We start from the raw sequence: 72,089 nt of genomic DNA, 5'->3' as shown, positions 1-72,089 counted from the left end.
GAGGAGTTAAGGAGCATGAAGACAAAAAATACTTTCCGGAAGCATATTTAGATTTTAGTTCTAGGTGGCGGTCGCTTAAAGTTATTCCAATGCGATGTCCAGCCACAAAGTTTTTATTGGCAAAATAGGTCGGTGTGCCAACTCAATTTATAATAAATTGGCAAAATATTATATGTAAATTTAAAGACTTTTTCTGGTTGTAATACGAAAATATTTAGCTTAGTACTGCAAAATGTTGTTAATCAACAATTCTTGCCATGCTGATAAGCACCGCAAGTGACAGTTGTCTAATAATAATCAAAGAAAGACGGTTTTATAGACTCTTACAAAAAGGATGAAAAACCAATTCTTTGTTTTTTTTTGGAGGCAATAATGTTCATGAGTTACGATAGAAACGTTTTTTCGGTGATTTCCACAAGCGCTTGCTTCATGGTGCCTGGTTTCTTTCTCCCTGTTATTGGAGCCTATTTTTCACTGATATGTTTGCAGGTCACTATTGTTGCCTGTATTGCGATGTGTCAAACATTTCCTTGTTTACTGAAACTGTTAATTGCAAGATATCTTTTGTGAAGCGAAGTGACGACACCGCTCTTGCTTGGCGATGAATAATCTGATGAAACCACTCGCCTCGCTACAAGTGGCCTCGTTTATTAAGCGTTGTTAAAGAAAGTCAAAAGTGTTGTTAAAGGAGCATGGCCTGGCACTGGCAGTAGCGTTGTTCGACTAATTTTGTTGCTGCGGTAATCTAAGATAAATATTAACAACATGTAACGCTGGATACTAGGTACGAAATGCGTTCTTTTTTAGCATATGAGTCAACCTACCTAAAATTTTATTAGTGCGGCCCGCCACATCTCTCCTTAGTGCTAAAGTGGCCGCCGCATGTAAAAAAGGTTGGTGACCCCTGCCTAATGCGATACTTCCCAACCATTCTCAGTTCGCGACCCGCTTTTAATGCAAGTTTTATTGTGCAACCCACAATGAGATATGACATCTTTATTATGATATTTTTACTACTGGGGTGCGATCTTTACTACTAACGCGATCTTACTGTGCGATACTATATTAATACGATCTTTACTGCTAATGCGACTGCGACACATCACCACGTCTAATTGTTACATGTTTGTTACATTGTTGCATAATTATTACGTAATCATAATGCGATAATCTCCCGAACTAATAGAAAACAGGGTGCACAATTCATGAAAATGAAAAGTCAACAAATGAAGTGAAGATAAGAGTAGCGATGGCGAAGGCGCAGTACTGTTCAAAACCAAACTGCGGCTTGTGAGATCCATAGTAGGCGTAATGTCGGTATTTTTAAAAAAAATTTATCATTCAGTAACATTTAGAAATACTTCGGGACCTACCTGAAGTACCTTCGCGACCAACCGGTTGGGAAGCACTGCTCTAATGTATCAATCATGATGGAAACTTTCACCACCAGAAAAAGCTTTGTGGATCTCTTCGGGGTCCACGGACTTCCGGTTGAGAACTGCTGGCTAAAGCTACAACTGCAGTGCCGGTCTTTGGGGTGTGCAAACCGTGCGATCGCACAGGGCCCGCAAATTAGGGGGCCCGCAATTTACTCAGAAAATGCAGTAATTTTGTCATTTTCAATGAAAAAATTCAACAAGTTAATTCAACAAAGGAATTAGCAACAAGAAAACATAAAGACTTAACGAATTCAACCTATTTCGTCCTCTGAACATTTCGTACCCTGAAAAGATCGAGAAAAAAACACAACATAGCCGAATTCGCTGATCGGAGTTGCCGCAAACATTTCAAAATTTCTCGATCTTTTCAGGGGACGAAATAGGTCGAAATTTGGTTTTGTTACACGATTTCAGGGTACGAATTTTTCAGGGAACAAAATAGGTTGCATCCAGACTCAACATAGAGACATAGCTTTATTTCCGAAAAATGCCAAAGAAAGCATGATCTTATCCTTTTGCTATGCCACCGGACAGCACCATTTTGCAGTAATAATCATACTTAAATTTTTGTTGAACATGCTCTCAGAATGCCCCAAATTCAAAGTGATTTTTCAAAATTTTCCAGGGGAGGCCCCCCAGACCCCCCGCCGCTGGTTGTCGCCTTCAGCGATCACGCCGCCACCACCGCCTCTCCCCTTTCAAAGTAGCCTACCTAGATACGCTACTAAATTGGATCATTGTCATTGGGGCCCGCAAAGCATATTCCGCACAGGGCCCGAAATGCCCTAAGACCGGCACTGGCTACAAGCGATTGGGTTTGTAGGTCTACAACGATTGCTTTTATATCCAATAAGGTACAAACATGTAGCCTAAGCTACCACGTAAATAAACATTGATATGCTCTTATTTAGTAAAACCTGGGTTCTATTTCTTTATCATATGAAATAAATTGTTTATGAGTGTTTGAATTATATCAAATTTACTTAATAACCACCAGAGAGAGCAGCTAGAGTAATCGTTTGAAACTCAAAATTAGCCTGATCATTCCTTGCCTCATCTAAGTTATAATTTTTCCCCAGTGATAGTAAGAGTGTTAACCCTTTGAAGATTGGGGGGGGGGGGGCTGTTAATTCAACTTTTTTTGTATCAACAGTTTGTTTGTTTGTTTGTTTGTTTGTTTATCTTTATCCTGCATTGCGGGAAAGCGGACTTGAGCGCTATGCATCGGTGTACGCCTTCCGACATACACCTGACCCACGCTGCAGCCGACGGCAACGTCTGTTTCCGGTTGTCTACTCTACTTATGACTTAAATTTGGTACTACCCATTACTCGAAATCGATCACTAGGTAGAGGCAATTATCGTAAAGTTTCTTGCCCAGAGAAACAACAGCAAGTGCGGGTGGCTGGAGTCGAACATGCAGGCTCTCGACTGCGAGCCCAACGCGCTAACCACTCGGCCACGGCTGCCGACTGGTTGTATCTCTGGTTGCCACAGTTGTATCTCTAAAACCACTGAGGCTGCGACTACGAGATTTCTTAACTTTTCCTAACTTTTATTCACCTCTATTGAGCTGAAATTTTGAGCGAATAAAGGTTATAAATTGAGAGATACCGGCAGTGGCGTAGCCAGAAAAAAATTTTGGGGAGGGGCCAAATATTTGATGAATTCAAGAGAACGACAAAATGTTTGATTTAAGACATCACCACCTGATGTGCAGTGGCGTATCCTGGTGGGTTAATCAAGGGAAGCAATAAAGCTGGTGGGGGTTAGAGCGTGCCGAAGGCACGCGTATTCTAGGGGGGTCCGGGGGCATGCTCCCCCGGAAAATTTTTGCAAAATTACACTTAAATAATGGATTATAACGCTTTCTGGAAACACTTTCAGGGTAATATTTGTATGAAACTTATTAGCAGATAAACAGCTATTAACTTATTAAAGGTAGCTCTTATCTACACACAAACGGGCAAAAACTGCGGCTAAAATTAGAGAACACAAAAAACTCAGCTACACAAAAACCCTACAGAGTAAGCGATTCTGAAATTGCTTCCTCAGATTAGTTAAAAGAAGCGTAAATCGCGTAAACTTTGCGCGATTTACGATTTGCAAAATTTATTGGTGTCTTTTTGTGTGTCTAAAACAAGTCCTGGGGGGTGTTAATAGCCAGATATCTTGGAAAACAATATAAATTTATGCAAATTATATTATATTTTCAACAAAGGGTTCAACTTCGGAATCCAAACTTTGAAAATTTGGGGGGGGCCATGGCCCCGTTCGCCCCCCCCCTGGCTACGCCTATGGATACCGGTAGCCTATAAGGCATTTCTCTCAGGGATAGGCTATCTAAAGAAGGGGATACGAAGGCTCAAAGCGATTGCTGATTCTCATGACACTAGAAGGGCGGTAGTTAGTACCGCGTTAAACGTGCGGTTCTTTTCAAAATTGCAGAAAGTTTTGTAGTGCAGCTGGTACACTCAGCTACACAAGACAGTTAGCAAGTGTTATGTAGAACATATTTAAAGAATGCTTGATTGAAAAGACATTTGAAAGGTTACCAGTTAGCCGTTTTTTTGACAAAATCTTTTGATTTGGCTAGTTGTAAAGCAAGTATACGAGTAGTTGAATTAACAAGTGATTATGAGCATTCATAGAATATCCATAGGCCTACCTGGTTGTAATAGTGCAATGCAGGTTGTCATAACAAAGTTTATTAAATTATTTGATAGACTTTTAACATTTTTGCCTGTTAACTGAAAATTATCTGACACAAACTATTGATTTTAAGCTGAAATGAAAGTCTGATCCCTTACACACTTTTTAAAAACATTTTCACTTTTTTATTTTTGTTACTTTTTTTTAATTGAAATTTTAAAAACGTCACTCAAATGTATCAAATTACCTTCCACGGAAGGTAAATTGATACACCCGGCAGGTAATTTGATACAGTAAAACTAATACAGAAATCCCCTGTGACAGCAAAGCAATAAATGAAAATTTAATATGTAGTTGGCGTGCTTGGGTGCAAAGATGACTGTTGAAGCCCATGTGTGCGTTGAATCTTCTGCAGCGGGATGGTCATGGGAAGGATCATTGGCTGGAGTTCTTATTCAAGGGGGGTGCTTTGCACTTTTCTCATTTTTTGACAGCAGATAGCGTGTAGGCCTACGAAAGCCTATATAATAGTTGTTTCCCAAAGTAGCAGGTCTTGTTAATAAAGAATAGGACTAACTTATTTAAATCAAGTAGATCTATGTCAACATTTATTACAGTCACAAAAAAGAATTTAATATACTGTATCAATTTACCTTCTCCACATGTATCAATTTACCTTTTTCAAAAAAAGTTATAAAGTATTGATTTTTGTATGCTTGGATGCACATTGCAGAAAAAAACGTGACATGCCCTTGAAGCCTTATCAATGAACTGTCAAATGAGTTTGGTTTCATCTTTCAGGAACTTTTCTTTAATTTTCCAGACGAAAATAATCATGAGTTAAAATTTTTACGAAAATACTCAAAAAACACACTTTCACAATTTTATGCCATAAAACCACGAGTTAGCTGCATGGTGCAATTTTTGTAGGCATTATTTTCACAGATCTTCCACCTAATGACAATATTTTTGACCAATACTTTTTGTACATTTCTGTAGGGGGGGTGTATCAAATTACCTTCCGTATCTAATTACCTTCCCTTCCCCTATGTGCCAATTGTCATTTTACCGTAAACAGAGATTATTTAAGATAAATAGAAGCCCTTCTATTGTCAGAATTAATAAAAGCCTTCATATCCCCTTCTCTAGATATCCTTAATTTCTCAACACATCCTCTGAAATATTTCATATTCTATTGTTCAAAATTTTCCCACCAGCTGGATGAAAGTAATTAATTTGGCCCATTTAATTAATCCTAACTGTTTCACAGCGTAAAGGGAATTAGTGGTATGTAAAATTATGTAAAAAAATTTAATCACAGTATTGCAATGCATGTTCTTCAATCATTACTCTACCAAAAAATAATGTGTAAACTCGATCACACAATCGCAAAACAATCCAAAAGTCATAAATCACCTCAACATTTCAACGTATATGAGCAGTTCTAAAATTCACATAGTTTTAATTTTCGGATATGCTCAGCGTGAATAATTTTACAAAGTGAATCCCAAATTTTGAAACCGTGCCTTAACAGAGATAATAACAGAGATATCACTCCTAAAGTATAAGAAGAATCGACAGCCCTCCCCCAAACTGAACAAGACTTCAGGAGTTCAACCTTCTAAGGGTTAAAATTAGGGAGTTAAAATTCATCAATAAATGGACAAGTGATAGTGAATTTAATGCAAGAACTATTTGTAAGCTACCTATTGCTCTGGGCCAAATAACAATAGCATTTCATCTTATTCAAGTTATTCCTCATCAAAATGCATTGTGCGAAAGCATACGCGAAAGCTTAGGCGAGCAGCTAGGTATGAACCAAAGCTCTGGGCAACAGAGCCAGGTTTTCTGGAATTTTTCACTACTCCGACATAGCCTATGTCAGTAGCGTAGCCAGGAATTTTGAATGGGGGCAGTTTTGACGACCCATCGGCGGGGGTCTGTGGGGCCTCCCCCAGAAAATTTTGAAAAATGACTTTGAATTTGGTGCATTCTGAGAGCATTTTCAACAAAAATGTGGGTACGAATATTCCTGTAAAATGGTGCTGTCCGGTGGCATAGCAAAAGGATAAGATCATGTTATCTTTGACATTTTCCGAAAATAAAGCTAAAGTCTCTATGTTTTCTTGTTGCTAATTCCTGGTTGAGATGTTTGAATGTTTGGTATTGGCAAAACTCGCTCTTTTAATGCAATTTTGTTTAAAATTAGGCAATTTTTTTAGCTGAAAGCATCCGTTCTCAAGCATAAAGAGACTGAAAGCATCATTTTCAATATCGTGACGTCACACGCGTGCCAAAGGGGGGTTGTAACCCCCACCCCCCCCCCCTTGGCTACGCCACTGGCCTATGTGACTTTAAATTCCACTCATGCTTTAGCCTAGGGGAGATTAGAGACCTGGGACAAAAATAGTTTTTTCTTTAGCCCTTAACTAAAATAATTTACAAACAATGCTACCAAACCTATTTTTTATAAAGTTTCACCTTTTGCCCACATCTTTACAACATGTCAACAAAAATATTTGATCTTTTAATGTTTATTTTAAAGTTTTAAATACCGCACTAAAGTGTCTCACCATTGACTTAAATTTACTCAATATAATAAGCGTAGATGCCAACGATGAACTACGTTGGCAGTAAAGTTGGGGCATCGTTGGCCCAAAGATTTTGAAATAAATTGGCCCAACTGCGACGAATGGTTCAAGATACGGTGGGTTAACTTCAACCACAACGTAGTGCCAACAGAGAAGCCCTATTTTACCAACTGTCACACTACGTTGGGCCGAGGTAGGCCACAATGTTTGCTGGGTAGTCTAGTGCCTTACCTAAGGGAGAGGTAGGCTATGGGACACTCAAAATGTAGGCTATAGGCCTATAGTGCAACAAGAAACTAGTTGCAAATAAAAAAAGCAGAGATTTTACATTGCTTTCATCCATGAATTTGTGTGTTACCATGTAACCCATTGTTTCTAGCCCATTTACATCAAAGAAACATTGAATTACATTAATAATTTTAATGGATTGACTCAACAAAACTCTCAAACTTTCTAAATAAACACTCCTAGAGAGAGAAGAAAATTTTTATTTTGCCTGTTGCGAAAATAGCATGGTACAATTTTGGTAAAGAGGTTACTTTCTTCAGCCACAGACATACGGTATACAACCAAGCAACCACACGGCATTTAACATAATGGATTAAAATTGAACATAAACTATAAGCTACAAACGTTTTCGGCCATGGTACAGTTATATAAAACATGGTACAGTTATACAAAACATGAATAGAATAGCCCCATAGCCATCTAGATACCACAACAAACAGAAAAGCAAAACCCAAATGCACAATTGAGTGAGCACAAGGAAAACAAAGTTTTTAGAGTCTGAAAGTAAAATAATTGATCAATCGATTTTGTAATTAAGGTGATGTAACAAGAAGCATCACCAATTCACATTTCGTTTTAACATTTAGGACTATCGAAAGTTGAGTTTAGCTGTTTTTGGGAATTGCTCTGCAGAATTGTCTTTCGTTGTGTAGCCTACTTGTGTTGATCAGAATTAAAAATTAACTGAACTGTAGGCTACATTAATTGAGGTGTTGCGACCGTGCCATATTTTAAACTGATTGTCCTGCTTTGGTACCATGCACGTTATAACGTCCGCGTTTTTCCACTTCTACCTTTTTCTGGACCTCTGCTATGTTTCTCATATATTGTTTTTTCGTTGTGTTGGTCAAAAATAAAAACAAACTGAACTGATTGCAGCACCACATTGTCACACTACACCCGCTCTAGAATAATAGTCGATTCCAATGTTTGACGTAAAGACATTATTTTTTCGTCAACGTTAGCCGAACAGGTCAGACTTGAACAACTAGAATTTTTTTCGTCTTTCGAAATTAGATTACCGAATTAGAGTCATTTAAGCTTTTACAAATTAGACTAGGATTAGAATTAGAGCTACCCAATTTTTCACAAATTAAAGTAGAATTTAAACTAGATTAGAATTAGTTGGACGCAGTTGTCACATACCGTATCTTTTTTTGTTTGGATAAAAATGTGGCAACTTGGGATCAAAGTGTCATTCCACCACCACAGCGCCAAAACCACTTACATCATATAATTCATATTATACATTGTAACGTGACTAACGTCAGTGAATTGACGAATCAATCGAATTTTTCTTGACTTTGCTACTCTCAAGGAATGGGATGACACTTTGATCTTTTTTATTATTATATTGTAGGCTACTCTGGTCCAGTACACATGGTACTACAGAGAAAAACATTAACATACTCGTAAATAACAATTGATAAGAAAACATAAATAAATAAAAATCAGAAATTTTTGAAGAGAAAACAAAAATCACAAGGAACAGAAAAGATAAGACACAATCATAAATAGTTTTCGACATGTCGCTTAAATATTGCAATAGACATACTATTGACTACAGCAGGAGTGTGCAACGTGCGGCCCGCGGGCCAAATGCGGCCCACAAAGAAAAATTGTGCGGCCCGCGACGATGTGCCAATTTTGAATTGTGTGTGGCCGTGAAACGTGTTCATAATTTAGTTTAGTCTGGTACGTGCGAACAATTCATTGTAGAGTGGAATATTGTACATTTCGCACCTTCTGTTAACCATTTTAGAAATCTCTCACCGGCCACGGCTAATCCGATTGTATTTAATTATTTGGAACGTCAGTAGACCTGAGGCACAGAATTGCACAGAGAATAGCTGAACTATAAAACCGTATTCTGATGGTAATATTGTAAAGCAGTGTCTTATCGATGTCGCAGAAGAAATGTGCCCTAAAATGAAGAGTGAAGCTCGAGAAAATAAGTCTGTCACGGTGGATGATAGCGAGGCGTATCGATGATCTTGCTTGTGATATTAGTGACACTCTCAGGGATAAGGTGAAGAACTTTGTTTCATGGAGTTTTGCGATTGATGAAAGTACGGACCAGAAGGACACAGCACAGATTGGCCATAGTTGTAAAACGAGTGGACAAAGACTTAAACGAAACGGAAGAGCTTCTGTCACTACAGTCAATGAAGGGCACAACAACTGGTGCTGACATCTTCACTGAAGTAATTTATGTTTTTGACAATTTCGAACTGGACTTTGCCAGCTTATGCGGAATCGCAACTGATGGTGCTTGATCCATCTCCGGAACTGGCATTGGATTTATAGGTCTCTTAAAGTCTGCCTTGAGGGAGAGAAATATCGATGATGGCATAGTAATTTTTCATTGTATTATTCACCAGCAAAATCCTTGAAGTTCAAGCACGCCTTGAGGCTGGTTATTACGGCAGTAATTTTATTCGAGCACGAGGGCTCTACCATCGTCAGTTTTAAGAGTTTCTCGATGGTCTCAACACGACACATAAAAGATCTACTGTACTTTTCCAAGCTGCGTTGGTTAAGCAATGGTTGCATGTTGCGACGACTTTACGAACTGCGTAAAGAAGTCGTGAATTTTTTGAAACTTAAAGGGCACCCATTAGCTGAAATGAAAGACAAAAGTTGAATATGCGATCTAGCTTTCTTGGTTGATATTACTAGGCACCTGAATGATCGCAATACAAGCCTGCAGAGAAAAAATCAGTATGCAAATGAAATGCATGGTCACATAAAAGGCTTTATGAACAAATTACGACTTAGGAAACCCCACATGCAGACAGGATATCTTTTCCACTTTCCAACTTTGAGAGACTATGGAATGCATCCTGAAGAGAAAACTGAATTTGCAGAACATCTTGAAAAACTATTGTATGAATTTTTGGCTCGTTTCAAGGACTTTAATCTCATGGACATTTTGTTTGATATAATATATTCTCTTTGCCATTCAACACGGACAATGACAAAGCACCAGCTGATATCCAACTTGAACTGATTGATCTTCAAGAGAAAACGAAACTGAAAGCAAAGTATTTAAAAATGAATCTTGGCAATTTTTACCGAAAACATCCCAACCAAGATGACTTTCCACATTTGAAAAAATTCATGGCTTCAAAAATGGCTCTTTTTGGCTCAACGTATTTGTGCGAACAATTTTTTTCTAAAATGGGCGTCATAAAATCTTCCTGTAGATCGGTTCTGACAGAGGAACACTTGGAAAATGGACTTCGAATTGCGAGCACTTCCATTAAAGTAAATTTGGAAAAAGTTGTCGGGAAAAGAAGCCAGCTGCAAATCTCTCACTGGACTCGTTTAAAGATGGTGTGACAATAAATTTGAATAGCAGTTTTCTTCAGAAATTTATGGGTTGTAACTTAGTATTTCTGCAAGGAGATAAGGTCCCTTAATAATGCCGTAAGAATAACATGAATAACAAAAAACTAATTTTTTTGCCTGCAACTACTAGAAAGCATATGTTAAATAAACGTGCGGCCCGCGGCTTCACCCAGATATTTATATCTGGCCCTCCTGTAATAAAGGTTGCACACCCCTGGACTACAGCATATGGTAAATTATTCCAAGTGTCGACTACTCTATTGGCAAAGAAAAATTTACGGCAGTTTAGCTGAGCAAACTGTTTATGCAATTTAAAATTATGAGCTCTGGTTGAATTAGAGTTAAAAAGGAAATATTTGGAAGATGGTGATACCGAAACATTGGTCACAGCGGTAAACCATAATCTCTTCGTGGGAAAATTGTAACATAAAGTTCCCGGATCCGTTCGTCTGTATGTAATGACCGAAAAAGAAACACTCCTTCGAAACGTCTATTCAAATTTGTATTTCTGTAAAATTAGCCACCTGGCTGTCGAAATTGGATGCAACGCCGTACACCACTAAAACTTGTCACTACAGAACAGATTACTTAGATAAAAGACGGAAAATTTGTCCAGCTAGCAAGCACCAAGCAAACAGTTAAACTTGCGACTGACTTCCAACAAACAATTTTACGAATGACCAGAATAGATAGCAATATCTCAAATGCACGTACGCAGTACTACGCAGTACTGTGACGCAATAGTGAAAGACATTGTCACGCAATTCAAACCGGTGTTCAAAGGTAGTGATGCAATATTTTATCAGGTCTTACGACCGATGGTGCAATATTTGGACATTTTCTAGCAATTTCCATGACGTAAGATGCCAGCTAGGTTAAGTAGACCATAACGGTTTTTATATGACGTTTGATTTGGTGAACAAAATTGTCGGAAACACTCATTTAAAAACTTCTGTCAAATCAAAAATTAATCTCCGTTTTCCAATGAGAAAAGGTCTAGTTCAAACAATCTTTGTTCAAAAGTTAGGTTTTTCAGTCGATAAATGCATTTTGTTGCTTGTTGTTGCACCCTCTCCAGCAAATCAATGTCCCGAACAGAATGGGAAATTGGGGATTCCAAGCCGCTACTGCAAATTCCAAGTGGGGTCTGATCAACTGTTCTTCTTCTTCTTCTTCTTCGTTTGAACCTTCTTCGCCACTCCAAGGGTCGAGGGGCTCTGCCTTTTACCACCCTTGGGCAGTGGCGGCGACGCGGTCTAGATGTTTGGCTTAAAAAGACATGCTTGTCCCTGCTGACCAGTGTCCGTTTTAAAACACCCAGGACCATCTTTGCCTTTTTAACTGCATACGAGACATGAGTGGATATTTTAAGATCAGTCGTTATCTTGACGCCCAAGTCTTTTTCACTCTTTTTAGGGGCAATTGGCATGTCACCTAGAACATATTGATGCTCTAAGTTGCAATGACCAAAGTGCAGAGTGGAGCACTTGTCAACATTAAACTTGATTGATTGATTGAATCTTTATCCTCGGACTGGGAAAGCTTCTTGAAGAGCTTAATCCTGGCAGCTTCGCATACTTGTAGAGGCTTTGAATCACTGACGCAGGCCCGGTCACCGAGATTGACAGAGTGAAGTTTACGATTGTTGAAGTCTTGTTGCCGGGAAACTATTCCATTCATTAGATGCCGCTGAATGGAGAGCAGTCCTTAACGTGCGTTGCTCAAGCGCACACCCCGAGAGTCGAACCAACTGTAGTTGCCAGGATTCAGACCAGTCCATTAACGATTTCAAGTCCGTTTGTAGCAGGGATGAAGCAAGATCGGGATCATCCCTGCTCAATTCTGTGTAGATTTTCATGTCATCCGCGTAACCTATTTCAACAAGGTGCTGTGACTAATGTAGTCATCAGCGTCATTGACATAGGCAATAAACAGCAGAGGCCCAATGTAACTTCCCCGAGGCACACCTGATATAACGGAATGGCCCGATTCGGTGAGTCCGATTCGGTGAGTTCGATCCCTTAACGGGGGATTTTTTCAATTTTTTTTTTAATTATCGGGTACCGTGGCGTAATTATCATTGCCGTTTTAGGGTTAGGGGTTAAGAGTTAGGGTTAGGGGTTAGATGTTAGGAACTCACCGAATCAGACTCACCGAATCGGACTCACCGAATAGTAGCAGACCCCTGATATAATGGGTTTCGGATCACTTTTCTCTCCGTCCACCACAACAACTTCACTCTTACCAGAAAGGAAGGAACGTATCCACGAATAAACATTGCCTTTTATACCCAAAGCCGGCAGTTTCCTCATTAGCCTTTCATGTGGAACCGAATTGAAGGCTTTGGAAAAGTCTAAATACACAACATCAACGCATTGACCTTTATCAACAATAGATGTGATATTCTCCAGAAATTCAAGAAGTTGGGTTGTGCATGAGGATTGTGGGATAAATCCAAATTGGGATGATTTAATAAGGTCACGCTCATCCCAGAAGTGCCAGATGACTTCTCTTAGGCATGACTCCATTAGCTTACAGACACAGCTTGTGAGGCTCGCTGGACGATAGTTTGCAGGAGTTCTTCGGTTTCCCTTTTTAAAGATTGGGGTTACATGGGCAACCTTCCACTGTGCTGGAGTGTCACCATAAGCGAGACAAAGCTGAAAAAGTCGACACAACTGACATTATAAAAGAGTAAAACCACCAGCTTTAAGTGCAATGTATGGAATACCATCAGGCCCAGTTGAGGCAAAATTTTTTGTCTTGGTCAGGTTCCTCGATACTAGCTCAGTCGTGAAAGTGACACTGACTAGTTCTTCTTTGGTTTTTGGTGGAGCAAAAGGTATGTGGTTGGTATCCTCATAGGTAAAGACAGTGGAGTAAAAGTTACTCAAGGCTTGTGCACACTCAGTTGCATTGTTTGTTAAATCACCATCGCTGTTCTTGACCAAAGGACCAATGGAAACGTTTGATTTTTGCTTGGAACACACATAGTGCCAGAACGGTTTGGCATCAGTACTTTCAACTAGTCTGCATTCAAAGTTTTTGATGGCATACCGAACTTCTGATTTAAGGTTCTTTGCCGTAATATTTTGCATTCTCTTAGTGTCATAGTTATTTGTGTTGTTGATGGGACTGTAACTTCCAAGATACAATCCAAGGTAGATACAAAATTTTCCCAGATTGAATTAACCTCTACGGTGGAAAAAACATTTTCCCAGTTAGCAGCATTCACAAGATCTTGAAACAGAACCCAGTCTGCCCTCCTAAAATTCTGACGCAATCTAGAGCTTTTATTGCTGCGGATGCTTAACAGCGCAACTTCTGCTAAGACCATGTTATGGTCCGAGTTAGCTAAGGGTTCCAAAATATCGACGTTGGTAATAAGCTCTGGATTTGAGGTGAACAGCAAATCCAAAGTTGTTTCTTCTCTTGTTGGGCTTAATAATACACACTGCACTAAATTATTGTCCAGAATTACCTCCACAAAATCATCATTGCTTGGCTTGTAACAGAGGTTAGCCCAGTCAATCTCTGTTACAAGCCAAGCAATGATGTTAGCCTAGTCAATTGAAGGAAAATTGAAATCACCAGCAATAAGTCGAAAAGTTGACTTTTCCTGGCAGGCTTTGCACAGAAGCTCATTGAGATGTTCGTTGTCCAATGCGGAATTATTTGGAGGGCGGTAGACAACGCCGATCAGCACTGTTACATCTGATGGAAAGTTGGCTTTACACCATATAATATAGTTTTTTCATACACATCACAAGTTAGGTTTTCAACAAGTGTACATTCGATCTGTTTGTCTACATACAACAGAACTCCCCCCCCCCAGCACGATTTCTCAGACTGTCATTTCTGAACATGTTGTACCCACTTAGTTGAAAAAAGGCATCTGATATATCTTTGTTCACCCATATTTCTGTTATGCCAATAAACATGGGTGTATATTGAGCAGCATATAGTTGCAGCATGTGAATTTTGTTAGGTAAACTTCTCGCATTGATTATAAGGAAGTAAGGGTTGGTCCTTACTTTTACTCGTCGTTTTTTGCCTCCTTGTTAGACTCGTTCCAAGTGTTGTCCCTCTTCCTGCTGCCATCAGTTTGCTTTACATACTTCCATATTTTACCATTGTCCCTTAGGCTGTAGCTGACTGCTGACGCCACTTTCCATGGCGGCCTTGTTCATACTGAAAACACTCTCACATTTCTTGTTGTAAATTTGCCGAGACTCTAGATCCATGTTCAGACGTACTTTAATGTGTTGGAAATTAGTGCCCCTCTTGTGCTGAGTAAGCTTCATTCTGAAGTTTCTTGCATCAAGCTCAGTGGGAAAGCTCACCTTTACAAGTCGAGTTGAGGTTGAGTCACTGGGTTTTTGGCTTAGCCTTTGGACATTTAGTGGTTCCACTTGCACACCAATCTTCTTTCCAATTTCTTTGATTAGCTGTTGATCAGTTTTGGAAGAGGACTCCTCCATGCGTGATATGATAAGTTCAGACTTTGTTTTTTCACACTGTAGCACTGACTTCACTGAGTTTCGGACAACTTTGTCTAGACCACCAGTAACCCCGTTAGCAACTCTCTCTGCCCATGTTTTTTGTTGTTGAGGTTCGGCCATGTTGGGTGTTGATCACTGCTCTAAAGAGGCCACCTTACTGGATAAGTCGGTAACTACCTCGGTTAGCTTCTGTAGCTGGGACTCGATTTAGTGTGGGTTGTTGCTTTGTTCTTGCATTTTGGACAGATGCACCATGAGCTTCTTAGGGGAGCAAGTCTTTTAGGCGCTGACAATTAGGCGCTGGTCTAATAGGCGCGCACACTGTGGCGTCTGGATATTTAGGTGCGGAGCACTGTGGCGCCCGGTCATTTAGGTGCTATTCCTAGTAAAGTCTGTAGATTGTACCAGCTTGGCAGCTTGCCAGAAAATTATATCATGGCTTCCGTGAGTGAAGCTGCTTAAACCGGCAATGCTTTTCACATAAAATGTTATATTGAACAGAAAAATATATTGTTGTTTTATTGATTTATTATTGTTTTATTTGTTGTTAGTCCAGGTTTGCGTTGGTGAAAGCTTTATCAATAAATTATTCAAGCTTCCGAACATTATTGGAAGTAATCCTACGGAAGTATCCCTACATCGTAAATCATGGCAGATCCATAGTCTTTTCCTGTCCTTTTTTGGCTACGGTAATAATATAATATTTTGTGTGAAAATCATTGCCGGTTCAAGCAGCTTCACCCATATATTTTTCTGTTTAATATAATATTTTGTGTGAAATAGCATTGGCGGTTTAAGCAGCTTCACTCACGGAAGCCATGACATATTTTTCTGTTCAATTTAAGTATTTAACATTTTGTGTGAAAAAGCATTGCCGGTTTAAGCAACTTCACTCACTGAAGCCATGACCAACAACGCACACGCATTAACAAAACAACATATTTTTCTGTTCAATATAATATTTTGTGTGAAAAGCATTGCCCTACGCCCCTACCTGCCAAGCTGATACAATTTGCAGACTTTACTAGGAATAGCACCTAAATGACCGGGCGCCACAGTGCTCCGCACCTAAATATCCAGACGCCACAGTGTGCGCGCCTATTAGACCAGCGCCTAACTGTCAGCGCCTAATAGACGTGGACCCCTTCTTAGCTCCACGACTGCAGCCGGGACAGATCCAAAGAAGGGATCCGCATTTTGCACCATCCTTGTCATCACCATTGGCCAGCATAGTTAGGGTGCCCTCTGGCATGTTTACACACCTTGCATGGTACCAATATTCACATAAGTCACATGCAACTGCTTTGTTAGCCACTGCTTTAGTACATGTAGGACATTTTTCTTTTGCTTTGTCCAGCATAGTTGCTCTTTTCAACAGGTCAAATTGGATCAATATCAGCACAAATTACTTTTTCATTTATCAACTATTTGATGCTCTTATTCAAATAGAATATCTTGATCGTTTTATTGAATTTTTTTGTATATGTAACATTGATAAGAGTGCAGTATCCTTCCATTTGCCAAAAAATACTCTTGGACAAACTAAAATTTTTAGTAAAACTGGAGATTGGATAAGAACCGAACAATATTATAATTAGAGCAAACAAGTTTTTACCGAATTAGATTAGAATTACCGACATTTTGCTCCAATTTATCGAGTATGTACCGTATCTAGAATTATCTAGTTGTCCAAGTCTGGAACAGGTAAACCGACGCAGGCTACCTACCAATTACCAGAATGCAACCTATACCGTCCCCTAAACACTTCGTCCCCTGAAAAGATAAAGAAAACAAATAGAACAAAGCCGAAGTCGCTGATTGAAGTTTCCACAAACATTTTAAAATTTTCCCCTTGAGTTAATCATTGAATTTGATAGTTAGATGTGAATAAATCATTCTAGTGTGGCAGCTCGTGATTATTTGTAATGGAGGGGCTACGATCTTAATTCGGTTTTTGTATTGACCGGTGATGATCTTAAGGGCGGAATTCAGATTTGCGTCTCAAAATAAGTCAGGCTTTTGCTTAAGTCAGAGTTATATAGGCCAGGCTTATACAAGAAGCTTTTTTGTGATGCAGAATCTCGGCTTGTTTTGCAACTTATATAAGACCGTATTAAGCCTCTGTTTTTTCGTGCAAAAAAGAAATTGCTATAGCAACTCGTCGGTTGAGGTAATGAAGCGTAAAATTGAAGGCTGTATAGCTGAGCTACATTCATGCTGAATCAACAAATAAGGCAATGTTGTGCTTTAAACTCTCAACTAGAAAAAAGTCCTTTCTTTGTGATGTTGAAATACGTTATAGTTGCACCAGTAAGTCGTTTTTTAACTATTGTAGATGCCAAGTAATCCATGACGCTACAGATTTGGCACAAAAAGTACATTCACAAGCAAGTAACACTCATTTAACAATGAAACAATGTAAAACAACGTTATGCCCATATGCACATGGTTTTCGTTTACAATAATTCATCAATTCGAAAGAATCAGGTAACTCAAGTTATTTTTAATGCCTAAATAGGAAAGTTTTGACTTCGCTTGCACAATTTTATATTTACAAAAGTGATGTTATAAGCAATATTAACCTTACACTTCCTGAAGTCCAAACAATATTATGTTGAGCCAAAATGAAAGATTATATTATAATTAGGCTAAAAGCGAATAGCAGAAATTGTTATATATATTGCAAAATGTGCAGTATAGCTTACATGACCTTAAAAAGGCACCATTGCCCCCTGCCCACCCATTCCACATAAAAATTGAAGCCAGGGGGCATCCATCCCATAGGCGCCGATTTTCAAAAAACTTTGGGGGGGGGCGAGAAAGGTGATGACGTCATAACTATAACGCTATTTTACTCAATTAAAATAGTCTTTGATTAAGCTTACTGTCTTGTTTATATTAACATCCAGGTCGCAAACCGAATTTATTAGAACCTCTGCTTGAAACGATTAGTTTTACACATGCAGTATGTCTACGCCTAGTCGTAAAAAATTGATATTGTTAGCTCATAATGGGAACATTTGGAAAACAAGCCTATTAATTTCCTTTTGGTACAAGTGAATAACAACGATCAAGACAGTGAAAGTTATCGAAATAAAGCGCAAAAAATCATGATCTCAAGCAGAGTGGAAACCCGTTATCAGTTTTATTACCGTAACTTTGTTTCGCTCGTTTTGTTAATTACTTATTTTCAAAGCATTAACAACGGCGAAGTGTTTTCTGTTTTTTATCGAGAGTCTTTATAGTCTTTTATCGAATACCGTATATTATATACTCGAGTATAGGTCGAGATGTTCGCATTTTGCAAGTGATTTTCACCTCAAAAAGACAGGTTAACCAATTGAGCCCCGATAGCTCAATTGACGAACGAATGACGAACGAAAAATTACCGTACCCAGAGAAAATCTCAAATTCCAGCAAATTAAAAAACCTCTAACTTTATTATTCACATTTGAAAAGTCATAAAATATAGGGCTGTAGGCAACTCAAATTAAAAATTGACTAAAAAATGCGCTTTGGGTCAAAATTTAGTTAAAAAAAAAATTAAAAAAAAAAGGAACGCTTCAGGGTAGTATCGAACTCATTCCCTCTGGAATAGCAACCGGAGAAATAGCATATGCGCCACGGATCGAGTTGAATAAAGTTGTTGAATTTAGAACTTATATATATAGGCGCTTCTCGTCTTTTGCTTTGAAAAAGAAAAAAAGTACCTATATAGTGACGTCATGACCGGTTAAATAGTGTTTCAAAGTCAAAGACCGGCGCCGGTCAAATAGCCACTGCCAAAAAATTATTTACATATATATTTTAAAACTCTTAGGATCATCATTAAAATGTTTGCAGAAACTCCGATCACCAACTTCGGCTTTGTTCTATTTTTTTCTCTCGATCTTAACTGCGATCAGCGACTTCAGCTTTGTGCTATTTTTCTCTCGATCTTTTCAGGGGAAAAATGTTTGCGGAAACTGCGGTCAGTGACTTCGGCTTTTTTTAATTTTTTCTCCCGATCTTTTCAGGGTATGAATTAGGTTGCACCCATGATAAGGTGATGCTTTCTAAGTTTCTAGTGGCAGTAATCCTATTGCATTTCTGGCTGATTTAGTGATTTTATCAACAGCATTCACTGGTCTACACGATTTTTGCTCTGTGAACTTTGAAAACTGATTAGAGTAATTTTGGGGTGCTGAATCCGAATATGACCTCAGATTTATGCTATCACGTCAGGTTTGTGAGATATGATAACAGCATATTGTTACTTTTGTCAAAAGTGGAAGATTTGACGTTGCGTTTATTGCACATACACATTGTGCAAGATCCAGAAATCCAGGTCATGTGGTGCATAAGTAGCTGAAATACACCTACCAATTATAATTTTGATACCAATTTGTTTTCTAAGCAACGTTATTAGCAAGGCAGTAATAACAAGCTAAAAGGGAGGCTATAAGTGTAACTGACCCCCTCCCCCCGTCAATGTTTTGCATGAAACCACAAAGATTTAAGCAAGCCTATGGCAATGCTTGTTCAGTAACCATATTTAGGCTGTTTTGGCCTGTCTAACACTAACCTTTCGTTACAGCACTGCATATGTTGGTGGTAAACGCAACGCCAAATCTTCCACTTTTGACGAAAGTAGCAATTTGTTGTTATTATATTTCACAAACCTGACGTGATAGGATAAATCTGAGGTCAGCTTTGGATTCAGCACCCCAAAATTACTCTAAATCAGTCTTCAAAGTTCATGTAGCAAAAAAAAATTCTTTTTTTGTCGACCAGTGTTATTCATCATAAGGCAAGATAACGAACTGAAACTGATAGCAGCATAGATATATTGATTTCCTTAACCAGTAACCGCAAAATATTTTTCTTCACCCACTCTTTAATTATGAATATATATATTTTTTGATGGTAATCACTTCTAGATACTTGCGTCTACTTTACAAAAAATTAATTTCAGCTGAAAACTCCAACAACTTTAAACATACCAATAAGAATCGTGATTGAGAGCAAGGATTTCCCGGTTTAGAGAAAAATCCCTAATGTGTAATTGCGCAGTTGGGGAAATTTGTGGATACTACAATTCTACAAATCTTTCAATAACACGTTTATTTTGGAATAAATTTACTAAAGGTTTGACATGGTTAGCTCCTGCATACCTACTGATTATTTTCAGATAGTGTCATCTAAAAAAAACCAACAAACCTTGACGTAATGGATCCAGAAAACGATGTTGGTCTATAGGACATTGATATGAATTACCACGGAATTTGCAATTTTCCTAATTCTTATTTATTTAGTGAAAAAATATCAATCCAAACATTTTAAAGAATTGGGAACACAATAGCAGTGATGACTTTATTCATCAATGCCATTACACAACGCAACAGTCGACATACCAAATTTATGAAACAAATTAAAATCAACAACACAGCAGAAGAAACACGAAAACAACATTGTCGAAGTCTTCAAATATCTTGATTCGCTCTGCGTGGCTAAAACTCTATCAGGCTTAAACAACCATAGATGTGAAGCCAGGTCTTCCACGCCAAATTTGAAAAGGCTAAACCACTCGCCTACCTCTCTTGCTAACAAATATACACCAGCTTACAATAATCAGACATTTGTAAATTTGCCTCCGACTCTGAACACCCCCACACTAGCCTGTATAATATATATACATCTTTAAATAAGTTTCTACATATATCTGAATTATATCTGCATCCTAGGCAAAGGCTGCTCTTCATTACACTTCCTTACCTTTTTCCATGACCTGATTAAACCCGATATGCCAAAGGGCAATCTTAAAATTGCACAATCTTAAAATGTGAAAATTAAATTAGTGAAAATTTTCTGCCATACAACATTTCCCCACATTCCCTGAACTTTGCCCAGCCCAATCTTGCCCTTGTTGTTACCGCTGCTTCACATCCACCACTTCTCTTCCTTGTTAATTATGTAATGGTTATTTTTTCGAAACCCACACTTTTTTCTCTTACAGTTTATGCTTTTCTTCCTTCTCGATTTTATGATCATGTTTTGGTGTTTACCGACTGGTCCAGTCCTTTGAATTGCACCAGAAGATTTTACCTACTTTTGTTTGTGATAGTTTTTGTCAATTGTGAATTACTATGATATTGTCTTGCGAAAAAGTTTCATGGGTCTTGAGTATGATAAAAGTTTAAAATAAAAACTTTTGAAGCTGATGTACAAGTACTCCTAATCATACCGGTAAATGCTATAACATCATGTTATTTTTACCAGGATGGAGACTAGTTCACCAGTTCCAAACTTTTTTTATACCCTCAGAATTTATCAAATGAATTATGTTTCCCATATAATCTGAGAGTAGTTTATTCAAAACAGAACTTTGAAATGGCTCACTACAATCGTTTAATGCCTGATTTAAGTGTACAAGATATAAATGATTTTTTTTCTGGTAGTGACAGCAAACCCGCCCAACAAAGACAATTACCTACTGGGGTATACCAAGGACGATGCTTTGAACCTGCATCTGCACCAAAAGATGATCGCTTTGTTAAAACCACTTTAAAAGAAACTTATGATTTGCTGGATGATCTAGAAGAAGAGGAGGAGTGTGTTCTGGAAGATCCTTATGGCTCAATGATTAGCGGGGACATGCAAAATGTTGAACTTGAGAGTATTTCACCAAGTTTAATGCAAGATATGAATGCTTTGTCTGTATTGGAGACAAAGCCATGTGTTTATGATCATTATAATTTTGATCATAACTATGATAAGACTTTGCCAATTTATCATTGCCGCGAGGAAATACTTCGAACTGTAGCTGCAAACATCGTAACAATAATTCAAGGTTCCACAGGCAGTGGAAAAACCACTCAAGTCCCACAATATATTCTTGATGAATATGCCAGGACCAAAAAACATTGCAACATCGTTGTAACGCAGCCTCGTAAAATAGCTGCCACAAGCATTGCCACCAGGCTGTGTCAAGAAAGAAAATGGAACATTGGCCATGTTGTTGGTTATCAAGTTGGTTTAGACAAAAAGACATCCCAAGACACAAGAATAACATATGTAACCACAGGTGTTTTGTTGCGACATCTCATTCAAACTAAAAACATGAATGAATACACCCACGTAATTCTTGATGAAGTCCATGAAAGAGATCAAGATACTGACTTTGCCATGCTATTGGTTCGCAAACTTCTTTGGTTAAATTCTAAAAAAGTGAAAGTGATATTGATGTCCGCCACTATTGATACCACTAAGTTTGCAGAGTATTTTGGGACACCCGTTTGTGGAATGCTTCAGGGAGCTCCTACTATTCAGGTAGATGGACAAATGTTTGCTGTGGAAGAGAATTATATTGAAAAAATTGAAGGTTTAGGAGAAAGACCTGATTTTGAATTTTTTCGCCCTGAAATTTCTGAACAAGCATATGCAATTGCAGCACGACTTATAATACACTTTGATTACATGGAGATGAAGGAGTTTAATGATCAGGATTTAGGCTCAAATTCAAATACATCAGTCGAGCCTTTTCGTGGTTCTGTTTTGGTATTCTTACCTGGTATTTTTGAGATTCGAGAAATGGAAGAGATTTTGAAATATGAAAAAGTCAACAAAAAGCTACAAATCATCCCACTTCATTCTAGTATTACTCTTGAAGAACAAGGTATGGTTTTTTCGAAACCAAAACCTGGTTATCGAAAGGTGATCCTTTCAACTAATATTGCTGAGAGCTCTATCACCGTTCCAGACATTAAGTATGTTGTTGATTTTTGTTTGACCAAAGCAATGGTATGTGATTTGGACACCAATTATCAGAGTTTACGACTTCAGTGGACATCACAAGCAAGCTCCAAACAACGCTCCGGGAGAGCAGGAAGAGTATCCAGTGGAAAAGCATATCGCTTAGTTACAAAGTCATTTTGGATGAATGAACTTGATGCTTATGCAGCTCCTGAACTGCAGCGATGCTCCTTGGAAAGTGCTATCTTAAAAGTGAAACTTCTTGATCTTGGAGACCCAAGGTCTATTTTGTCTCTTGCACTTTCACCACCAGACTTGCACAACATTGAACGAACTATTTTGTTACTGAAAGAAATTGGAGCTTTAAAGATTAGCAACAAGCAGAGGCGATTAGACGGAGATTTGACATTTGTTGGCAGAGTGTTGGCTGCGTTGCCCATCGATATGCGTTTGGGAAAGTTGGTGATGCTTGGTTTTGTTTTTGGATGTTTTACTAACTGTTTGATCATCGCCGCTGCCTTGTCCAAGCCTTCGTTTTTTGCTTCCCCGTACAACAAAGGTTTAGAATCATATAGTAAAAAACTTTTTTGGGCCGAAGGGACGTTTTCTGATCCGATTGCAATGCTTAATGCATACAAAGCTTGGTTCAAATGTCAAGAAACAAACAAGTTTCGAAGAAAGGCAGATGAAAAAGAATGGGGTAGAAAAAACTACATTCAGGTCCGAAGAATCCATGAAGTTAAATTTCAGATTGATGAGCTACGGCAACGTCTTCGCCATTTTAACATTCGGTCGGATGATGCTGATCACTGGAGTATGGATGATCCAAAACAATGTGAACTCATTCTTAAAATCACTATGGCGGGAGCATTCTACCCAAATTATTTTGAACAAACTTGTTCAGAAGAAGCTGCATGTGTCAAGCAAATGTCATTGTTAAATCCATCAAAAACTGTGATGTTTACAGGTTTACCAAGTGGAAAAGGACCTCTCTTCAAAGATGCATTAGTTCATGTTACAAAGCCATGCGGCCGAGCCAAAGCTGTTTACTATGATGGCGCTAAGGCATTTGTTGAATTTGATGATAAAAGTGAACTAGACACCGGAAATGTGTTACCGGCTGTGTATTTGGCCTGCAAAATGCGTAAAGTAAATCGCAAACCAGAACTGAGGCAATCTTTTGCAGAGAAAGAACAAGATTCAAATAACATTCTTCGCTTTCCACCGTTTTTGTATGATCCAGTTGTGGAAAACACTTGCAAAACGGAAATACCAAAACCAGGCGGAAAAATGTGGTTTCCTATGAAAATCACATGGGTATCATCAACAACACGTCTTTGTGGAAATAAATTACTCCCAGAGAACGTTGGATATTTGAGAAGACTTACCCTGGCCTTTCAGAATGAGCTTAGCATTCGAATTCCGGAAGAAAGCTTGGAAGTTGGAATGCTTGTTATGGCTCCTTTTGATGATGGTGAAAGCGTGTCTTATTACAGGGCGATGATCAACAAACTCCGCCCGACTGTCACTGTGCGGTTTGTCGACTATGGCAATGAAGTTTCCAACTTGACTTTTAAAGATTTGAGACAACTTCCTCCATCAATTAAAGACATTCCTTTTCAAGCAATTCAACTTCGTCTTCGAGGAGTTCAGAGAGTGGAAAGTCGGTCTTTCAAAGAAGGTGAAAGGTACTTGAACATGCTGTTACAGGGATCACACTATCATGTCAAAGTTAAAGTTTTTTCTGTTGTTTCTGATGTGGTTTGTGTTGACCTATTCACAAGAGACAACAACTTGATCAATGAAGCTCTTACTGCACAACACTTCTGTGAACCGATGGAAGAAAGCAAGATATCACAGCTATCTCATGCCAGCTGGGAGACAGCTGAAAAAGAAGGCATAAGCAATGAGCTAGTTTTTGCTCGATGGCACTCAGAACAATGGACAAAAGTCGACGCCTCAATGCGCGGGCAAGCTATTCCTATGTCCCAGTCCCGATCTGTTTCCGTATTTGGGCCCAGGACAACATTTGAAGAAAGTTTTAGGTCCGTGATTAACATTGGTCGGCTACGAAATGTGAATGTTGACCAAGGAAGCATCAACTCTATTTCAATTAATCACAACATCACCGATCCTGACAGATCAGTTATGATGGTGGCTTCAGAGGTTGGTATTAATCAAAACGGGAGCACGATGCTTGCACGCAATACCACGCTGATGCCAAACATCAAGGGTCTATGTCCACTGCTCTGTATTTTATTTTCACCTGTTGTTGAGTTTCGTGTGGACGCTGACCACACGACATACACTGGTGCTATTTGTGGGCTTGGCTCTTTAGTTTCTAAAAGTGGTATCTGCTTTTCGGTACTTCCTGATCATGACATTGAAGTTGCGTTTGACACAGAATTCAATGTGGAAGACATTGTTGACATCAACAGTCTGCGAATGACAATTAATATCTCAGTTGGTAATGGTGAAGAAATCGCCAGCTGGAGCCAATCTGTTGTTCATCAGTTTCAGAAAAATGCCAGAAGAAAACTCATAGCTCTGTTAGAAAAGCGTCGTGCTGGTATTCAAGCCGTCTCAAGCCGCCAACCATTTAAGTGGAAAATTATCAAAGACATTAGCTTAATGTCCACTGACATCACTGATGAACTTGCCAATGCCCAAGATCTGTATCGCTTACATCAAGGTATAGTGTTGAAGCGAGAGGATGGCAAATATGAATAACCAGTTAGGATTAAACTGATTAAGTTTTTGGCTTCAGTAAAAAAGCCAGTAACTGTGAGAACTTTTGCGGTAGCCAATACCTGGTGTTTACTGCACAATAATTTTGAAGTACCGGTGAGTTTATTTTTCATCTCTCTTTATTTTACGAGTAAAGGTTTCACTCACTTTTTTAGGTTTTGTGATATGATTTGGATGATTGTTGTAAGCCATAGCGCTATTCTAGCCAACAATTATGTTCTTTTTATTTTAACCTTTTTTGATCCAAAAAAGAACTTGCTTGATGGCTAAATACTGTACATAACTGTTTTGAATAAAACCAGTTTGCTTGTGTTTATGGTATGGTATCTAAGTTGCATTGCCTAAATAAATTTGCAGCCACCCGCATAGTAAAGTGTCAATTTGTGAGTTGTTTCAGAGTGCAGCCTCCCATAGCTGTTTGCTTTAAATTTTCAAGCCTGTTCAAATACCGTCTCTTAGCGAATGCATTGATTTGTGTTATGTAGACGTGTGCAGTGCTATGAAAGTTATCCAAATCGGTTTTGATTGCAAGGTATATAGTTCGTTTCAAGAAAGCTTGTTTCATTCAAAGTAAGGTTTCAAATTGTGAATTAATTTTATGATTTCATTCCTTCTTTTTTTGCATCGTTGTATGTTGACATTAATCTATGATTGGCGTGATGCTGCTGTGTTGAATCGTTTTAAAACTTATTTAATTATTAGTTGAGATGTGAATTATCAAAATGAAAACTTACGTTTCGGCTGTTAGTGTTTTATATGTTAACCGAAAAAAGATTTTATGAGTTCAGCCCAAATTTATTCTCTTGGATTGTGATAAATTTTAAACTCGACAAGATGCTGATGTACCTACCAGTTGTTGCCGGCATTACAAATCATGGTTTGTTTTATTCAATGTGGCACTATCAAGCTTATCAAAGTTTCTTACTTTGCTTTCGTAACGCTTACTTGACCGCATCTATTTTTAAACTGACATGCTATTGTTATTTATCAACGTTCGCATGCTAGTTGCTTTATCAATTAGCTAGAAAGGCGCACTCGCTCACTTTTCTAGTCGGTTAAATTTGGACGGCTTTTGTGCAAAATGTTTTTTCTTTTAGTTGAACTTCAATTGTTAGGTTTATTTTCATTTTTTGCAAAGCTACGCTGTACAGTGTATTATTGCGGAATGGCCCGTTTCGGCTAGTCCGAGTCGGCTGGTCCGATTCGGCTAGTTCCCTATTCGGGTACAATCTTTCTCGGCTAGTTCCCTATTCGGCAAATTTTTGAAAATCCAACCATAATCCAACAAAATCCTAAATAAATCCAACGAACCAGCCGAAAAAGACTGCAGCCGAATCAGACTAGCCGAATAGTAGGAGACCCGTATTATTGCAATGACGCTTTGCAAGAATCTAACTTTAAGTGAGAGCCCCTTGGCAAGCTCGATGTAAAAATTGTTCTTGTTGTACTGTATTTTTGTCACACCCCCTTTACATGGAATTGTAGCCAATGTATGTTGGATGCTCTTTCGCTCCGTGTGCTTTTTTGATAATACAAGTTACATGAGCTTTGCTAATTACGTTTACTTCATAATGAAAAACAGTCCCAAAACTGATTTTTCTGACTTAGTCTGTACAGTGTTTGAGCGTTTTTAAACGCTCGGATCATGAGATCCAATTGAAAACTAGTACAAAGCAATTAAGGTATGAAACGGTTTCTGTGGGTATTGCTCATAAAATCGTGTTATCCATCCACAGTTTCTTCTATCGTGATCTTGTCTTAGGATTTGTTTATTGCGTCTGTGGCAGTTTCGTGGGAATATCGGTTCAATTCGATTATTTTATTTTGTTTTCAGACGTTGCCACATTCTAGGAGTAATTACTAGCACGATGCAAACTGAGGATACATTGTTAGATTTTGGTTCTGAGCATGCTCCTAAAACAACAAAGAATGTGATCCACCCAGTAGCCTGCTTCTTTCACCTGGTATTTCGGGCTGCGGCATTGGTTGTTTATTTATTTTGTGGCATCATGAACACTGGTTTTATACTCAGCTTCATAATCATATTGCTTCTACTATCGGCTGACTTTTGGACGGTGAAGAACGTTACCGGTCGATTATTAGTTGGGCTAAGATGGTGGAACAAGATCAATGAAGATGGAGAAAGTTCCTGGGAATTCGAGTCAAGATCTCCGTCCCAGCTGAAGAAAAGACCTGTACTTAAATCTGAGTCACTGTAAGTAAACATTTTTGCGGTCGCCCCATCACGACAATATGAGCGAGGTTATTATAGCGCAGCACTCTTTAACCATTTTGTAATCGCGAACCCCCCGATTTACTTTCGCGTTTATCACAAAACCCCCATTAAACACTAAGAATTCAATAAACGACCATCAAATCAATGTTTCTTTTTCGGCTTTTGACTCCTCAACCTTTTGTTTAACTAACTGGCCTACTTGGGGTGTGGGGTCTGCTACTATTCGGTGAGTTCCTAACCTCTAACCCCTAACCCTAAAACGGCAATGATAATTAGGCCACGGTACCCGATAATTAAAAAAAAAAAAAATTGAAAAAATCCCCCGTTAAGGGATCGGACTCACCGAAACGGGCCATTCGGTGGAGTGTGAATACGGCACGTGATCTAAAAGTTTAGATTGATGCATTAACACTGTATACTGAAACAATAAATCAATTCCTTAAAATAACGCAGAACTCTCATGGAGCCCCTGTTAAAGATGACTGATACACCGCATGCCATGCTCGCAATTTGCATTGCAACGCTGGCTGCGGTACAATGATTGCTTTCAAGTGTTAAAAAAGTCCATACAGCCAAGTGACTCCATAGAGTTCTAACCACCACTTTGTATTGCTATTTTAAATGTAAAAAGTGCAGGTAAAACACTTAAATTTCATCGAACTCTTGAAATAATTTAGCGTTTTACTTTAAGCTATTCGTTGTAGTGTGGCCAAGAATCCGAACCGAAAGTTGTTAATTTTTGTTTTTGCTTTTCAGGATATTTTGGCTTGGTCTTATCCTAAGCCCTTGTGTTTGGTTCTTGATGCTGTTTTCGACGCTGTTTGGACTAAACATTCACTGGTTGGCAATTGTAGTGATAGCTCTCATGTTGAACGGCGCCAACTTGTTTGGGTACCTTCGGTGTAAATTTAAAAGCCGAGGTCAAATCGGAAGCGCAGCTACAAAGTATATAGGATCACAAATATTTAAATCAATGCAATCGAACCCAGAGGAATCTGATCAAGTTCCATTATCATCCGCGACCATGTAGGTAATGCACTGCAGTTGTGCTGGCTATATGCACATAAGGGTGGACAGGACACGTACTGAAAGAGTTGTTCCCGTCTTTATCTTTGTAAATTATTACCTGTTCTTCCGGTCGTGCGAGCACAACCGAAGCCTTCCACAGCCGGCCATCACTTGCACACCACAATCGTGGCTTTGTTTGAATTACGAAATAAATCTGGTTTAGTATTAACGGTAGCAGCTGCTTTTCTGTAACTCCTTTTTCGACTTTTAAGTTCTATTTGGGTATCGTTTTTACGTGCTACTTCTTGATTGCACTATGGTCAAACTGAGCTTGCTGCAATAGCTCAGGTTCTTTCAACAATATGGGGTCAAGGGTCTAGTTGGAGCTGTGGTTGCATTCTAATTACTCTTACCCTGTTGTTCCCAATTGTGTTGAAAAGCTTTTGTTTTATAAATTGTATTTATGAAAACATAATAGTCTATTGTATTATTATCCACAAAATATAGTGCGAAATGCAAGGAAATTTTAGTCCAGAGAATCTGAATGGTAAGATGTGACGTTGTTTTTTGCTATTCACCTAGTAGTTCATTCATTTAGTAGTTTGCCTCTTGGGTACTTTAACTCTGAAAGCATGCTGATTGCTGATGCCACAATAAACGCAGCGATTTGATGGATTATTATTTATAACAATTTATTCATGATAGGTACCGTATATTTGTCCAACAAAATGAGAGTTGGTCGTGAGAAGAAACTTGCAGTGTATATGTGGTGACAGTTAAATACATCTATTATTATATACATCTTTTATCATGTTTTTACTTGGAAAAGAAGTTTTTATATCAAGCGAACGATAGTTGAGAGTGCGTATGGAAAGTTGTAACAAACAGTAGTTTTATAATAAATTTTTCATGTCACCTTTCTCTTAAATTTGTTTCTACCTATATGATACTTAAGAGCGGGTGTCAGCCTGACAGTCACTCATAACACGAGGAACTATTTTATTTGCAAAAGAACATCCAACTCCATTGGCATTTGTGGAGCAACGAATAACACAGAAGACAATGTACATTGTAGGCCTACTCGCATTGACTGAGTGTGCTAAAACACAAAGTGCATCAATTATGTCTTTATATCGCTCACAGTAATTACTGGTTTGTTGAATTGCTGATAGGCTAAGCATTGTTTATGCAGCACACGAGACTTGTAATCGCTGCGAGTCAGCATCCCTTCAAAAAAGCACTCGGTTACCCCGAACTGAAGGAGATAGTCGAACGACAGGTTCAAAATTTATTTTGGGGCTGAAATACCACATGATGAACAGGAGTGTGGTGCTATACAAGCGTGCGACAAAGATCATATGGGAGGAGGTCAAGAAAGCAATAATATTTTGCTTGAACAGCGTTTTAGATTGATTGAAAACAGCAGAAGTATTTTCAGCATTGCGTATGATGCACCCGGTACGCTCGATGGAAAGCAGTGACGGATCTATTTGACACATACCGAATACACCACACTTGAGGCAGTCGGCGTACGGTTTGCCAATAACTTAACCAAGTTTCTCAGAAAATTATAGTAAAACGATACAAAAGGTATGAAGTCACTTCATTACAATAAAGTAAAACAAATTTGGCAGAGTAGTACACATCAGAAGTCTTAAAATGAGCAAACACAGTTCATCATGACGGTCTGTATCTGGACCAGTCAATATTCAAAACCAAGAACACACGACATTTATAAACCAGACCAGTTATTCGCCAGCGTTGATGTTTAACGCTGACCATTCATGGCAATGGAGTCAAAAGCATTTAAAACCTGTCAAAAAAATTGCCGAGTCTGGCTCGAGAATTCTACAGCCCTTGCAAGTAGCCTATCGTGATTTTAAGGCCTGGCAATTGTGTTAGTTGAACCTTTCAAGTTGGCAGCAGAACATGTTGCCGACAACTGACGTAACAATCCACAAATGGAAATTGACAAAACCATTGAAGCGCCGAATTCCGCGACAGGAGATTGGCACTGTAATAACATTGAGATGATGATTGTATGTACATTGTACAGGCAGCGCGTGAAGATTCCCAGTCGTTCGTAGTCAAGAATAAAATAATTGCCGCTTATATTATACCACACAGCAAAATCCGTCATTTTCACATTGATTCAACGTCTGCAGACGTTGAATCCATGTTAAGATGACGGATTTTGCTGTCTAGGTGTGATACAAGTCCATATTGCAATGTAGCCTTGGCACATGCGGTTGGACTGCGTGCAACTCCACTTGGAGTCACAAATTTGATGCAAGCAATGCACAGTATATTTTCCTATATTCATATTTTTTTGGACGATCGTATTGGCAACGTAAGCTATTACGACTTTGCCACTATTTCCTTCTGTTGATTATGTTCCTGTCTTGACATCATTTTTTTTTTTTTAATTCGGACAATCGAAATTATTTGACTTTTAATCGGGGATTTCTAGAAGTACGGGATGCAAAACTGCAATCTCAGAGTAGGGTGCGTTAATTAATAGTATTATTATGTGTTTTTCAGATTAAATGCTATTCTTGCCTTGCTTAAAAGTAAATTAATGCTTGTCAAATCAATCTTTAATTAATTTCAATTCGCCTACAGTTTGCAAATATCAAAATTCCAAAAAGTTTACAATTTCAATTTATCAATCAGTACCGTACAATAGTGTTTAAAATTTTAAGCTGTTCAAAGCAAATAGGATACACCTTGAAAAAATATCTTGCACACCGGGTTAGGAACTGTTTTAACCATATTATTACACCCTTGGGGTTTTTCTGATGTTATTCAGTCATAGGGGTTATAATGAACAAGCGAAGGACATAGAGGGGGGTAAAAAAACTATAAAATGACATGATATGACATTTGATCAGTGCTTTGTCTCGCAAAGGAACTGCTTTGGTGGTTTAATTATTATCAGCTATTTCCATATGACGACAGGGAATCTACACGCGCTATGGATGAACTAGTTCTACGTGTAGTTTTCCGTTTTCATGTCGTTGAGTCCAAGTTCCTCGTTTTGCTCCATTGTCCTCTCATAATCCTCTTTTTCCAAATTTGGATCAACTTCTGGTTCATAGATATTTTGGACGTAACTGTTCGAGTTCGGATCGTCTGCGAGGAAATTTTGACGTCACAAAACAGAAACGTCATTGCAAAGACAAAATTTTTAATTTAAAACAAATGCTGTGTGGCGAGGGCGTCCGGCTTGAAACGACGTGAGTTCACAACTCGTCGAAAGCACATAGCTGTTTCTTTGGCAAGATACTTAGACAAAAGACATGCTTGAAGGGCTTCCCTGCTTTTCCATCTTAACTTAAACCTTCCATCATCAGGCGTGAACCTGGATACCACAAAAGTTATTTTGTTCACGCGATTCAGAAACCATTAACATACCCACAGAACGTTTGTAAATTGTTGCAATCGACTGCCAAAGTTGAACAACTAAACTAGATTTTTAAAACCAGCAACCAAAAATACGCGAAGGGACATATCCTGAAGACAAAATCTGTCATTTTTACACTTTACAGATCAATGCAAGGAGGACTGGGTTTGCTGTCAGGGTAAAAATAGGCAGTCAAACAAATATTGTGTTACCTAGTGATACAAATATTTCAAATCGTTTGCTAGTAAACATACGAAGTGAATTGGAAAACATCGAGCCATCAATATTTCAGCAGGAGATCTAAACTAACACGGTCACACGTGAAGCAAGTAGAACATTTAAAAACAAAACCTAACATTACTTTTAGGAGTTTGAAGGACGAGAAAGTGTGTCGGCCTTAAATCGAACCCACAAACAGAGAACAAACTTGAAGACTGTAACTTACCCAAAATCAACGTAAAATGATGTTTTCCTTCAGCAAGCTCTTCCAGTTTTTTTCCGATATCTTTCAGCTTCTCGGATGAAGAGCTATCTCCACTGACGAAAGGATTTGAATCTACCAACTGAAGAAAGACAACGATGATCTATTCAACTTAAATCAACTACAGTAGAACTCGGTTAATCCGGATTCGATTTGACCGGCGATTCCATCCGGATTAGGCGAAGATCCGGATTAACCGATGACGGTTTTTATCAAGCCTGACGTTACCTAGATAGAAGGGTATCGGTAAAAATCACCGAAATTGAACGCATTAGTGTGGTCATCTGTCAATTCCGAGACGCGCGATCACCATATTAACGATAGAATTCTTTTGAAATGCAGTAGCCTATGCATGTAAAACGATTGTATTTGTAGACTCTGCGTCTAACGCAAGAACACACTGGCAAAAGTTATATCTTCAGACATGCGTGTCGGAATAATTTGTAGTCACTCAAAACTTTTGAAAACAGTTACGGAAGACGAGTTTCTTTGGAAAACTTACAAAAATCAAACAAAGTCTTCTATTGGAAAAACATCACCGACATACCGCCGAAAATTCCACCGACATCTTTTCAAGTTACAGTACGAGTTTGGGCATTTGCGCAGGAATTTTGCGTTAAGAGGGATTCTTATTCATGAAAAGAAGAAATCCGCAATAATTTATTGCGTCACATTAACGGAACAATAGATAAGAAATTTCTCGCAATAAGCCACGTTACGTTTTAGCATAAAATGGCAAAACTGTCTGGAAAATCCGGATAAAGCGATAGAGAAAGCGCAACTTTTGTCCGGAATAGGCGAAGATCCGGATTAAATAATCCGGATAATCCGAAGCTGTTTCTTAAGAAAAAGATTACAAATCATTTGTACTTCCAGTTTCATCCGGATTAGGCGAAGATCCGGATTAACCGAGTTCTACTGTAGTTTTGAACTCTTTAGGTTGGTTTGGCTACCAAAACGTGTTTTAATTTAGCCACAGAGGTCACCTTCACTTAAACAAAATAAATTTTAAGATGCATGACGAACAACCTGTTTGAATCGACTCGATCACTTGAAATTTACCAACACTGTTAATGTGCCGGTAATTCTTTTGGTAGGCTATCCACCTAATCGGCCACACAATTTTTAAAAATACAATTTTCTTAAGAGCCAGTAGTGGATTGAATAGGCGAAAGGGGTAGTGATTCATGTTCCAATAAATAGTATTTTGAAATAACAAACATGAAAACCAAAACCAGTCAAAATCTTACCACATTCTTCATATCGAGTACCAGTCCTTCAATTGTGGTGAACTTGCCACTCATAGCGACTCCGCCAGTCTCAAGATCCAGCTCAGGAATTTTCACCAGGCACGTCTCCGACTTGAGTACGTCACGTGACAGATCAACTGGGTCTGTCACTTTCAATCTGTTGTTAGGAAGCATGAAGGAGTTGTTAGCATTCGGAATGGCCCGTTTCGGTGAGTTCGATTTCTACTCGGTGATTTTTTCAAATTTTTTTTTGTAATTATTGGGTACCGTAGCCTAATTATCATTGCCGTTTTAGGGTTAGGGGATAGAGGTTAGAAACTCACCGAATCGGACTCACCGAATAGTAGCAGACCCGTTAGCATTGTTGGTGTAAAGGACTGGGATGATTTTCTGCAGCTGAGCTCTGCTAATTCGCTAGACTTTAGATCAATTAGGGAAATCTTCATACTTGGATTGAAAAAGCTTCTCACTTCAATGTAAAAAAGAGCCGATATGCTGGATGAGTATGTAGAAAATGCAGTTACAAAACCTTTGATTTGGTAAAATAAACATTCTACACTAAGATGATAATCCCGTTCTCACACCAGTGTAAAACGCTCCTTCACATCTAACTCCTGTACTTTTCCGAATCGGGAGCTTAATCCTTTCAGTCTGTCAGACTTTGGACAAAAACGATCACCAAGGTTGACAGCCACATATTCTGCTTATGGTGATCAATGTGGTTGTTCCTGTTCTATACACACTGGGCAGTGGGCACCTACCAAGGCAATCCAGAAAGCGGTTCTTGAAAGACGTCGCTTAGCTTCCTGGAGCTGAACTACCGCTGCTTCTTTACTTATATAGCTTTCGGGCCATAATCTCAGTTGTAAATAATAATCATCAAACGAAACTACTGGGCCTGCGTAAGATTTCGAAAGTTTGCGTACAATTATTTTTTATTTTTTTATATTGATTTGATACTCATTACTCACGTTATTTTTTGGCCTTTTGGTTCAAATCCAGAACCAGACTTCACTTCGTTGCTTCGATTCCCACACTTGTCACAAGATGTCGCCATAATAATCACCTCCTTGAAGTAGGGAATCGACACAGCCTGAAAGAAAAGGTTAGCATTGGCTGGCTGCTTTCGAGGTAGAGAAATTGGTTCTTTTTGCATTCATTCACGTGTGCAACGTTATATCAATGGAAAAAAAAATTCCCAAGTTTGGCTTATGAATTGGGAAAACGGTGAAAGCAAAATTGATCAAAGGGTCACCGGTTCAACACCGAGCAAAAGCGCGTTGAGCACCTTTGACAGCCTCGTGAGGTGGTAGGATATTTAGAAGATTGGAACACATTTCAATTCCAATCTTCTCGTCCACGTAGCCAATTGTATTTAATCAAATCCAAAAAAATCAGACAGATAGTTGAGCACTGGATCTTTGTTCGTTCAGGAAATAAAAGAGGCATAATACTTTCATATCTAACGAGGTGTTACACTGATACAAACATTATTGTTTTCTCGGAGATCACCCTCAAAGAACTACAAAGTGGAGGCTGGGGTTTTGGCAATGTCGTTTTAATACTCAAATTGAAATGAAAATTATTTGCACTTTTGTGAACATAGTGCAGCGTAGACAGATTAAGTCCCCTGGACGGTCGTTACGTCTGTTAGAAATTGAACACTTTACTTCACAACCCAGAATACCTTCATGTTCGTCTCGCAAGGGACATTGCAGTTAGGGCAGTTTGTGGGAAACGTCAGCACCTCATTAGTGAGATCAAGCTCGTTGGTCGGAGGTTGATCCTCACCGGCGTTTGGCCTGTCAGGGGCGTTATCACTCTGCAATTACAAACAGGCGTTAACAGATGAAAAGTTGAGATTTATGATAAAGTTCAAGCCAGGTATGCGTACAAAGCTGGGAAGAAAATACAAAAAAAAAATAACAGTAAATTAAGCTTAGGAGGTTACATAAAATGACAAGGGTAAAACATCAAGTGATGTTTTTGAACAAATATTGTATTGTCGTAAATTCTGTGATAGAAAGATAATTTTCCATTTCTAAGAAAGCAACCTGTTTGAGATTTGTCGGACGGTGAAGAAATAGTTAGATCACAAGCAGGCTGAATTACTTAGCCAGAGAAAGTTGTCCTTTGTGCATAAAATGATGTAACATATGATACATTTATCAGCTAATTAAAACGCTAAATGAAACGTAAATATGTGGAAAACCATAGCCCATTAAAGTAGCAACTGGAAATCGTAAAAAAAACGTACTGTATCATTTTCGTATGTTGTGAGGTTATGAAATTATACGTTGGTGAAAACGGTCACACGATGCAAAAAGAAACCGATTCGAAACCTATTCTAATCACGCATTGTTGTCAACGTAGAACAATAAATAACATGCTTAAAATGGACACAAAACTTACCTTCTTAGCCTTTTCGACAAAAAGTTATTAATAGTTAAAAAATCCTATATTTGCGCCGCTGCTGCTCGGGTACTACACGTCTTATATTTTTGGGTTTGAATGCGGACATTCATGTCTGAAGCAAAAATATAATAATAAAGCAATATAACATTTTCACCTCAAGTCCCAGAAATTTGTCATGATCCAGTGTCCGGACGTAACAGGTAACTGTTAGGTTGGGGTCTGTACTGGGGGCATTTGGGTTCTCAACGAAACTGTTCCCTGAAGGGTCGTCCACTTTCTGTTGAGAAAATATTTAGGTATGAAAGGCATACTTTGATGAAGTGCCTGATCTGATACAGACGTTGGCGATTATGGTCTTTCAAACCTCGCCGTCATTTGATATTCATACAAAATCATTGGTTTTGACTGTTGTGTTAGTGGCCTATTAATTCGGCTGTCTTTAAATGTAGCAAACCTAGCAAACCTCGCAAACCTAGCAAACGTAGCAAACCTCGCAAACCTAGCAAACCTCGCAAATCACAAGGTTGCCAGATGGTATTTTTTTAATTTTTTTTTTTTTAATTTCTTGGTGTTTTATTTATCGAGTGCATTTTTTTTAAAACCCTTTTGATTATGTTATTTGTTTAGTGTTGATGTCTTATTTTTATCAGTAAAAAGATATCAAAATCTCTGCTTTGTTGGTTATGGTTAGTTTTGATATAAATACGTTTAAAGCAATGCCTTTGCGATCAACATTTGTGAGATGTTGAAACTTGAAAGGTAATATTAACGCAATATTTGGTAGTCAGACATTCGAGAATCAGTACTTAATCCCTTAGACCATGGTTGGGTGAGTTCACTAATCATTGGTTCTCTAAAAACCGGGCTGCAGACGATAAATAAAACTTAACTTTTGCAGGTGACCGTAGTTCCTGGGCTACGCCGTGTGACACAAAAGGAAGAAGTTCCTAATGACAAGTTTTTGTGTGTGTTTAGAATGTAAGGAATATTTTGTAAACGAAACCGGTTTTTCCAAAAGTTTTGGTCATTTGAAGTGTGTTTAAAATGCCTATATGCTTTGGCTCCTTTTTGGGCTACGGTACTTGCAAAAAAAATTGGTTTGAAATGTGTTTTTAGCTGGGTAATTTTGTGGAATCTGGCAACTTTACAAAGTTTGCTTCTTTAAATATAGCAAACCTAGCAAACCCGCAAATCTTGAGAAAGGTTTCTACAATGATGGCCGATGAGGTTTTCAACTGTTCATAGTTTGCACCAAATAGATAGGCGTAGACTACAGACAACCTTATCATTACTTGCTGCTAGTCTAAATCTATCTTCTTTAGGGAGACTATGAAAACCTATTGCGGTAGGCTTTCAAATGCAGAAACCTTCTCAAGCCTTGCGAGGAATTCGGAGTTCGCGACATTTGAAGACGCCCGCTGAGAAAACCTCATAACACAAACAATATTTTCCCGTAATTGTACAAATGTTCAAACCTTGTGAGGTTTGCTAGGTTTGCTACATTTAAAGAAGCAAACCTTGCAGAGTTGCCAGATTCCACAAAATTACCCAACCAAAACACGTTTCAAACCAATCCCAAAAACAAACCATTTTTTTGCAAGTAGCCAAAAAAAGAGCCAAAGCATATAGGTATTTTAAACACACTTCAAATGACCAAACCTTGGAAAAACCGGTTTCGTTCACAAAATATCCTTTACATTCTAAACACACACAAAAACTTGTCATTAGGCACTTATTCGTTTTGTGTCACACTGCGTAGCCCAGGAACTACGGTCACCTGCAAAAGTTAAGTTTTATTTATCGTCTGCAGCCCGGTTTTTAGAAAACCAGTAATTAGTGAACTCACCCAACCATGGTCTAACTAAGGGATGGAGTATAATACTGATTCCCGAATGTCTGACTACCAAATATTGCGTTAATATTAACTTGCAATAGGCTATCTCACAAATGTTGATCGCAAAGGCATTGCTTTAAATGTATTTATATCAAAACTAACCATAACCAACAAAGCAGACATTTTGATATCTTTTTATAGATGAGAATAGAACTTCTGCAACATCAACACTAAACAAGTAACTTGTTCAAAAGGGTTTTAAAAAACATGCACCCGATAAATAAAAAGCCAAGAAATTTAAAAGAATACAATAAAAAATACCATCTGGCAACCTTGTGGTTTGCGAGGTTTGCTAGGTTTGCTACATTTAAAGACAGCCATTAATTCTAGCTGTTTAAGTATGTTAATCTTTGTAACTTTTAATCGTTGTCTTAACCCACGCAGGCTTGTCAATTACAAAACGAAGCAGTTAAACCAATTCAAAACCGTACTGCACAGTAGACCATAAGGTAATAAAAAACTAATAACTAATAAACTGAATTAATAAAAGCATTTAACCTTAAGTTGCACAAAAGCTCCTGACAGGTTTCTAAATGCATTAAAACTGCCAATCTCAGACAGGAAGTCATCCTTGTTCTACATTGACCCAACAATTGCAGACACTAAGTCAGAAAGAGCGTTGATTTGTTAGCTGGCCTGGGATAATGAAAATTGGAGCAGTAAAACCTTTTGTTTGGAAAAACAAATAAGAAAATGGTGAATGCAATCTCTTACCAGTGTGAAAGGCTTCTTTACATCTAATAACTCTTTCAATTTGACAATGAAATCATCAAGCTTCTCAGCTAGTTCGGGTTGAGTTGCCTAAGTTTAAAAAAAAAACTATTGATAAAAAAGGTTGATGTAGCAATTAGTGTAATTTAATAATCCTCACATCAGTGGTCAGGTAAAGGTGAGTCCTATACTTGAACCAAGCATCGGGGGATGAGAAGAAAAGGTTTGCAGTATACTAAGCCTTCGGCACTAACGAGAGTAGGGTGGCCAGTTCTTTTCCTCCGGCCGCCTTTCCTTCACCAACTATGCTTACTCAATTTATTACACCGTGGGTAGAAGTGAGCGGTGTTTGGTCAACAACCAGCATAATCCGGGAGTCGAACCAGGATTGCATGATTGGAAAGCGAACGCCTTATCCACTGCGCCTTCCCATTGCAACAGTGGCATGAATAAAAACTGACAAATTTAGTCAAATCAATAGATTTAAGTACCTAGCCTACCTATTCCACAGTATTGTAAAGTTTAATTTATTACAACATTAATAAATCCAAAGTTCATAACACCCATTGGCATAAATAACTTAACTGTGTCGTCAAATAAAGTCTTAAATATTTTAGAAATAAGAAATATTTTCAAACGCGTTCAGGTTGTACTGCCTTCACTTTTGCAATTTCATTTAGTTTGAGTACAGCATATAATATATAGAACAGAACTTTATATCTTTATAAAACAAATATCGTTTTGTTAAGAACTTCTTACAAAGCATATTGCTTTAAGAAAAAACGAAATAAAAATCTAAAACCACAGGATATATCTAATCTATGTGTATTACTCTTCTTATGGGTTGTTGAAATTCCAGTCCCTCAACTGATCGTTGAATTATCCCTTCAACAGTAGACAAAGTTCCTTTCTGTGATGCTGTAGGGATTTCGAAGTCTAGTTCAGGTATTTTTACAGTTGCTGTATCACCCCGCACAACTTGCCGATTAAGATCCTAAATCCATATAACAAATCATTGACAAAATAAAAATTTTGGTACTAACAACCTGATTACTACCCTTAAATAAATGGCTGCAATTAAATGCAAGAATTGTCAGCATTTAAACATTTTAGCTTTATTCATCAGTAATGCTTTGTGAAAAATGTATAATCATACAATGTACATAGCCCACTGGCCACTGTACATAAAAACATAGTGAAATTCTTACTGAATATATAATATATAAATCAGAAATTCTTCAGATACAAGTAGCTGATATCACCATAATTCGAATAGTGCACAAGTTCTGTTTTGTCCAAAAGACTAAAACAATAGAGCTTCGGTAGAGAGTTTGTCTTGTTGAACCATAGGCAGAGTGACGCAGAATTATGCCTATGGTTCAACAAGACTAAAACAAAAATCAGATAATTTCAGGAGATATATAATTGAGTAGCCTACATTACATGTCATAAATTGTTGAAGACAAACCGTAGATCGTGACATATAATGGAAAATAATTTACTTTGTTTTTTAACATAAATGGCCTGCTTTATTCTTGGCAGAGGCTATAATATACCCCTGTTTACTTAAACAAACTAAGCATTTGATGTCAACATGCTCTCAGGCATGCTGTGCACAAGCTTAAAGCAGCCGGCGGCCATCGCCGCTAAGTGGTGCGTCAATGACCGCCGGTGCTACCGCTTTAGTCGGCCAAGTTTGACCGCCGGTTTCTTCTACCCAATTATTTAATTTCGAAATAGAATGATCATGGATTAACTGTCGAAAATATCTAGTATCAAAGAGTGACGCAGAATTAGGTCAACGCGTCATAATCACCACTGTTGTATTGTGCGGGAACATTTGCTATTGTATGGAAATATCCAGCTGCGATCACCCAAGTCTTGTTTGTAATTCCCGCGTTTTTTATTTTAACAAAGTGTTAATCCGACGTGCTAATTTACATCGGCTGGCAATATTGTCGTTTTTGGGTCTGCTGCTATTTGGTGAGTCCGATTCGGTGAGTTCCTAACCTCTAACCCTAAAACGGCAATGATAATTAGGCTACGGTATCCGATAATTAAAAAAAAAAAAATTAAAAAAATCACCAAATAGGGATCGGACTCACCGAAACGGGCCATTCCAGTCGTTTTTATGTCAATTCAATGTTGTCGGACATTGAGTCATTGTCAAAACGGAGAACTAGGTTAAAGTTGACATCCGAGGGGAAAACACGTGTCTTCATAGTTGAGAAATGTTTCCGCTGTGGGTTAGTGACTTCACACCCTAAATGGTGACATCATAACGGTATAAATGGTTAGGGTTTATGAAATGCGAAGGCGGTATGCAGTTGAAACAATTTATTGAGCAGCGAGCATTTGAAACAATTTAGTGCCGTTAGATGGACGGTCCCGCAATACTGAATTACAATCCCGATAAAGCAGTTATTTCGTGGTACAACGATTCTATTGCAGGACGTCGCCCAGACTTCAACAAGGCTAAGTGATCATTTTAGCATTGTTGCAAGTTTAATTCTATTTACTTGTGCTATCGTTATTTGTACTTTGGCCTCCAAGCACGCAGATTTGGCCGCCTAGAAGGAGCTTTCGGTAGGCCACGATGGCTGCCGAAAAAAACACGAGCTTCAAGGCCTGTGTGTTGGTCAGCTTCGTATTTTTTAGCAAAGGTAATGTTCCACGTGTATAGGTGGCAGCAATAAAAAAAAAATGCAAAACCAAAACCCTCAAATTGTAACATTTCATCGTTGTTCTTTAAAGTGAAAGAAAAAAAGTATGTTAAGCTCAAGTGAACTGAACATAGCCTTAGAGACTATACTTATAATTATGGTAAGAAAAGCCACTGTGTTAGCTTTTTATGAGTTTTAATTGTAAATAAAACTTTAGCATGTATGATAAATAGCACATAGCATTAAATCTGCAAAACTATGGCCACCTAAAGGTACGGCCTGATTTGTCACATTTTGCAGGAATTTCCAGGTTTTTCTAACTTTGGGCGAACGTTTAAAATAATTTTTTTATAAAATCTAGATTTTTACGCTTTCTTTATTCTTTTCCCCAGATGACACAAATAGGTTTTAACATTCTCACATGTCGAAAAACAAAGAAAATTTGATTTCAAAGATTTTAGTCAGACTGTTAATTTTCAATAACAGTCTGATTTTGCGTTTTTCAACTTATATACTTTTTCTCATTTGCTACTGCTTCCCCAAGGCAACAAAAAAGTTTTATGTCATTAGGAAACCGCAAAAAGTAAAAACATCTCAAAAAATGTCAGTCAAGCACTAGCAGTAGCTGTAATCAAAATCTGCAAAATGTGACAAATCAGACCGCATCTCCAGGTGGCCATGGCAAAACATACCAGTATTTACGATTTTACATCTTTCTTAAATATAAAAAAGTAAATTGTACTTACAGCAACTGATTTCACAGCTAATGTTATCAATACCCCCTTGGGCTGAATTGCTCCCGCTGATTGAATTTCATTGTTACTGAATCCACAGTGAGGACAATTGAATGAACTGAGAATAACTTGTCGATAAAATGGAATTTGTATAAACAAAAATTTTGTTGTTCCCTAAACAAAAACAATATATATATATATATTTGTGATAAAAAAAAAAACATAGTTGCATGTAATGCCACATTTACAGTGAAATCCAAACAATGTGGAAGTTCCAGCCAGCTTGGTCAATGGTCACCAAAACTACGTTCTACTGAAAACAATATTATATACATGATAATATAATTATAAGTTAACAACAGCTTTTATATATATATGATAAACTTGAAAAAATTCTTAACTGCAAAATGAAAAAATGCAATTGTTGTAAGCAAAATTTATCAAAAAAAAAATTAAACTAAAACTATGAAAACTATTATCTGCAATCAACCCTTCAAGATTTGCCAATTTCACGTTTATTGACATGGTTTGGTTTTGAATCTTTATTCTCGGGCTGACAAAGCCTTGATAGGTTATTCCTGGTAGTTTCACATACTTGTAGATGCTTTTGACACGGTTTCTGAGATTGACAGAGTGAAAATTTTTCATTGTTGAAGTGTTGTTGCCAGGGAATTATTTCATCCATTATGCACCGCTGAATAGAGAGCAGTCCTTAGAATGCGTTGGTCAAGCATACACCCCGAGAGTCAAACCACCGCCACTTGATCTTGCACTATCATTCATGATGTCATAAGCTAACCAACTTATGACATCAGGCAGTGACAACACGACACCAGGCAGTGGCTAACCAACGAATGCCCTGACAAATAGCGACAACACGAGAGAAGAAGAAGAAGCTAACCAACTGATCTAACAATCAATGAGACATGCTGGTATGTGGCTTATTTTAGCTTGTATGATATAATAGTTATTATTTCCAATCTGGACATATCAATGAAAAAAAAAACAAGTTCGCATAAAATTATGATAAACTTGGATCAACTTCGTGGCTGAAAAACCAAATAAAAAAACACATAGATACCTGCTCTTCACAGTTTAAACAGAGACTTTCAATTTCAGTTAAACCAGTGTCATCATCAGCTGATAGGGCAGGAAATAAATCATCAGCTTGTTCAGTTTCAGCAATTCCATTAGCAGTAGCCATCATAATCAGATCAATAACTTTTTTATATTGAAAGCATTTTCTACCGTTTTTCTTTGTTAGTACTCCTGCTGAACATCTAAATACCACAGCACATCTTTTTAACAAACTGTAAATTTTGACTGAAGGTTTGACTGCAATTTTAATTGCTGGTTACTAACCAGGGCTGGGGAGCCACTGCAAAAAAGCATAGGCTCCAGCGCTATCAAGCATTCATCCACTAGCTCCAGCTCCGGAGATATAAACTTTTAAACAGCGGCTCCGGCTCCATACTTTATCCGACATTCTTTTAAGCGGTATGTTCTTAACCGATGTTTTTACTTTACAGTGCCGGCAAAAAAAATCTTTACATTCCGTCCGCAAAAAAACTTTACATGTAAAATCTGCCCAAGTTCTTAGCTTACTGTTCCCGCCAAAAGCATTGCATCACAAAAACACTTATAGTTACATCATTAGCTACTCTCTGGCAACACTTCGCCGTAAAGCCATTGCTCTGCGTGCGTAGTGTTGCTTTCCAGCTTTGTGAATAGTAAGGGGGGTGAAATCGCACAATATTTTTCATTTTCTCAAAGTTTCGAGGTCTTGCAAAAAAAATTTCAAAAACTAAAATGGGTCGAAAGAAAAAGCTAATAGAAGAAAAACCTCGTGCCTTGACTTTGTTAGAGAAGAGAGATTCTTTGATTGCTGTAGCCAGAGATATGGGTCTGCTACTATTCGGTGAGTCCGATTCGGTGAGTCTGATTCGGTGAGTCTGATTCGGTGAGTTCCTAACTTCTAACCCCTAACCCTAACTCCAAACCCCTAACCTTAAAACGGCAATGATAATTAAGCTACGGTACCCGATAATTTGCGGTGGGATGGCGCAGCGGATAAGGTGCTCGCTTTCCAGTCATACAATCCTGGTTCGACTCCCGGCTTAAGCTGGTTGTTGAAAAACACCGCTCACCTCTACCCAGGGTGTAACAAATTGGGTGGACGTAGTTGCTGAAGGCAAGGCGGCCGAGAGAAAGGAACTGGCCACCCTACTCTCGTTAGTGCCGAAGGCTTAGTCTAATGAGAACCTTATCTTCTCGTTCCCGGATGCTTGGATCAAGTATGGGACTCACCTTAACCCGATAATTTAAAAAAAAAAATTGAAAAAATCCCCCGTTAAGAGATCGGACTCACCAAATCGGATTCACCGAAACGGGCCATTCCGAGAGATATTGGGGTCTCAAGAGAGGCAATTTATCAATTAAAAACGGTGAAATATTCACTCATTGCAAAGATTTTGGTGATACATTGCCTTTCTGGAGACCCCAATATCTCTGGCTACAGCAATCACAGAATCTCCCTTCTTTCACAAAGTCAAGGCACGAGGTTTTTCTTCTATTTGCTTCTTCTTTCAACCCATTTTAGTTTTTGAAAATTTTTTTGCAAGACCTTAAAACTTTGAGAAAATGAAAAAATTTGTGCGATTTCACCCCCCTTACTATTCACGAAGCTGGAAAGCAACACTACGCACGCAGAGCCATGGCTTTACGGCAAAGTGTTGCCAGAGTGTAGGTAATGATGTAACTATAAGCGTATTTGTGACGCAATGCTTTTGGCGGGAACAGTAAGCTAAGAACTTGTGCAGATTTTACATGTAAAGTTTTTTTTTGCCGACTGAATGTAAATATTTTTTTGCCGGCACTGTACATCAGATTGGATTTGGTTTGGGATTTCAGGTTTTGATTCAAATAAACGATTGATACGTTTAAGCAGTATACTATTAACCGATTTCGTCTGTATTCAATAATGGAGCTGATAAATATTTTGTAGCTCCAGCTCCACAAGAAATGTTTAAAAAGGCTCCAGCTCCCCAGCCCTGTTACTAACATCATGTGAGCTGATTGAGTTAGGTATTTGGGATTAGCCGTTTTTGATTGTTCTGTATGGTGGCCAATGACAAGTTTTAAACCTACCCCAGGCTAGGCCTATAGTCTAGGTCAGGGGTCACCAATTGGCGGCCCGCCACGCTGTTATGTGCAGTCCGCGGAAGGTATCAGCATGTAAGTATAACCATAAATACTTTTCTTGAGTTAAACAGCATGAAGTCAAAAAATACTTTCCGGGAAGTATATTTTCGCTTTGCATATGATTCCACCGACCGACCAATCAGATTGTAGTTCTAGATGGGGGTCGCTTAAAGTTATTCCAATGCGATGTTCAGCCACACTGTCGCAGTGGTTGACTAAAACGCGTAGAAAGTGGAGTTAATATGCTTTCGGGCAGTTGAAAAATATTTATTTTAGTAGCCTACTGCAAAAATGTTGTAAATCAATAGTTCTTGCCATGCTAATAAGCACCGCAAGTGACAGTTGTCTAATAACACTGGCCGACACAATTTTTGGTGCCGGCGGTTTTTGAACTGATTTAGACTAACTTTGGGGCGCTGAATCCGAAAATGCAATCAGTTTTTCTCCATCAGGTCAACTTTTTAAGTTACAGTCATTCCACTGCATGAGTGAACTTGTGCATAAGGGCCATTCCGTGTCAATTCACGCAGTCAAGAGATTCAAACTTTCGATTTTCTTTAAATTTTACACACGTTTTACCTATTCTATATGATGAACACTTGCAAAATTTGAGTAGAATATATTGAGAAACACGAAAGTTATGAACCATTTAGTTTGGGGGGTCTGCTGAGGGGGCACAATTTTTTTATTTTTGGCCTTGTTTGAGGCCCTATTACTGCTAAACTAAATAAGGTAACAACCCAGTTTTTTTACAAGTGATAGTACTTCTGCACAATATTGAAAAAACAATATCGTTCACTTTGTCACTCTAAAAGGTCAAAGGTCATAGACTCCCAAAGTTGGCCGTTTCCAGCTCTCGGCTAAAATTTTCCACAATTTGAAAAGCTCACCAAGACCCTATTTCTTATTGATTTTGGCTGAAATTTGGTGAAAGTGTTGTTTACAGGATTCTCTATGAACTGAAAAAATTTTAGTACAAAGTATTAAATAGATTGGGAGATATTTTTTATGAAACATGGGTCAAAATGGAAAAAAGCTAAAAGTGGGGTCCTTTTAATATCCCGGTTACCCATGGCCCCAGAGAAAATTTGCACTGAAATTTTATCGTCATATTCACTAAGATATGAAAAGTCTACCATGAAAAATTGATCCATGGTTCTCAATGTTTTATAGAAAGTATGCATCAAAGTAAATCCAATTGTGGCAACCCTTCAAAAACAGGAAGAGAAAGTTCTTCACTGTGTACAAGTGTGTAGCACTGGCCTGATTGCTGAAGCTAGGATTGGATATTGCAAGAAAGTCCTATTTTTCCTGTTTATGCCTTTTGTGTTTACTGCACAAAAACAGCAGTCGCTAATGATATTTTGGCTCATGCCACACCATTAGACTTCTTTTGTTTCGTCCATTGACGTAAATGTTCTTTCAAAGTTTTGCAAACAATATGGGGAGCCCAAGACTTATCTTGATCTCCAACTTCACTTTACAGTAAAGTAAGCATAAACTTTAAAGTAAACAATAGTAAAGGTGTGGACAGACAACACCTTCAGACTCCACACCTTTACTTTGCGAGGGTTAGATCATAGATTACTCTATGGTTAGGGTTAGGGCCGAGTTAGGGTAAGCGGAAACTGCGGAAAAAATGTTTGCGGAAACTGCGATCAGCGAGGGTTAGGGTTAGAGCATAGATTACATTATGGTTAGAGTTAGGGTTGGCGGACACTACGGAAAAATGTTGAGGAAACTGCAATCAGCAAAGGTTAGGGTAAGGGTTAGCGGAAACTGCGATTAGCGACTTCCGCTTTTTTTTAATTTTTCTATCGATCTTTTCAGGATACAAACTGAGCGTACGAACTGTTCAGGGTGGATGCAACCTAGTTCGTACCCTGAACAGTTCGTACCCTCAGTTTGTACCCTGAAAAGATCGAGAGAAAAAATTAAAATAAGCGAAAGTCGCTGATCGCAGCTTCTGCAAACATTTAAAAATTTTCTCCCTGAAAAGATCGAGAGAAAGATAGCACAAAGCCGAAGACGCTGATTGCAGTTTCCGCTAACCGTAACCCTTACCCTAACGCTAACCCTCGCTCATTGCAGTATCCGCAAACATTTTTCCGCAGTTTCCGCTAACCCTAACCATAGACTAATCTATGCTCTAACCCTAACCTTTGCTGACCGCAGTTTCCGCAAACACTTTTCCGCAGTTTCAGCTAACCGTTACCCTAACCATAGAGTAATCTATGCTCTAACCCTAACCCTTGCTGATTGCAGTTTCCACAAACATTTTTCCGTAGTTTCCGCTAACCTTTAGGCCTACCCTAACCATAGAGTAATCTATGCTCTAAACTAAAGTCTAACCCTAACCCTCGCTGATCGCAGTTTCCGCAAATATTTTTCCGCAGTTTCCGCTAACCCTAACCTTTGAGTTTGTTTGCAGAAACTCCGATCAGCGAGTTCGGCTTTGTGCTATTAAACTGCGATCAGCAACTTCGGCTTTTTTTTAATTTTTTCTCTCGATCTTTTTAGGGTACGAACTGTTCAGGGTACGAACTAGGTTGCACAGTTCAGGGTACGAATTGTTCAGGGTACGAACTAGGTTGCATCCAATGGATTAAAAAAATCCATCCAATGGATGCAACCTAGTTCGTACCCTGAACAGTTCGTACCCTCAGTTTGTACCCTGAAAAGATCGAGAGAAAAAATTAAAAAAAAGCGGAAGTCGCTAATCGCAGTTTCCGCTAACCCTTACCCTAACCTTTGCTGATTGCAGTTTCCTCAACATTTTTCCGTAGTGTCCGCCAACCCTAACTCTAACCATAATGTAATCTATGCTCTAACCCTAACCCTCGCTGATCGCAGTTTCCGCAAACATTTTTTCCGCAGTTTCCGCTTACCCTAACTCGGCCCTAACCCTAACCATAGAGTAATCTATGATCTAACCCTCACTGATCGCAGTTTCCGCAAACATTTTTCCACAGTTTCCGCTAACCGCAGTTTCCGCTAACCTTTACCGTAACCATAGAGTAATCTATGCTTCAACCCTCACTGATCGCAGTTTCCGCAGTTTCATTTTTCCGCAGTTTCCGCTAACCCTAACCCTCGAGCTTGTTTGCGGAAACTCCGATCAGCGAGTTTGGCTTTGTGCTATTAAACTGTGATCAGCGACTTCGGCTTTTTTTAATTTTTTCTCTTGATCTTTTCAGGGTACGAACTGTTCAGGGTACGAACTACGGTAGGTTGCACCCGCATCCAATATTAACAACATGTAACGTTGGATAGCCTACTGATTATGAAACGTGTTCTTTTCTAGCATAAGAGTCAACCTAACTTACCTAAATTTTATTAGTACGGCCGCCACAGCTCTCCTTAGTGCCAAAGTGGCCCGCATGCAAAAAAGGTTGGTGACCCCTGGTCTAGGTGGGTGCAACCGAGTTCGTACCTTGAACCATTCGTACAGTCAGTTCGTACCATGAAAAGATCAAGAAAAAAAAGTAAAAAAAGCCGAAGTCGCTAATCGCAGTTTAATAGCACAAAGCTGAAGTCGCTGATCGGAGTTTCCCCAAACAATTTGAAACAAACTCGAGGGTTAGGGTTAGCGGAAACTGCGGTTAGCGAAAATTGCAAAACTGCGGAAAGATGTTTGTGGAAACTGCGATCAGCGAGGGTTAGAGCATAGATTACTCTATGGTTAGAGTTAGGATAAGCGGAAACTGCGGTTAGCGGAAACTGCGGAAAAATGTTTGCGGAAACTGCGATCAGCGAGGGTTAGAGCATAGATTATTCTATGGTTAGGGTAAAAGTTAGCGGAAACTGCGGAAACTGCGATCAGCGAGGGTTAGGGTTAGAGCATAGATTACGGTACTCTATGGTTAGAATTAGGGTAAGAGTTAACGGAAACTGCGGAAAAAATTTTGGAGAAACTGCGATCAGCGAGGGTTTGGGTTAGAGCATAGATTACGGTACTCTATGGTTAGGGTTAACGAAAACTGCGGAAAAATGTTTGCGGAAACTGTGATCAGCGGACTTCGGTTTTGAGCTATTTGTTCTCTCGATCTTTTCAGAAGGAAAAGTTTAAAATCGAGGGTTTGGGTTAGAGCATAGATTACTCTATGGTTAGGGTTAGCGGAAACTGCGGAAAAATGTTTGTGGAAACTGCGATCAGCGGACTTCGGTTTTGAGCTATTTTTTCTCTCGATCTTTTCAGGAGGATAATTTTAAAATGATTGCGGAAACTGCGATCAGCGACTTTTTTTAATTTTTTCTCTCGATCTTTTCAAGGTACGAACTGACGGTACGAACTGTTCATGGTACGAACTACGGTACTACGTTGCATCCGGTCTAGGTAGGCTATTTACTTATTAAACTATCCATGAGGAGACATAAACATTAAAATTGCTTGATGTTGATGAAGTTTTTTATCAATTACAGTACAAACAGTCTTTTTATCAGGGCTTCACACTGTATTAAAATTTACCTAGCCTATAGTATATCAGTGATTCTCTACAACCACAAAAATATATATACAATTAAAAGCAAGAAAGTTTAACGAAGTTTAACACAGCGCTTCAAGACAAAAATTTTTTAATATTAGACTAAATTAAATTACAGTAAGCTGTCGGATTAGCAAAGGTGAGTTCCATACTTGAATTCAAGCATCGGGGGATGAGAAGATAAGGTTCTCATTAGGCTATACTAAGACCTTCGCATACCACTAGATAAGGTACGCAACTACGCATACCAGTAGCCTACCATAGTTTGGGAACCACTGTTCTATAACTTCTATAATATTCGGTTTCGGTAACAAAATAAACACTAATCAAAAAATAAAGAGCCCAAAATGTAGATGCTAAACTCATGTTCAGCAAACAAACGTTTCAAAAACTATACTGTCTTCATCTTCATTCTTCAGTGTTATAAACGTTTGCTGAACATGAGTTTAGCATCTACATTTTGGGCTCTTTATTTTTTGATTAGATTAATAACCAGGCGTTCCAACCCTTTTGCTCCTAAAACAAACACTGTTGAACTTTTCTATAACTTCTATAATATTCGGTTTGCTCTTTTACAAATGCTTTAATGTTGCCAATATTTTTTAAAAATCTATACTAGAATTGCCTTCTTCTTCGTCGTATCAGAGTCACTATAGCCTACATGTAATATATAATATGCCTGTATTTGCATACCGTACCTTCCAAGCAGATTCTGTGATTTAACCATAGCTTTCCTAGGTGGCGCTGTAAACAACAACCTCGGGCAGATTTGCCATTGACTTTCCAGACTATGTATATAGTGACTCTGGTCGTATGAGCTGTTCTTCCGGACTATAGGCTATGTTTGGGCATGATGTCATCAGCCACTCGACAGTCTCGTCATCCAGGGCCTTCAGTCCAAGCGTTCCATGTGGTGGTTGATGGATTGGGCAGTCATGGACGACATGGTCTAGGCTACTGTCTGGTCTGTGGCGCCACACTCCCATCCCGGTGAGGGAGCCAGGCCCCATCTGCACATGTCCGAACGAAAGCGACCGACGCCGGTTCGTAGGCGGTTAAGCCGGACTCATGCAAGTCTTGCGAGGGACATTCCCGGAGGGTGGGAATCGACGTCGGGTAGGAAATCACGGAGTCGGGAGGTGTTTTTTGCCACTCCATGTTCCATGTGTAGATCGTCCAGTGTGCCGCACTTAATTATTCCAACATCTTCAACGTTGTTCAGAAGCTGTGTTGCGGCGGGCACAAATGGGCGTTTTGATTTCAGTCGCTGCTGTTCTCCAGGTAGGCGCTGGAATGTACTGTGGAAGAGGTGGTCGGGGTCCAGTGCGCGACGAGCAAGGGAAATGATGGCTCCTTTACGGCGAAGCTCAGCAGGTTGGATGCCTGCAAAGATGGGAAAGCAGTCCGTTGGACTGGGACGCAGGCATCCAGTCACAGTGCGTAGTGCGTCATTGATGGCGGTGTCAATGTGGCGGGTGTGGGAGCTGCGGCATCACACTTGTGCGCAGTAGCCTACTCAGCGGTAGAATGGACGAGGGCCAAGGTTGCTGTGCGAAGCTAGGCCGAGGGCCGAGCTGTGCGAAGGGTTTTCGCATCAGCTCCCCAGCCGGAACCCGCCAGTCGCCTCAAAAGTGCAACGCGCGCAGATAGTTTTTGCGCAGTGATTCCAGGTGTCGTCGGTACATGAGTGACCTGTCCAGGGTTACGCCGAGGTAGGTGGGTTTTCGGCGCAGTAGGGCAGGTGTTCGTCATCGGTGGTAGGTAGGCTAATGCTGATCTCACGTTTTGCTACCTTGTTGTTTAGATGGAAGGCCGCCGAAACTGTCTTTGCCTTGCTGAGCTGTAGCTTCCATTTCTGGAGATTCGTTGATATATCGGTATCGTAGTTGACATGTCCTGGCTTAGGTTCCTCTCCATTGACTGTCAATCTTCGGCTGGATGCAGGAGAGCCAGATCGTCTGCGTAAGCATAGGCTACTTCCTAGAGATGGTGTCAGGCAGGTCATAGATGTAAGATTGTAAGTGTTAAAGAAGAGGGGAGCCAGGACAGAGCCCCTTTGGGACACCGTTCCTGAGTCGACGTAGTCTTCTTCGTCCGCCGCTACCGGTGGAAAAGGTAAAGCTGCGGTTTTGCACAAATTCCATAATCATATGGACCGTGTGCCTGTCAGGAAGGAGACGGAGTAGTTTGCAGGTAAGACCGCTGTGCCATACAGTGTCGTAGGCAGCCGTGAGATCGACAAACACGGCGCCAGCCTTCTATTTTGCCGAGAAGCTGTCCTCGATGTCTTGGGTCATCAGAGTGACCTTGTCTACGGTTGATCTTCTTGTTCCCGAGGGAGCTGAGGGTATATTATCCGTTCGACACGGGCGTAGATAAGTCTGTCGAGTATCTTGAAGGGGATACAGAGCAGAGAGATGGGGCGGTAGCTCTTCGGATCCCCTGGGGGTTTTTTCGGCTTTGAGACTGCAACCACTAGGGCTCTTCTCCAGATTCTTGGGATGCGCAGGTGACGCAAGCAGCAGAAAAGGAAGTCTTTTAACCAGGATCTCATAGAGGGGCCAGCTTGGAGTATTAGTTCCGAGCATAGGTGGTCAAGGCCCGGGGATTTGCCTGACTTTAAGTGCTGGAGGGCGAAGGCAAATTCTTCTGGGGTAAACTCACCAGAGATGTTGCCCTCGACAGGTGTTGGGACCTTCCAGAGGTCCGTCATTTCCTTGAGACGGACTTGTCTGATTCACGGTCTCTCGTTCTGTGCATTCCATTATTCACAAGTTGTGAGGCGATAGCATTTGCTGAAATGGGGCATTGGCGACGAGAGTCACGTGATCTGCCAGTAAAGATGTTGAGTGTACTCCATGCTGTGCGGCTGGAGTGCGTGAAGTCGATTGAGTCTATGGCTTCTGCCCACCGCTCCTTCCTCTTTGAATCCAATCTTGCCAGCAGGGGTGTTGCTGAGTTGGTGGTGGCGTTGCCCTGGGGGAAACGGAAGAAGTCGCGGTAGAGCCTGCCACACTCCACATCCCAGCAAGGTAGGCTATGTAGTTTTTCCGTCGACCTAGTAGCCAGTTAGTAGCCCCAGTCAGTGTGGTGGCAGTTAAAATCGCCAGCGTAGAGGCTGGGGTGGGGGAACATTTGGAGGGCTGTTGATGTTTTCCGCGAAGGTGGGGGCTTGTAGACATTGACGATGTTGTAGCCTGCTACATCTATACAAAGCCACTCGATCTCCGATTAAGTTTGAGATTAGTCAACCAAGGACCAGCTCAGCCGGTCATGGACAAACGTGGCGAGGCCGTGTTTCCTGCTGCAGGTTGCGCCTGCGAGTGTTGTTACCTACGATATAAACCAAACTAGAAACATAACTTGGCTTTAATCAACTTAAATTCGTGCTAAACAAACAAAACAAATATAAGGTTAACTAAATATACTGTATCTATGGTAAACATAGTTCTGCACAGTGCACAATTCTATTCTCCTCGTTCTGCCAGTACAACTGCATAATGAAACAGTGGCAAGGCTAGAGTACAGAACTAGAAAAGCGTACAATTACCTAGGGCACACATGATTATATAAGCGAGTAAACAAGGTGAACTACAGGCAAGCAATCATTAGCCTACAAGTGTGAAGTTGGTTAGTAGGCTACCAACTTATCCACAGATGTGCAGTGAGTCTCCTGGAGGAGGATAATAAGGGCTTGATGCTTATGGTGGCCAGGTGCTCGATGATGTTGAGTAGGCTGGCCGTGATGCCCTCGGTGTTCAGCTGCACTACGGTGGATCGTCGGTACTTTTTGACAGTGCGAGCACTGCCGTACCCTGAAAAGGGCATTTCCCTACCCATCCTGCGCTGAACAGTCTCATTAGCTCTTGTTTGACAAGCTTCGTTTCGCATACGTATTTTATATAATTTCGTATGTTACTGACGGGGGGGACCACGTGAAGGTGCTTGTTTTCCTCCCCACTTGAATTGCCAATATAATCACTCACAAGTTTCAGGTTTCGTGTTTTATTTGTTACCATAAAACGAAAAATGTTTTTTGCCGTAACATTGAAGGAGCCTGGAAAAACGTAGAAGCAAGAAGCGTATAAGCTAACCGAAAGCGTTTTCGAAACCAAAATATTACAAAAAAACCAAAAGAAACCAAAATTATATGAAAATTACAAAATACAATGATTTTGCAGGGTGGCAAAACCTTAAGAAATTTTAAGTGAACAAATGTAAAGAGAGCAATAACTTTATTTGCCAATCAGATTCTATGGGATCACACAATAAGTTTAGGCTACATCACAAACATAGAAAAGCCTTCAAGTACGCCAAATGTTGAACAATTTAATCAAGCCATGCTGCTGTAGTAATCCGCCCGTAGCCTACATTGCTGTATATAGTTAGGCCTAGTAGGCTACAGCGACATTCCGAGCAAGATAGTGTTGGGGATGACCTGAGAACATGGGCGCCGATCGCTCTCTAAAATTGGTGAGGACATTTAGGCCTAGGCTACTAGAAAAGGAAAGAAAGGGCGACGAGCAAAGCGAGCTTAGAAACATCAGTCTGTTCTACCAACCAAACTAATAGCCTAAGCCTACAGTAGGTAGGTTACAAGTTGCGATGTAGGCCTATATATATTTCAATTGTCAATGTCAGCATTGGACAGCAGACGTTCAAATCTGGTCCAAACACTCGGCAACAAGTCTCCGGCGAATTAAAAACGAAGTCCTTGGAGAGGTCTGGAGGTTGATCGAATTCCAAACTTTGTTGTGCACATGGCAGACCATACCATAATTTAGCCGTTTCTGTGTCATGGTAGATCGTAACCAAGTTTTGACATGTCCCAAAATTGAAAATGACCGTTCAGCTGAACACGAGCTGGCTGGTGATATGAGATGCCATCTTCTTGAATATCATTCAAAAATCTTCTACCGACTTTCCGTTGTCCTGCTTTCGAAAGAAACATAGTTCTTGTGCAAGAGACTCTGTGTCAGAGAACTCAGGATAATCGTCTACCACATGGAATTGTAGCTTTCCACTAAAGAGTGTCTCGCATCCAAAAAAAAAGCTCGAAAGAAAATGTAACCTGCCGAGCAAAAACATGACCGAGTAGCCATGTAGCCTGTGGTGTAACTGAGGGAAACGATTCTTTTCAAAACGTTGCATTTCCGTTTCGACAAGTGTTGCCACTGTCCTACTGGTCACAGCGGTAAACCTTAATTCTTCGTGGGAAAATTGTAACATAAAGTTCCCGGATCCGTTTGTCTGTACGTAATGACCGAAAAATAAACACACCTTCGAAACGTCTATTCAAAGTGTATTCCAGTAAAATTAGCCCGCGGCTATCGAAATGACTGGTGCAACGCCGTACACCTAAAAACTGTCACTACCCAGTAAACATTGATTGTTGGGGCAACATTGGCAAGAAGTTGGCCGCAACATTGGCAAGATGCAGACGCCAACATTGGCAAGATGTTTTATGCACCATTTGGATGCATCTGGCCAGCGTTGGCGTCTGCATCTTGCCATCGTTGGCTTCTGCATCTTGCCAACATTGGATTATGCATCTTGCCAATGCTGGCTTCTGCATCTTGCCAACATTGGCTTCTGCATCTTGCCAACGGTGGCAAAATGTTTTATGCACCATTTGGATGCATCTGGCCAGCGTTGGCGTCTGCATCTTGCCAACGCTGGCTTCTGCATCTTGCCAACGTTGGCTTCTGCATCTAGCCAACATTGGCTTCTGCATCTTACCAACGTTGGCAAAATGTTTTATGCACCATTTGGATGCATCTGGCCAGCGTTGGCGTATGCATCTTGCCACCGTTGGCGTCTGCATCTAGCCAACGTCGACTTCTGCATCTAGCCAACGTTGGCTTCTGTATCTTGCCAACGTTGGCAAAATGTTTTATGCACCATTTTGCTTCATCTTGCCAACGTTGGCATTTGTATCTGGCCAACGTTGGCAAGATGGCTTGTGCACCATTTTGCTTCATCTGGCGCCTAAATTCTGGTTGACTTTTATGCACCATGATGCTGCTTCATCTGATCTATTGACTATTGTGATGCCCGCGCTTTGACCAAGGTTGGCCATGCAAAGCAAGCTGGTGCATAAAACATCTGAACAGCATTGGCATCTACATTTGCCAAACGTCTCTGTAGGCTACTTAAACCTCGCTCATCACCAAAAGTTTATTGTTGAACCTAGCTAATCCTTGGGCGAAAGAACAGCAGCAACACGGATTTATAAGCAACACTTCTCCCTTTGTGACAAAGCAAAGTAACAGCCGAGCTTCGTATATTTTCACATTTATTAGAAACAAGCCACATAAAATCGTATTGACAGATGGAGATTCATTGCACATCAGCAGCTTTTTCTTGTGTATCTTTATCATTGTGAATTCCTGCGAATGAAACAAAAATATTTAAATCAAGAGGGCTGTTTGGCAACAGTGTAGGAATCATAGGCGTAACCAGGGGGGCAAAAGGGGCCATGCCCCCCCAAATTTTCAAACTTTGGATTCCGAAGTTGAGCCCTTTGTTGAAAATGCAATAAAGTTTGTAGAAATTTATATCGTTTTCCAAGAGATCTGGCTATTAACACCCCCAAGGACTTGTTTTAGACACACAGAAAGACACCAATAAATTTTCCAAATCGTAAATCGCCCAAAATTTACGCGATTTACATTTCTTTGAACTAATTTGTGGAAGCAATTTCAGAATGGCTTACTCTGTTGGGCTTTTGTGTAGTTATTGAGTTTTTGTTTAGCTTGTTTTAGTTTAGCTTGTTTTTGGTGTTCTCTAATTTAGCCGCAGTTTTTGCCAGTTCGTGTGTAAGAGCTATCTTTAATAAGTTAATAGCTGTTTATCTGCTAATAAATTTCATACAAATATTACCCTAAAAGTGTTTTCAGAAAGCGCTATAATCCATTATTTGAGTGTAATTTTTCAAAAATTTTCCGGGGGAACATGCCCCCGGACCCCCTGAGAATACGCGTGCCTTCGGCACGCTCTAACCCCGCTACCAGTTTTATTGCTTCAACCCACCAGGATACGCCACTGCACATCAAGTGGCGATGGCTTTAAATCAAACACTTTGTTGTTCTCTTCAATTCATCAAATATTTGGCCCCTCCAAAACATTTTTCTAGCTACGCCACTGTGTAGGATTTTGATCAGTTGTCGTTCAGGATACTACGAAGTTAATTGACAATCTGCAATATCAATGTAATATCCCTCTCTCCAACGTGCGTGACAAAAAAACTTATCATTCGATTCTGCGCCACGCAGAGCAATAATCAAGTTCCAATACATTCTAATTGCGTGTACAGTAGTTATTCAACAACTAAAGCAACACATGCGCTGTTGTCTTTCAAACATATAACAAGCTCACCAAAAGTTAGTTTTTGCCGTTTTCAGCCACCTTGCCTGTCCTTCCAATTTCGAAATCACTCTGAAACTCTTCATCAATTTGCTGCACGGCAGCAGCTTTGTCGTGCGCCATCACCATGTCTAATCATGAAAGTAAAAAAAGAAGTGTTAAATCAGTATATAAATGCCGACATAGCCTACTAACCACCATGTTCGTTGTTCACATCACTGCGAATACACCACTAAAACATTTTCATACATTACTCAATACGGTACTCTTCACAATTACATCATACATTAATCAAAAGAACAAAATGGCATAGTTATGACATAATCATTTAGTCGTAGTAAAAACATTTATCCGTACTCACCAAGAACAATCTTTTTCAGATTCTTTTTTAAACAATCAAACGAGTGCTTAGACTTCACGACGTTTTTTTTTTCCTTTCTTTTTTCTCGACATGCTTTGAACTGTGTTGTGTTCGATAATAATAGTTGGTAATAAGTCCACTGATACAATCGCTTGCATTTTTGCCAACAGCTTGACTTAAATTTGCTACCTGCAAAATGTAAATCGAATGTAATGACAGGGGTTTCATCCATCATATTAAAAAGCTTCAGCACTTGTTACAGACATTTTCGACTGTTACAAATGACAGCCAACGTTTAAAGTTTATTTTGGGATTCCAGTCGTCTGTTTTGTTGCGTATGTAGGTCGCAGTGTAGGCTACTGTAGGCTATGTTGTCGCAATGGGCGCAAAATAAAACATGTTATTATTATTATTATTCAGTTGACGGCAATGAAAGCTACATTTGCAAATACTCTACAACCATCACAGACCTATCCACACGACATAAAAATACAAACACATTCAAGCAGTCAGGCAAACACTGCCGGAGCAGCAAAATCAAAGATTGAGCAGAACCCTACACATGTTGTGGGACATCACAAGCTCTGCTACTTTGCTGATATCTTCTTAGCACTCATCTAGAAGCACTGGCACTAAATTTGTCACGAGAATATTTCATATGAAAGTTTTCCATTGGTCATTGAGTTTTATAACTTTCTCTAAATTGAGTTTTATAACTTTCTTTAAATTGTGTAAACGTAGCCTAGTGACAAAAACGACTTTACACAATTATTTCAGGTTCAATGAATAAAAGACATTCACTTACCAGGTTTTCATAAACATTGTCGTAAGTCATTCTTATAGTTTCATTTTGATCATTTCTAAAACTTCTTTCGGCCGTAATAGGCCTATCTCAATTGAATTCGATTTTTTATATTTTCGATGCAAGAAGCGAAAATTCCTCTTAGCGCTGTTCACATAAGCATTGTGCTTTCGGCTCTCCACGTAATTGTGTATTGAGCACAACCGCCATGCTTGAACAGTCGAAGTGAATCGAGTGACGTCATAATCCCTTTAGCAAAGGATTAAGTCATGGCCTCTGTCTTCCTTCATCAAAACAAACCAAGTTCTTCTGCTAAATTGCATCTCCTCACGTTGATATAACACATCGCCGCATTCTAAAGCTTTGTTGCCTCTTTCACTTCAACGCGTCATATTGCCCAGTCAAAGTTTAAGTAGTGACGTCATAATGGAGTTTTCACAACAATTATTGTGCCTGCAGTGTTGTTCTATGCACCGCGGGAGTAGAAAAAACGATTTGCCGGATCGTTGAAAGTAAAAGTAGCAATCGTTTTGTGAAATCTCGCTTCAAGAAATTGAGGAGAGATTTCGACGCAACATGACTGCTCCTGAAGCTGGCCTATTGTGCAAGCTTTGCTACATTTAAAGTAAAGACGCCCCTTTGTTGGCGACACGAGAATCTCACCCACGTGGTCAAAATCAGACAGTGAGCGACTGCTCTCAGAACAAAATCAACAAGTGATACTGCATCAATCGATTTTTTTTTACATTGATTCAGCGTCTGCAGACAGGTCAGCAGCGCGGCGGCAGTGCAGCCGCAACTCAATGATTACATGATCACCACAATCATGCTGCTGTGTCGAGCGCTACTAAACATCAACAAGTGAATTCGATTAAGCTTACAAGTTGTTTTAAATTTTCTTGAACTGCACGCAAATTTTGAGGTTAGTCCTGAAAAAATGTTTTCAAAAATATTACAAAACATTTTAGTATAGTTAAACTTGAAAATTAAAAAAGCTTTTGTTGAACATAAGAAAAAAATGAAGACCTGGCAACTTGAATTATCAACCACGTTTTTAAGTTTATCGCTTGTTAGTTACCTTACCAACGTCTGCAGACGTTGAATCAATGTAAACAGAACGGATTATGCTAGTTGGGTATTGGAGGCACCAAAGCCTAAACTTTCTGGAAGTGTTCTCTGAATCACAAGACATTTATTGCACTAAATTATCTGAAGCAATTGAATATGAACAAACGATTTTTATCATGGCGTTGTTGGTACAAGAATACGGTATGCGAAAGAAACTGTGTTTTTCCACTAAACCACATGAGTCATTTAGTTAAAGAGTCATTTTATTGTTGGCTATTAATATTTTCAAAGAATAAATCCAGTGAAGCTGAAATAAAGTAGCCAACGTTGCAATTGTTTATTTTGTAGAAACGCGTAGGGCAAATGGAAACTTTAAACTGGTTCGGTATCAAGCACGTTATCGCGTTCGCGTTTTGTTGCTCCTACCTTTTTCTAGACCTCTGCTCCGTTTGGCATAAACAAACTTGGCAAACTGTTGGCTACACTTCTGACCAACTCTGGTCTTAACTATTCATAGTATACTTGTACGGCATCAAAAAATAATAACAGCATTGATAGCCTATTATAAAAATGTAAAATTGTAGCAAAATCATGGTATACATTTGCATAATTTTAAAGAAAACACCGAAATTGTTATGAATTGGCACAACGCTGGCAATGCTTCTGACCGATGTTAGCCAACCACACAACTGTGTTTTGAAGCAATACCACATGAAAAGAGGTTTGTGTTAGTAATTTTAAAGATTAAAACAAATAAACCTGAAATAAAATCTTTGAGACCTTTTTGAACGCATGATAAGAAATAAGTTATTGAAATTGATGGCGTATTGTTGGCAACATGTTGGACATAATTGCCAATCTTGTGCCCTCACATCCAGCATATAGCCGACATTGCAATTGTTTATTTTGTGGAAACGTGTAGGGCAAATGGAAACTTAAACTGTTTCAGTATCAAGCACGGAATCACGTTCGCGTTTCTGTTGCTCCTACCTTTTTCTAGACCTCTGCTCCGTTTGGCATAAACAAACTTGGCAAACTGTTGGCTACACTTCTGACCAACGCTGGTCTTAAATATTCATAGTATACTTGTACGGTATCAGAAAATAATAACAGCATTGATAGCCTATTATTAAAATGTAAAATTGTAGCAAAATCATGGTATACATTTGCATAATTTTAAAGAAAACACCGAAATTGTTATAAATTGGCACAACGCTGGCAATGCTTCTGACCGATGTTAGCCAACCACACAACTGTGTTTTGAAGCAATACCACATGAAAAGAAGTTTGTGTTAGTAATTTTAAAGATTAAAACAAATAAACCTGAAATAAAATCTTTGAGACCTTTTTGAACGCATGATAAGAAATAAGTTATTGAAATTGATGGCGTATTGTTGGCAAAATGTTGGACATAATTGCCAATCTTGTGCCCTCACATCCAGCATATAGCCGACATTGCAATTGTTTATTTTGTGGAAACGTGTAGGGCTAATGGAAAGTTTAAACTGTTTGGGTATCAAGCACGTTATCGCGTTCGCGTTTTGTTGCTCCAGCCTTTTTCTAGACCTCTGCTCAGTTTGACATAAACAAACTAAAATGAAACTACTTTGTTGGCAAACTGTTGGCTACACTTCTGACCAACGCTGGTCTTAAGTATTCATAGTATACTTGTACGGTATCAGAAAATAATAACAGCATTGATAGCCTATTATTAAAATGTAAAATTGTAGCAAAATGATGATATTACATTTGCATAATTTTGAAGAAAACACCGAAATTGTTATGAATTGGCACAACACTGGCAATGCTTCTGACCGATGTCAGCCAATCACACAACTGTGTTTTGAAGCAATACCACATGAAAAGAGGTTTGTGTTAGTATTTTTACAGTTTAAAACAAATAAACCTGAAACAAAATCTTTAAGACCTTTTTGAACGCATAATAAGAAGTATTGAAATTGTTGGCGTAATGTTGGCAATGTTGGCAAAATGTTGGACAAAATTGCCAGCCTTGTGCCAACATACCCAGCATATAGCCGACGCTGGCCCAGCAATCAATGTTTGCTGGGTACAATACAAATTACTTGGATAAAAGACGGAGAGTTTGTCCAGCTAGCAAGCACCAAATAAACCAGTTAAATGTGCGACCGACTTCCAACAAACAACTTCAAGAATGAATCAGAAAAATTTGTGATAACTCAAAGGCACGCCAGCAGTAGCGCGACGCAACAACATGTCCAAACAGGTTTAAACCGGTCTGACACGAGTCTTACGGACGATGGTGCAATCTTGGCTCATGTTTTAGGAATTTCCATGACGTAATATTCAGTAGACCCGAACGGTTTCTACATGACGTTTGACCAGGCGAACAACCGTCTGTAACATAGCGGCGGCCCCTAGTTATGACAGTCTGACATGGCATAACTAAAAAAGAATTGACGACAATTGTGAGCCAATGAATAAAAACACATGATACACAAATTGTTTGAATCACTCACGTTTAAGTTAATACGCAAATACAAAGGGCATGCAAAGAATGAACAGCAATAAGAATAAACACGACGATACATGAAATTGGTACCATAGGTATTAGGTACACGCAAAAAATGATGCTATATACAATGATTGCGATAATAACCGACTGTTCTGGGCTCAGACAAGTGTCGGCCACCGCAGACAAAACCAGGCTCAAACCCTAACACTCAGGTGTTCTTTACGGGGGCGAGGCACGAAATATCCCTCAACACATAGTCTACTTTCACTTTCCCCGTACTCTCATCATAGTTGCAGACGGCAACTTTAGCTCTACGAACCACAGGCTTCCCTTTCCTAATTTGTGGAACTACCTCATGCACCCTCCCAAGTTGATACTTCCCACGTTTACCAATGTCCTGGAGAGAACCTACCACTACAAGTTGACCAGGCTCCAAATTCTCGGCCATTTTTAGCCATTTTTTCCGGCCCTGAAGACCTGGCAAGTAAAAATCGATCCATTTACTCCAAAACTGCTGAGAAAGTGACAAATTGAACCGATAATCCCTTCTTAATTGGTCACGATCATGTGGTTGCCCAACAGCACAGTATGGGTCTAAGTATGGGGTCAAAAGTGAGGCAGGGGTGATGACAGTAAAATCCCTAGGGTCGTCACTCAAAGGTACCAAAGGGCGTTCGTTCACAATCCGAACGGCACTACTTGTGTACGTAAGCAGTTCAATAAATTTGGGCTTACGAATTGAAGAGTCCAAAATGTGAAAAAACGCGATTTTAAATTGTTTAACCATTGCCTCCCAGGCGCCACCTTGCGCCGAAGCATCACTAAACCCATGCAATTGATATGAAACAATATCATCCGGACTGCACACACCAGAGTTTGCAAAATACCATCTCGGTAACGAAAAATCCTTAAGCAGGTCCAAAGAGCGAAGCCACGACTCCCACTCTTTAACAAAGCTATCAGGGACCTCGGTGACCCAATCAAACTTGTCTATCGCCAATTGCTGAAGTATAAGGCGTGCTTTTAGAAAAAATGGCGCTCCAAAGCCTAGCGGATCAAAATTTTGTCCAAGCTGACTGAGCATACTTCGGCGCGTGTGTTTAGCTAAGGGCTTTAAGGAACATGCGATACGCATCTCGTCAGACTCGGTTTGCCACACACAACCCAATGTCTTCGCTGATGGCAAAGTCATATTTTCAGTCTGAAAGTCAATGTCACGAATCAAAGGTGAAAGCATCTCATTATCCAAATTTGACAAGACAATCATAGCCTCCTTGTTAGCACTCCACTTACCAAGTTTAAACCCACGGCTATCAAACAAAGCAATTGATTCATGAGTGATTTGCTGAGCTTCCTCTAAGCTATCAGCCGAAAATATAAAATCATCCATGTACATATTATTTGCAATATTGCAGAGAGTCAATTCACCAGCACTGCTGGGATTCTGCTCGATCATTTTCTTTATAGCCAAGCAAGCGATATACGGGCTACTCTTTATTCCCCAAGGGTGTACACAAAAACGAAATGGTACCATCCTACCATTTTCAAGGTCATCATCTTCAAACCACAATATACGAAACAAATCCCTTTGCGACTCAGGTAATTTTATTTGAAAGAAGCATTTAGTCACATCAGCCATGAGACCAAATCTACCAAGCCGAAATCTAGCCAAGACATCTACCAGAGGGTTTAACAAGTCAGGACCCGAAAACATTATATCATTAACACAAGTTCCTCGAAATTCAGACTTGCCATCGTAAACAATGCGCTTTTTTAATTGTGACGTAACAAAGTACGGTAAATACCATTCAAATCCCTTGACATTTCCTGCTTCACCAGTACGCTCAATATAGCCATTTGATTTAAGATCTTTCATGGTGTCAGTAAGGAAATCACGAAGTTCAGGTTGTTTTAAAGCTTTCTTCCTTAAAGCAGCAGCTCTATCTGACGCCAACACAAAATTGTTAGGTAGATCAATATCTTCCTTCAACGGAACAGGTATCTCAAATCGATCATCTTTCAACTCAATATTCGGTTCAACAAGTTCTCTAGCCAACTTATCATTGCGAGACAATTCACAGGTTTCATTTTGCAACGTCAAATCCTGAATGACTTTATTCAGGTCTGCTATTTCCATATCACGAGACTCAATTTTACGCTGAAATCCAGAGATGACATCCGACTCTGAAGACGTCTGCATTCTGCACACTTTAGCAACGCTTTCCTCTAAGGGTGACTTACCACCACAAGCCAACCAACCGAGAGGAGTGAGCAGGGCCGGATTTAGCTGATGGGGGGCCCGGAGCACTTTTAGATCGGGGGGCCCCCCTGCAAAAAAAATTTTCGCGCCTATGGCGCGAAAAATCACCTCTGCGTCTACAGTAGCATCAATCCAGCACTGCACAGCATTTTGCAGAAACTTCAAAGGCTGAAAGGAAGAAAAAATAACACAAAATCACATTTTTTCCACGTAGGGGGGCCCTTCAAAAATCGGGGGGCCCGGGGCACCTGCCCCCTCTGCCCCCCCCTAAATCCGGGCCTGGGAGTGAGTAAAGCATGCGGTTCACTACGATTTTCACCAACACGTTCTTCTTTTGCCCACATCAAATAAGCGTTGTCGTTGCCAATCAGTACATCTACAGTACTACAATCATTCAAATGAAACATATTCACGTCATGAAAATGACGGAAACCATTTAAATCTTGTTTATGCGGTAAAGTTTTAACATCATCAGCCCAAGCTGGGTTAACCACCGAAGTTATATCACAAAACAGTTCATCTGTCTCTAACGACTGGATGTTGAGTTTGACAAGGTCAGCACAAGTAGCTTTCTGACCAGCCAGGGTATCCATTTTAAACGACGCTTTATCGTACGGTTTAAGATCAAGTTCACACACCAAGTCACTCGAAACAAACGTCAACTGCGAACCAGGATCATGCTGACAATACACCAACTTCGATTTGCCAGTCATTGGATTCAAAACACGAGCAGCAGTAACGCGGTTAAAGGCTGCTTTAACATTTCCAATCTTAACATTACGCACAGGAACTCTGGCACGAGCATCATCTTTCCCAACAGAATCCAGAGAATCATGTGACGTCACATAAAAATCATGCAGAAGAAAATAGTGTTTCCTATCGTTGTTAAGCCCACACTTACGACAGTTATTTGCATGAACGCAATCCCTAACCATATGCTGGCGCAAACAATTCAAGCATTTGCCAGCTTTCACAATGACATCTCTCCGATCTTTAGGTGTCAAGCGCAAAAATTCTTTACAATTAGACAAAAAATGATATTCAACTTGACCACGTGACGAACAACAAATGCATGCCGGTAGGTTTTTACGTCTGGCTTCACCACCGCGCGGTGCGCCAACAACAGTCGAGTACTGCGAACTCCCTGACATCACATCATCGTGGGGTTTTACGGACGTCTGCCTAACCGGACATGAAGGCAATTTTCCTTTGCCAAACTTTTTAAAATGCTGCGACTCACCAGAATCGCCCATTAGCATAATGCTAAAATCAGTCGACTTACGCGTTTCCTCCCGTACTACAAATTCAAACAAACTCTGAAGAGTAGGCTCATCAGTGCCACCATACTGATCACCTAAAAAGTCAAGATAACGCTGCTTAGCGTCAAACGGGAGTCGCTTAGCCAAATCCAAAACAAAACGTCCTTCCAATTTGTCACGCTGACCATAAGCTTGCGCGTAAAGCAAACACTGCGATAATTCATCTTTAAACTCTTTCAGATCACTGGAAGAGGTCGAAGTCAATTTGCTACCATAGCGATACTTTCTAATTTCCGGTTCTGCAAAAAGACCTCCACGAACCCCAAAACGCTGGGACAAGCGAGCTAACGACATTTCTATCCTGTCTTCCTCTGACAAGCCAGGGGTGTCAGAAACCAAATTAGCAATCGTTTGCGCAGCTGTTCTAACACAAGCTGCTTGTAACAAAGTCAAACAAGTCCCCTTAAAGGGCGAAGCTGCCATTAAGGCCGTAACACGATTTTTAAAGAAGATAAATGGCATATTATTACCATCGTAACCAATCAAGGCCGCCTTATCGAAAAACGTCCTACTATTTTGGTATTCAAAAAAGCAATCCTGCTGTTGAGAACTCGATTTAGCGGGAGAAGACAAGCTATATCCCTTAAGGGGCTGAGTGGGCTCAGTCACATGCACAGCCCGATCAGACGCGATACGCCTCTCACAACCACCCAAATTACGTGTAGCTGGGCGATCAAAACCTAGCGGCGCAGAGAACTGTGAAGGGGGCAAAGCATTACTACTAACGGCGGCCCCGTGACCTGTACGCTCTGGGGGAGGAGTTCGGTTGTAATTCGCAGACCTTGGCTCTACAGCATACGGAAGACCCTTAGCCGCGGCCCCGAGACCTCCTGAAACAGCTGGAAAACGTGTGGATTGCCCTGGTCCACTCACAGGTTGAACGGGCGTTTGGAAAAGGTTATGTAAATTAAACTGCGATTGATGTTCATTTCTGGAATGGCTAGAAGAGCCCTTCTTAGAGCTACGCCGAGAGCCCGCCTCTGATCGATATTCAGCTAAAACTACCTCTTTACGTTGTTCAGCCCTCAACTGAGCGTCTTTGAGTGCGAACTCAGCAGCTCTCGCTTCGGCTCTCGCGGCGACCTCAGCTGCTCTCGCTTCGGCCTCAGCTCTCGCGGAAGCCTCAGCTCGAATGGCCTCAGCTCTCGCGATGGCCTCAGCTCGTATGGCCTCAGCTCTCGCGATGGCCTCAGCAGCTCTTGCTTCGGCCTCAGCTTGGATCTGGAGCTCCTCTCGTCTTAGCTGTAGGTTAATTTGTGCAACTATCCGAGACGAACTCTTAGACATCCTAGTGCTTACATTTGAGGCGCTATCCTCAGGATGTATGTCAGCATCCAACATATCTGAGAACTCACTTTCTTTTTGTTCAAAGTTATTTTTTAACGAGTTAAATTCGGGATCTACCCTATCACGAAGTTCTGCCAAGATTGCAGAGTTAAAGATTTTAGTCAAAAGAGCATGGAAATGCCGTAATTCCTCTTCTAAAGTAGATAAGTTAGATCGAAAAATTAACAGTTCCTGCTTATCACTCAAAGAACCTAGGGCTACAGAAAGTTCCCCAATTTGAGTCAAAATATCCCGTCTAAGATGCCGGGCCTCTCGAACTGACTTAGCCTCATCGTTATTGGGTCCCTCCCCAGAATGGCCTGCCCGACCGCAAAGAACATCATCAGGCTTAAACTCAGTCGAGTCTACGGCGGTCGAGTCCTTGTCGCCACCGAGTGTAGACATATTAAATGTTGGGGCTAAATTTAACAATTAAAAAAAAATTAAGTTACACAAACACACAAAATTATTAGGCTACAGTAGTTATAAAAAATTTAACTGCAAAGACAGTAAAAATACAAAAAAGAATTTAAATGCACGATACCGTAGCTGTACGAGTATGAAGTCCTAAAGTCCACAAAACTTGCTTGGATTCTTCCACTTGAATCTACAAGCACAGATGGATTGTCTTTTAATCTTCTTTCTTGCCAATGATTGTCAAAGTTATTTTTCTTCAGTACCAAACTGAGAAGAAATGTCTTTACTTTTCTTTGCTTCTGTAAGAGTGTAGACTATACCGACCAACAAATCTTCTTTTTATTATTTCTTGTACTTCTAATTAGTTCTTCTGCACTAGCTGACAACAAACACGTCGTTTATTTTTATGCCTTCAAGTGCTTCTTGGCCTACAGCTAACAAAATCGTTTTTTTATTTTTCTTGCTTTAATTTCTTCTTGACCTACCAACTGACAAGAACTCGTCTTTTATTTTTATTTTTTGCTTTAATTTCTTCTTGACCTACCAACTGACAAGAACTCGTCTTTTATTTTTTATGGTCACAGCGGTAAACCTTAATTCTTCGTGGGAAAATTGTAACATAAAGTTCCCGGATCCGTTTGTCTGTACGTAATGACCGAAAAATAAACACACCTTCGAAACGTCTATTCAAAGTGTATTCCAGTAAAATTAGCCCGCGGCTATCGAAATGACTGGTGCAACGCCGTACACCTAAACACTGTCACTACAATACAAATTACTTGGATAAAAGACGGAGAGTTTGTCCAGCTAGCAAGCACCAAATAAACCAGTTAAATGTGCGACCGACTTCCAACAAACAACTTCAAGAATGAATCAGAAAAATTTGTGATAACTCAAAGGCACGCCAGCAGTAGCGCGACGCAACAACATGTCCAAACAGGTTTAAACCGGTCTGACACGAGTCTTACGGACGATGGTGCAATCTTGGCTCATGTTTTAGGAATTTCCATGACGTAATATTCAGTAGACCCGAACGGTTTCTACATGACGTTTGACCAGGCGAACAACCGTCTGTAACACCTACTATAGATAGCCTACAACTGAACACACAGAGCATTGCATACCAACTACAGCGATAAAATTGAGTGATAGTTTGTAAGAAACAAACCCTTGCTCTCTTGTTGTAGGCTACGGTAGTTAGAAAACTGATTGACAATGGTAGCCTACATGTTGACCCAAGAAACCTTTAATGCCTTACTCTAAATGACCTTTGTCCTCTCTCAGAAAATCCACCCATGGTCAGAGGTAGATCATGTGAAGAGGGTATGGATTCACAACCAATACTATAAATTAAACTAAATATTTACAATTGTGATTTAATAGGTTATTGAGTAATCATCGTTAATGATGTACAGACGTAGCCTATCATCATAACAAAACAAGCTACTGAAGAAAGAGCGAAACATATAAACAACTTAGCCTAAAGCTTTATCATCAGACAGTACAGTAGATCATAAGTTTGCGTAATCGAAATATAGAATCCTCGATTCCAAATGACATCTCTTACGATACTTGCAAGCAAAATATTTGCAAACAAATGTAACAAGATTGAAGTCAGGTATTCACTTTCTCCATTACTCACAAATTCTTCAAGAAATGCGAAAGAATAAAGTTCTTTACAAAAGTAGAAAACTCAAAGTAAGGTTCTTGTAGACAAATGTACCAAGAATAAACTTAATTATTGACTACCCGTAAAAGTTCTGCAAGTAATACGCAGGCACAGTAGGCCTAGAGCTATTATATGGAGATTGGTTTCAAGGAAAACTACCAATGAAAACTGTGAAAATGACTACACACTTTTTTGTGTTAGCCTACAGATCTGCTATTTGAGATTATTGTAAATGTGAATGTGGACACCAGAACGAGCGTTTAAATACAGGCCTACAGTATTTCAAGAAGCGGTAAATTTCTGTTAGCCTTGGCGCTTTAGTGCTGTGAATTCCAGAACAAAAGCAACGTGGTAGATTTTATCTATCAAGGAGTAACATTTTAAAAGGAAAAACAAAGGGTATGGATAAAATTCAAATTATGATCTGAAAATACGGGTGGGTAAATTTATTGATAAATTAGCAACAATGGGTAAACGAGAGTTAAAAATGGAGTAGCCTACCTCAGCAAAATATATAATTGTCGAATAGATAACCTACACCAGGCAACAATGCAGAGCTAAACAGTCAATATAACCTTTTTCGAAAAAAGTTTAAACGCGTCAAACATCAATGTTACGTCGTGGAACGTTATTGCATGCGCTTGTGTTGCTATCTGCATGAGCAAAATGTGTAGGTTTGCATTAGGCTACATGTTATCAATAAGATTCAATATTATTTTTCGTTGTTGGCGCGAACATGTAGCCTAGTACCGTAGCCTAGACCGAAAAGCAACAAACTGGAAAAATAACTAAAACGTAATTTGCCGATGCTAGACATTTGTCCCAAGAACAGGTAGGCTAAGCAGCTGACTTATGACTGATATAGTCTTTCGCTGCTTCTTGTCTGTTGTGGACTTGTGGTGTCTGTATTGCTATTGTGCTATTATATTTGTATTGTGTATGATTGTACCGTGCTATTCTCGCAACAGACGAAATAAAAGTTTTCTCTTCTCTCTCAACGAGTTCATGTGGTTATTTGTTCATGAAGCTTGCCTTTGCTGTATCTGGATGCGTATCAACGACGGAATATTTTTGATCTTTCTTGCTAGAAACGACGAGTATATCCACGGATTCACTGCGCTGTTGATCGGGATGAGAAAGATGGCAGTTATCTGGTAAGCCATGCCTGGTATTTCAATACCTCCATACGAAATGAAGGACATAATGCAGATAGGCATCCAACACAAGAAGTCGGTGATGATAATTCGCATGATTGTTCCAGATAATTCCTTACTTCTTTTAGCTTGTGCTTGAGAGACGCTGTTCACATTGCCTTGGCTAGCAGCTGCAAACAATTGTAGGTATGTTGAATGAGGTAACTTGTATATACATCCAGAGTGTCCGAATGGCTCTACTGAAATGTGTTATTCTAAATTATATTTGAGTAACTTTAATGGTTGCGCAATCATGCATCATCTAAGAATGCAAACATGACAGAAATAATTCAACCAATTCTTATAGTTCAGTTTTTTTTACGTTTTGTCATTCCTCAAGAAATCTACACCTCTAAAAGTTTCATTTCAAAGCTTGATGGCAACGAAAACGCATTACCTTGGTGCTTGTAACTTGCAGAATAGTACAGAACCAAATATACCATAAACATGTAAAAAAAGGAGGCTCCAAAATTCATCAGAACAACCCCGAAGGAATAGTTGAATGCCCGTTCGAAAGAAGCGCCGTAATATCTGGTAGAAATAAAACTCAAAATAAGCACCAAGATGAACATATCGGAAGTTCAAACAACACTTTGTTTGTCAATATGTTTTAGGATTGTTATTTTAATCCGCCAAGTTGCACAATAACACCTGCTTCCATCATGCAAGCAGTGAAGCAGGTGGACACATTTTCAAAAGCTCATTTAGATTTAGTATTAATCTAACGCAGTAGTTCTCAAAGTGGAGTCCGCGATCCTTTGGGGCTTCGCGAAACAATATTTTGGACATCAAAGCACTTTAAGAAAAGTCAGTTTTTCTTAAACAAACTTGTCACGTGTTTGCACAATCCAAGTTCAAAAATATTATCATGATCTTCAATAGAAATGCTGTTTCATTAGCAACTCGTTTGGAACTAATGTTAGCTACAGTATCTGTCTTTGGAAGACAACTTAATTCGAGAACAGTTCATTGGTTTGGTGAATGATAGGGATGTTTAAACCTATTTTCTGTGAGATGTGTTGCAGCGACTTTAGTTTTGAAATGACGCAGCCTTATCCTGATATCACAAAGATGGCACAAACTGCTGATTTTACTTCCAACAACTTATGAATGTGGAACAGCATTTTTAACACTGCTTGCTATCAAAACAAAAGCTTCAAACAGGTTGGGTGTGATGCATAACATCAAGATAGCTTTGTACAAAACGGAAGTTTATTAACATAGAAAAACTAGTTACAGCCAAGCAGGTGCGATAGCATTGACGTGTGAGTTTCTAGTTGCATGTAACGAATAAATGATCATCGTCTTTTGTGTGAATTTGCATTAATTTTAATGATGGATCGTTTTGTGTAGGCGATTTGTGTATGCGGAGTTTTTGTTCCCATCGCCATCACCACGAAATGATGTTGCATAGATTTTCAATCGAAACAAGACAATTTTTCATTTAAGAAGCTTAATTTATAAACGAAATTGAATTAAAGACATTTCTCCCTCAATTATAGCCTACACAAATTTCTTGTTTCGAAACATTTTTCACATTTTTTTGTTTCCAAAATTGGTTTTGTTCATTGAATTAAAGTTATTTGAAACTTGACAGTCACCTTGGTAAGCAAACACCGTCCGTGCTGTAGTAGCCATATGTTGTTGGAGAAGAATCTTCACAATCAAATTGAGAAATAGTGGACTTGTTGAATATCTGACAAAAGCGTGAATGAGACAGCGTGAATGGGACAGACTTGATTTCCGGAATAGTTTGTCTTCCACCAGGAAGTTTGTTCACCATTTCAATTAAGTCAATTAATTGGCTTGCGGTGACAGGACCTTGTATGTATGGTTGATCCATGATTATTTTAGTTTCAAGCTTTAGATTCATTAATGGAATAGTTGGAATTACAGCAAGCAGTATTGACAAGACCCACAAGCATGCGATTATTGAAATGAGACGCATCCAACTCATGAACTTTGCTTTGAATGGTCTCAAAACTACATATAATCGATAAGATGCCATCACAACCAACATGCAAACCGACATT

At 39.4% G+C, this 72,089-nt stretch overlaps 4 protein-coding genes across 5 annotated transcripts; 2 read left to right on the top strand and 2 right to left on the bottom strand.

Moving 5' to 3' along the window:
- The first annotated feature begins 21,436 nt into the window (after positions 1-21,436).
- LOC145787664 (ATP-dependent RNA helicase TDRD9-like) lies at positions 21,437-27,137 on the top strand. The gene is made up of 2 exons (XM_082599457.1): positions 21,437-23,919; positions 23,956-27,137. Exons 1-2 carry the CDS (start codon positions 21,442-21,444, stop codon positions 25,282-25,284), a joined length of 3,807 nt encoding a protein of 1,268 aa, XP_082455583.1. The 5' UTR covers positions 21,437-21,441; the 3' UTR covers positions 25,285-27,137.
- On the top strand, positions 25,322-29,467 carry LOC145787666 (Golgi apparatus membrane protein TVP23 homolog B-like). The gene is made up of 2 exons (XM_082599459.1): positions 25,322-27,517; positions 28,295-29,467. The coding sequence occupies exons 1-2, from the start codon at positions 27,171-27,173 to the stop codon at positions 28,566-28,568; spliced, it is 621 nt and encodes a 206-aa protein (XP_082455585.1). The 5' UTR covers positions 25,322-27,170; the 3' UTR covers positions 28,569-29,467.
- Positions 29,468-29,531: 64 nt separating this feature from the next.
- On the bottom strand, positions 29,532-43,373 carry LOC145787665 (zinc finger protein ZPR1-like). Its single transcript, XM_082599458.1, has 10 exons — positions 43,179-43,373; positions 42,110-42,271; positions 39,533-39,694; positions 38,704-38,790; positions 36,250-36,372; positions 35,368-35,502; positions 34,652-34,773; positions 33,681-33,837; positions 32,395-32,512; positions 29,532-31,678 (listed from the first exon to the last, which is right to left on the bottom strand). Exons 1-10 carry the CDS (start codon positions 43,302-43,304, stop codon positions 31,536-31,538), a joined length of 1,335 nt encoding a protein of 444 aa, XP_082455584.1. The 5' UTR covers positions 43,305-43,373; the 3' UTR covers positions 29,532-31,535.
- A 12,691-nt stretch (positions 43,374-56,064) lies between these two features.
- LOC145787731 (uncharacterized) lies at positions 56,065-58,937 on the bottom strand. 2 transcript variants are annotated; one of them, XR_014291438.1, is made up of 4 exons: positions 58,314-58,937; positions 57,509-57,697; positions 57,160-57,278; positions 56,065-56,171 (listed from the first exon to the last, which is right to left on the bottom strand). XR_014291438.1 is itself a non-coding variant. In XM_082599538.1 (3 exons), the coding sequence occupies exons 1-2, from the start codon at positions 57,741-57,743 to the stop codon at positions 57,166-57,168; spliced, it is 348 nt and encodes a 115-aa protein (XP_082455664.1). In that variant the 5' UTR covers positions 57,744-58,301; the 3' UTR covers positions 56,065-56,171; positions 57,160-57,165. The 2 variants fall into 2 exon arrangements, 1 of the variants encoding a protein (XP_082455664.1); XM_082599538.1 differs by lacking the exon at positions 58,314-58,937 and having other exon boundaries at positions 57,509-58,301.
- Positions 58,938-72,089: the final 13,152 nt, after the last annotated feature.

This window comes from Aplidium turbinatum, chromosome 18 (genome assembly GCF_918807975.1).
Source record: "Aplidium turbinatum chromosome 18, kaAplTurb1.1, whole genome shotgun sequence".
NCBI classification, from domain to species: domain Eukaryota; kingdom Metazoa; phylum Chordata; class Ascidiacea; order Aplousobranchia; family Polyclinidae; genus Aplidium; species Aplidium turbinatum.
Note: the sequence above shows the minus strand (reverse complement) of the source record. Positions and strands in the feature narration are given on the sequence as shown.

What these genes read in the sequence shown, in the direction of transcription:
- LOC145787664 (XM_082599457.1), top strand. Translation starts at nt 21,442, where the DNA reads ATGATTAGCGGGGACATGCAAAATGTTGAACTTGAGAGTATTTCACCA. An exon ending in ATAAATTACTCCCAGAGAAC is followed by an intron (nt 23,920 to 23,955) that starts GTTGGATATTTG and finishes CTGGCCTTTCAG; the next exon opens with AATGAGCTTAGCATTCGAAT.
- LOC145787666 (XM_082599459.1), top strand. Translation starts at nt 27,171, where the DNA reads ATGCAAACTGAGGATACATTGTTAGATTTTGGTTCTGAGCATGCTCCT. An exon ending in GTACTTAAATCTGAGTCACT is followed by an intron (nt 27,518 to 28,294) that starts GTAAGTAAACAT and finishes TTTGCTTTTCAG; the next exon opens with GATATTTTGGCTTGGTCTTA.
- LOC145787665 (XM_082599458.1), bottom strand. Translation starts at nt 43,304, where the DNA reads ATGATGGCTACTGCTAATGGAATTGCTGAAACTGAACAAGCTGATGAT. An exon ending in GTTTAAACTGTGAAGAGCAG is followed by an intron (nt 42,272 to 43,178) that starts GTATCTATGTGT and finishes GTTTTTGTTTAG; the next exon opens with GGAACAACAAAATTTTTGTT. An exon ending in TAGCTGTGAAATCAGTTGCT is followed by an intron (nt 39,695 to 42,109) that starts GTAAGTACAATT and finishes ATATGGATTTAG; the next exon opens with GATCTTAATCGGCAAGTTGT.
- LOC145787731 (XM_082599538.1), bottom strand. Translation starts at nt 57,743, where the DNA reads ATGATGGATGAAACCCCTGTCATTACATTCGATTTACATTTTGCAGGT. An exon ending in TCTGAAAAAGATTGTTCTTG is followed by an intron (nt 57,279 to 57,508) that starts GTGAGTACGGAT and finishes TTTCATGATTAG; the next exon opens with ACATGGTGATGGCGCACGAC.